Source organism: Neltuma alba, unplaced genomic scaffold (genome assembly GCF_004799145.2).
Source record: "Neltuma alba isolate B1F8T4 unplaced genomic scaffold, ASM479914v2 tig00002264_pilon, whole genome shotgun sequence".
NCBI classification, from domain to species: Eukaryota; Viridiplantae; Streptophyta; class Magnoliopsida; order Fabales; family Fabaceae; genus Neltuma; species Neltuma alba.
This window is the reverse complement of record NW_021632799.1, coordinates 1-50,689: the sequence shown is the minus strand read 5'-3', so window position 1 is coordinate 50,689 and position 50,689 is coordinate 1. Positions and strand designations below refer to the sequence as shown.

At 33.7% G+C, this 50,689-nt stretch overlaps 4 protein-coding genes across 4 annotated transcripts; 1 reads left to right on the top strand and 3 right to left on the bottom strand.

Annotated features, from left to right (window-relative positions):
* Positions 1-4,615: 4,615 nt before the first annotated feature.
* On the bottom strand, positions 4,616-6,347 carry LOC114720875 (glutamic acid-rich protein-like). The gene is made up of 3 exons (XM_028906598.1): positions 6,231-6,347; positions 4,855-5,047; positions 4,616-4,749 (listed from the first exon to the last, which is right to left on the bottom strand). The coding sequence occupies exons 1-3, from the start codon at positions 6,345-6,347 to the stop codon at positions 4,616-4,618; spliced, it is 444 nt and encodes a 147-aa protein (XP_028762431.1).
* An 8,781-nt stretch (positions 6,348-15,128) lies between these two features.
* On the top strand, positions 15,129-19,992 carry LOC114720886 (26S proteasome non-ATPase regulatory subunit 12 homolog A). Its single transcript, XM_028906608.1, has 12 exons — positions 15,129-15,216; positions 15,482-15,676; positions 16,263-16,370; positions 16,481-16,585; positions 16,684-16,740; positions 16,852-17,048; positions 18,137-18,236; positions 18,352-18,464; positions 18,572-18,725; positions 18,839-18,916; positions 19,213-19,436; positions 19,584-19,992. The coding sequence occupies exons 1-11, from the start codon at positions 15,214-15,216 to the stop codon at positions 19,429-19,431; spliced, it is 1,329 nt and encodes a 442-aa protein (XP_028762441.1). The 5' UTR covers positions 15,129-15,213; the 3' UTR covers positions 19,432-19,436; positions 19,584-19,992.
* Positions 19,993-22,663: 2,671 nt separating this feature from the next.
* Positions 22,664-24,713, bottom strand: LOC114720894 (ethylene-responsive transcription factor ABR1-like). The gene is made up of 2 exons (XM_028906620.1): positions 24,142-24,713; positions 22,664-23,617 (listed from the first exon to the last, which is right to left on the bottom strand). The coding sequence occupies exons 1-2, from the start codon at positions 24,527-24,529 to the stop codon at positions 22,887-22,889; spliced, it is 1,119 nt and encodes a 372-aa protein (XP_028762453.1). The 5' UTR covers positions 24,530-24,713; the 3' UTR covers positions 22,664-22,886.
* Positions 24,714-37,570: 12,857 nt separating this feature from the next.
* LOC114720864 (ribonucleoside-diphosphate reductase large subunit-like) lies at positions 37,571-42,488 on the bottom strand. The gene is given in 18 exon segments (XM_028906590.1): positions 37,571-37,934; positions 38,016-38,099; positions 38,373-38,520; positions 38,598-38,747; positions 38,822-39,024; positions 39,141-39,260; positions 39,348-39,512; positions 39,689-39,775; positions 39,877-39,974; positions 39,977-40,025; positions 40,122-40,214; positions 40,320-40,490; positions 40,635-40,711; positions 40,789-41,029; positions 41,172-41,435; positions 41,574-41,661; positions 41,750-41,811; positions 42,099-42,488. Coding segments are annotated over 18 exon segments (2,454 nt in total). The 5' UTR covers positions 42,327-42,488; the 3' UTR covers positions 37,571-37,808.
* Positions 42,489-50,689: the final 8,201 nt, after the last annotated feature.

Below are 50,689 nucleotides of genomic sequence, written 5' to 3'. Positions count from 1 at the left end.
AGAGCAATATGTGTAAATTGTATATTTTAAATTTTGAAGTAATATTGTCTATTGTCAATTGTTGTGCTTAAGTTGCTATTGCAGTGGTTAAAAGTTGTCATTAACGACCCCATAACTTGTCATATTATGTAGGATGAAAGACTTGTTCAGAGATTCAGATGTATTGTCCATATCTCCACTCAATGTGTTTAGCAAGGACCCACTATCATTACTATATGGTTCATAAATGATGCCAACCTCAATTCCATAAATGAATTCAACAAAGTAGAAGGATTTGGTTATTAGAGAATGACAAATTTTTTAATGCAGTGGCCCTAGGCAAGCATTATATAAGTATAGCATTGCTAAAAAGTTTTCATACAAATTTATTAAGAACAATCAACAAAAGATCATTGTGAAGTGTAAAATTGAGGGATGTCTAGGTACATGGGTGCATACTCAATGGGACAAAGACAAGATGCTGAGTTCTTAATAATAGGAATGTTAAGAAGCAAGCATATACATTATGCATAGGACAACTTGGTTGTATCTCACTCTGGAAGGTCAAACTTAACATCATCAATCATGATAGATTTTTTAAGGTAATATAGACAAGAATACTAATAAAATTAGAAGAAATTTGTACAAAGAATATGAGATGCGACTGAATTATAGTCAAGTATATAGGGTTAGAGAAAGAGCATTGAGAGAAATACATGATCGTGCAGAGGATTCATACATGGTGATTCCCTAGTTTTGTGAAAGGCTTATTGAAATTGATCCAAACACAATTGCTCAATGGGAAGACTTGGATAACAATAGATTTGAGAGGGTGTTCATTGTTTATGGATGCACAATTAATGGATTTTTATAAGGGTGTCAAAATATACTTTATATAGATGGATGTCATCTAAGTGGTCCATATAAGAGGACATTGATTTCAGCTAATGCATATGATGCGGACAATGAACTGTTTCCATTAACATATGTTATAGTTAGTGGGGAGACATATGATGATTAGACTTGGTTCCTCTAGAATGTCAAAGACATCATAAGATCAGTGGAGACAACAATAGTTTCAAATCGGAATAATACCATTATAGGTGCTGTGCAGACAATATTTGGTAGTGAGAGACATGCCTTTTGCTACAGACATGTGAAAGAAAATTGTAGTGCATATTATTTAAAAATTAACTGAGGCAAGGGATGAGTTTTAGGTAGTTCAAAGGAGGTCGCATTGAAAATGTTAGATGGAATTGCCTACGCAAGGATTGAGAATGAATATGTTGCTGTAATGGAGAAACTGAGATAATTTTTTCCATAATTAGCTGATTAGGTTGAGACTCAAGGAGATGTAGATCGATGAGCTTTAAACAAATTTCCTTTCAAATGACGGGATAATATCACCATTAATGTTGTACAGTCGTTTAATGCTTGGATTTTGAAGGAAAGGAAACACAATATTTTAGTTCTCATACATGAGCATATAGAGAAATTAGCGAAGAAAATGGTTGCCATCAAAATGACAATGAGAAATTAGACAAATGGTGTTGGGCCAAATATTGAGTTTAAATTGCAAGAAAAAGTAGCAAGAGTGGAGAATATTCATAGTGTATATTATGGAGATAACCGAGTTCAAGTTCATACTGCATCTCTTAGTGGAATAATTTGTGTCCTTGTTAATCTTACCACGCACAAATACACTTGCTTAGTATGGCAAATGAATGAAATACCTTGTGTACACTCATGTGCAGTGATAAAGCTAGTTCACGGTAGTGTTTATAAATTTATGGATGATTGCTATACATTGTTTCTCCAAGAGAAAATATATGCAAGTAGTATGAGGCCAATTGCAACACATGATTGTCCACTTACTGAAACTCTCACATTTACGCAAATAATGACAGGAACATTTTTACAGCACCAATCACTAAAAGGCCCTCGAGGAGGCCAAGGAAAAGAAGGATTGAATCTCAATTTCAAAACAAAAAACTTTACCATTGTAGAAGATGCCATGAGTCATACCATATTATAAAGACTTGTAAGAACCCTAATCCAAGTTGACCTTTATTGGTGGCTTGTGTATATTTTTGTTTTTGTGAATGCTTACGATAGAATTGTTTTGTACATGTCATAACACACACCTCAAGTTCTCGATCATTCTGTACACATGCAACCCGTATGCTTTTTTGAATGGGTTGTAAATTTGGTGTAGTTACATTGTACATATATATAAAGTGGTAAATAATATCTGGTTGTAATCTGATATAATATCATATCTCTATTTTGTTATACTTATTAATAGGTTGTCATGGACTTGTTATCAGACGCCTTGGAGGTTGTCATTGGTAATCTGAGTTAAGTTACTGATATAAAGTGATAATTTCTCCTACTTACAGTGCTTAATGATTTCTTAACACATGATTTTAATGTTAAAGTTATAATATGATATGATTTGGTTATAATTTGATGTCATGTGAAGACTGTGATATCCCACAGAGTGAGTTGTCAGGGGCGTTGCCAAGGTTGTTAACCACATCTACTTGGGTTGTCAACAGTCACCGTTGAGGTTGTAAATAAATATCTATAATAAAAATCTGCTGTAATCCTATTGGGTTCACTTAAAGCTGTTAGTGACTTCAAAATGCTTCCCATTTTATTGTTAATATTGTTATATGTGCTGATAATACAATTGTTTTAGAAGTTATGGTGTCCTACAAGGTGAGTTGTTAACCACTTCTCCTCGGGTTGTTAACCCTCGTCATTGAGATTGCAAATGGATTTGGCAAAGAGGACTATGGTATATACCTATCATGTCATCATGGTTAGCATTTATTTATCCAATTTTATTAAGTCTTCATTTTTTGACATGATCTGGGTTTGGAATGAAGAATTTACACATGAATGCCATTAAAAAAACTTCATAACCAGTAAATGATGTCAATGCACATTAACATAACATTCAGCTGTTATTATATTGTCAAATAAAAAAAACACAATCTGAACTTTACATTCAACTGTCATTATGCTGTCAAATAAAAAAACTAAATACAATATATACTGGTCATTTATTTCTTCCTTTTGCTTTGGGGGTTTCCTTGTAGCAAAGACAGTAATTGATTATCATGCAGATTGTTCCGATGAGTTACAAGCCACCACAAGCAAAACCTTCAAGTTATGGATTTTTTAAACAATGTACTTAGGCATTGTGTAGCCGTCATCATCATACTCTGTGCCATCCACATTTGTAACCAACTCAAGACATGAACCCCACAAGAGTCCATGAAAAGAAAATACTAGTACTTTAGTCAATGAACATTATCTCCCAAGAGCTCAAACACAATTACTTGTTGTGCACAACAACAACTCACGTGTTAGATTGCACATGTACTTTTGCCCACGTGACTTCCTTGTCAATTTTGTCTTCGTCGTCAAATAGTCTTGGCTTTACTATGCGAAGAATTTGGTAGAAACATTCTCTCTGCAAAAAAGAAAAAAAAAGAAAAATTTTTAATAGTAGTGAATGACAAGTAACTAGGAAGCATTAATAACCTTAATAGTAGTGAATGACAAGTTAGCAAGAAACATTAACAACCTTGACAATAGTGAATGACAAGTTATCAGGAAAAAAGAACAAGTTTGATAGTAGTGAAGGACAAGTAATCAGGAAGCATTAACAAGGATGATAGTTATACAAACAAGAAACCATAATACATTAACAAGTAATACAATGAATGAAAAGTTGTGCATAAAATCCTCCTTACCACGAATTGCTTAGGATCTATCTGTTATTTCCTTTTCCCCTGCTTTCTCTTTGGTTTCTTCCCTATTTTGATTGAATCTTCTTCCTTTTTCTATAATCTCAACATGGTCAAATTATCAACCAACGAATCAAGGGCATAGAAACATATCGTTCTTATCTCCATCACATAACAAAACCAATAGTATAATCTCCTATTTTGATTGAATCTTCTTCCTTTTTCTATAATCTCAACATGGTCAAAAGGCTGGGGCCAAATATGAAGTCTTAGCCTCCAATGTTATATCCTAACTGCTTCAGTAAGATTTTATGTTCATGATTTTCCAGCCTCCACTTAAGAGGATTAGTGGCCATTGTTTGCAGTAACTCGGATGAAAAAAATGTGCCTATTGACATGACTGTAGTTTTCTTTTTGATTTGCGACCAAAGTTCTCGCCACCATAAACATGAACTATATCACATACACAAACAATTAGTCATAATTATAATGCCATTGTTAGTTTTCTATCTGTGTAAACAACTGTCTTACCCTGTCATTGATCCATTTCCTATCTTGTAGGCAGTAAAGCTCAGCACGTGTCAGGAAGTATCCATACATCTCTACAATGTACCTACAGTAAAAGGAACAATTCGTAATTAAGTTGTATGTCTAAAATTATTGTCAGTCAGTTCTCCCTATTACAATAAGTCCAAACACTTACTTGTCACCTTCGTCTTTATCACATCTTATTATGCACATCCAAAATAATTCCTCTTTCTTATCAAATTTTCTCTTGCCACGATCTTTTTTCACCTCCTCTAACCAGGGAGATTTGATTGCACGGCTTTTCACCCGTGTTGATCTTCTTACTTCCATTTGCTCTTGTGCTTCCTTGTTCATTTGATCTTTCCCTCCTCATCATCGTCTTCCCCCTTATCCTCTTCTACTGCAGCATCACTTGACTTGTCTTTAGTTTTTTCTTCACCATTATCCTCTAATCTAAAGTCACTCCCTTCTTCTTTCTCTTTATCTTCAGAGTTACTTTCTTTTTCATGTGGAGCACTTTTTTCCTCTTCTTTATTATCTTTTTTTGGTTCACTCTCTTCTTTCTCTTGTATTAAGTCATTTGGGCTACCTTTATCATCTCTATCAATTTTTTCATTTTCACTTGAGTTCTCTTCATCATCTTCACTACTTACTGCTTTCACCATATCTTCCTTCTCACTTTTATTCGCTAACCTCGACTGTAGGGAAACCAACTTTTCTCCAATTGTCAACACCAACCTTTCAACCATGGTCACTAACCTTTCATACATTCTTTTTATTTCCTGCAAAATAATAGTAATTAAAGTAATCATTACTCCAAATTGTACATAGTACCAAACTAAGCTCGACATTATTTACTTATTGGGTAGGTTAGCTTTATTTTTGTATTAGATGCACTAGATGAAGCCCTACCCATGTTGGTTATACCATGTAGTATGCCCCTGTCATTATTCTTTTCTGATTTTATTCTTGCCTTTACCTTTTTCTCATCCCAATAGATAATGGCATTCTTATTTTTTGAGGCCTTTTCTTTTTCTAAAGAAAAGTGTTGTAGGGACATATCAAGTTAATGATAACTTAGTTATACAACAATAACGACATGCAGAGAGGCCATTGACAACATACACAGCAGCCATGACAACTTACACATAATTCAATGACAACCTACATATGTGCTATTGACAATATGCACAGTAGCCAATCACAACCCACACATAACCAAATGACAATATGCACAGCATACAGTCATATCCTACACAATCATTTAACAATTAGGGATGGAACATGCCATGCTAGGCCAGGCCATCGTCTTAACAGGCTCAGCCTGATTTGTAACAAATAGGCCTGAGTCTAGCCTGTAGCTTGTTAAAGGCTTCCTTTTTAGCCTAAGCCTAGCCTATATAGAGGTCAGGCCTGGCTTGAAGCCTGTTAACAGGCCTGTATCTTTTAAAAATATGTAAATAGGCTAACAAGCCTACTGAAACACAGGCTTAGGCCTTTAAATAGGCTGAGAACAGGCCTTAACAGAATACAGGCCTGTGCCTCTAAAAAGGTCGAAACAAGCCACTAGTGATTTGAAACAGAGCTACTAAACAGGAAAAAAAAGAGAACATACAACTAAATAAACTCAAATAAAATCACAATCCACAGTTACTTAAAATACAAGTTGAAATAATGTTATTAATCAACATTCAACAAGAACATACCAAATACAACAACATTACAAACAAGTTTAAGAAGAATAGCCACCAGTAGCAAATCATCAAATTTTCAATATAATTTCTTCATCTTATTCAAGTGCCTTGAAAAAAAAACAAATCAAATGTATAATATTAAATCATATCATAATTTAAGAAGTAAGAAGAATAAGAAATGATATAACTTTTACAATACAAAATTTATACTTTTGGTTTTTTTTCTCAAGCCATACTTATTACGAAGCCAATCCCCACCACAAATAAGTACTTCAATTGATTCTTCATTCAATTTGGAATGATATTCATCGATAACTATACCTCCAGCACTAAATGTGGACTCTGATGCTATAGTTGACATTGGAATAACTAATATGTCAGCAGCCATCTTAGATAAAATCTTATACTTCATGCTATTATTTTTCCACCATTTCAAGGCACTGAAAGAGTTAGAATTACCATCAAGAATGTAAACACTATCCTCAAGATAAGCTTTCAATTCTGATTTCATTAGGGGAACTGTTTGCTTTTCACGAACAATGCTCATGATCAAATCCAGTAACTATAGAAGAACCAAGTGCATTGGCAGAAGAGTTGTTACCAGCATTATCAAGTTCATTATTACCCATTGTGTCTCCTTTATACATGCTTACATACTCATCATACATTGATCTCAAAGCACTCACCACTTTATCTATATTCTCAGAAGCCATATAATCAGGCTTATAAATCAAAGGAAAGCAATAATTAACAACATATAATTTGCACTTGGGATCCAAAACACTTGCAATGGCCATTAACATGTTACATTCTCCCCAATATTTGTCAAACTTTTCTTTCATTGCAGCTGCCATTTCTCTTATGAAGAAATCACCATCTTCTGTGGCATTGTCAATAACTTGTTTCACTCTCTAAACTTTAGGAAGGTATAAATTTGCAGTAGGATACTCACTACCTGAGATGACATGGGTGGCTAGATTGAATACTTCTAAAAGTTTACAAATCTTCTCAACATTATTCCAATCTTCTTCTGATGGTGCATAGTTGTAAAGTGGCTCTCTTTCCTTATAATCAGGAAAGACAACCTTGAACTTCAAAGTAGTAGACAGCATCCTATATGTCAAATTCCACCTTGTCAGATAATCAAGAATAAGCTTTCTTTCCTTCAAACATTTCTGCTCAACAATATCACAAAATGCTTTCAGCCTTGAGTCATTATAATTGATATATTTCACACTCTCTCGAACATTATGTATAATGTCCCTAATTCTTCCAAGGCCATCTTGCACCATTAAGTTTAATATGTGTGCACAACATCTAACATGAAACAAATCACCACCCAGAGGTAATGAACTATTAAGTGATAAAGTGTCCTTAAGAGCTCTTAAACAAGAATCATTGTAAGAAGCATTGTTAACTGACAAAAAAAACACTTTGTTTTTAATACCCCAACCCTTTAAACACTTGAAAATAGCATCTGCCACATCAATTCCTCGTATAGGAGCAGGAACTTTCACAAAACTCAAAACTCACTTTTGAAGATTCCATCCCGGATCAACGAAATGCCTGGTGATAACCATGTATTCAGCTACTTGGTGAGCTGATTTCCACATATCAATAGTCAAACTAATCTTGTTCACACCTTCTAATAAGGCCTTCAATTGTTTCCTCTCTGCCTCATATATCGCTAAACGATCATTTCTTGCTGTCTTTCAAGATACTTTTTGAAATTTAGAATTTGCATATTGAAAGCCTCACATCCAACCTTCATTCTCAACAATATTAAAAAGATGTTCATGCACCATGATTGCAATAGCAATTATTTTCCTCATCTTTTCATTAGAATATCTAGCACCCAGTGCCAAAAAAAGGATTAATGCTCAGATTGGAAGGTTGAAATGGAATTGTGGGTTGCTTGCTTTGTGAAGAAACAAGCAACTTCCTTTACAAACAGACAGTGACATGTCTTCAAAGATGGCTAGTGCTAGCTCCCTTCCCTGAGTACACGAATAGTTGTTTGCAATACTTGCATTTCCCTTTGACGCCCTTATCAGTTTCAACTTGATCAAACTCCTCCCAAATGGCTAAGATTTTTTGCCTCTTCTTTTGAATAATACTATCATTAACATCATTTCCTTCATTAGTTTGTTGACTAGAATCTGTTAGCGTTTGTTGACTAGCCATAATAGCATTAGAAGGAACTGAATTAGATGATATTGTTTCACTCTCAAACAGATATGACATTAACTGGAAATGAAACATAGAGCGTATATTAGCATTCTATTATTGATGCAAAATATCAGTACAATAAATTGAAAAAAAAAATCATGTATCAGCACAGCATTAACTAAAATCATGTATTTGCTTCATGTGACTTTCCTGGAAAAGCATAGCACAAGTAGCCGGCGACCTTGTAATATCCTTTAAAAAAAAATTCAAAAAAAAAAAGTAATTGAAAAATATAATATAATATAATATAATAATATTTTATTATATAAAAAAAAACAAAAGTCCAACTTTCCATCGATTTTTCGGTGGAAAGTTGGAGGGGATTGTGGAAAATTGAGGGGGGCGTGGAAATTGGGGTTGAAATTTCCCTCCCCCAATAATTGTGTGGGGGTGTTAAATAACCCCCCACAATCCATTTCTTCCCCACGGCAAACGCAAGAAGAAAGAGAGAAAGAGAAGAAGAAAAGAGAGAAAGAGAGGGCCGAAGTGTGTGTGAGAGATAGAAGCATACCAGTGAAACAGAGGGCAAGCTTTGAAGATATTTTAGGTACATAAAATTACTTCTTTTTATCAAACTTTCTTTATAAATATTTCCTGTATATTTTAAGCTTCCTATTTATGTTATTACTATAGTGATTGGAGAAAATTTTGAGACTTGTATATGATTTAACTATTGAGTTTTGACAAAAGATGACTATAGAAATTTAGAAGTAAATGAGTTGTTAATTTTAATCGGTTTAGATTTCTCTATTTGTTGGTTTTTAGTATTTAAATAAATTTTTCTAGTTGAAAAATCTGTTATATATGATTTATATTATATTTTTACCGATTAAAATTAAGTTGAATAATTTAATTGAGGTGTTTAACATATTATTAAGATTTTAATCGGTTTATTTTTATTTATTGGGTGACTGGAGGTTTTAAAATAATTATTGTAGCTAAAAAGTTTATTATTTATGGAAATATATATATGGTAGTTATACCATTAAAGTTTTGATTAGATTATTTATTTATAAATATTTGAAATATTATTGAATTTTTGATAGTTTGATTTTGAGGTTTAAACTTAAAAAGAGTGTTTTTAGAATTTATAACATAATAATTTTATATTTGGAAATTGTTGAAAATCCTTTTTATTAAGATAAATAATTTGGAGGTGGTAAATAAATAATTTGGGGTTGTTAGAAATTTAAATAATATAGAGAAGTTTAATTAATTAATTAATTAGTTTATATTAATATGTGGTTATATTAATTGTGTAGATTAATTATTGGTTGAGCAAAGGATTGACCTTGTGGTAATCCTTAGTATTGCTTTGGCGAAAGGTAACCACTTTCCACTTGTTATATGTGCTAATATGTTGTTTGTGAGTATTTTGTTGTTTTTAGAATAATATTTGATATTTGGAACTTGAGTAGATATGTTATATCTTTTGAGCTATGAAAATTGTCTTGTGGGATTTTTGGAATTGTGATTGAGAAGTTTGGAAAAGATATATGATTTATATCTTATGGATTATACTGAGAAAAGATTGAGACATTTTTATTATATTGTGAATGATTGGTTGTTATTTGGATTTTGGGATTGAGTCCTATCCTACCACGTGGTAAGGCCGCCATTGGTGCACATTGGTTGGCTTCTTCTTTCGTCCCCCATAGTGAGGGATAGGCCTTTGTGGCTTCTTATTCGTCCCCCAAAGTGAGGGATAGGCCCATATGGTTGATTGATCCCCCAGAGTGAGGGATAGACTTATGTAGCTTGTGTGTTGGCCCCCATAGTGAGGGATTGGATGATTGAAATTATATTTCTATGGATATATCTATAGTTCTCGAGAATTTATAACTGTCCCACTTGACACCTCACGAGCACGTGTTAGTATGTATGATGAGTTGGAAAGTTGGTTACTGAGGCATTTGTCTCACCCCGTGGTTTAACATTTTCAGGCGATAGTTCAGGTGGTGGCCCATCAGGGAAGGCTCCGGAGGCATAGTGTGCTGTTATAGCTTGTATAGCCTCCCTGCTTTTATTCTATGTGCTGACTTGTTATATATTGCCACATAGGGCTCATCTACTATCATGATGTAAAAGAATACTTTTGATTACTACTATCTAGTATGATAGGGTTGCGAGGAGGCCCGAGACATTTTAGACTCTGCATGTAACACTCCTTTGCAAGTGTTGACTTTTGACTAATGAGCTCTATAGTTTATATTAAACTGATTTATCAGTTCGTATGGTTGAAAATATAAGTTTGGTTTGGACTAATGGTTGAATGATATTTCTGGACTTTGGAAATCCAAGGCCCAAGGTAACGATCGATGTTACTCTTATTATAAGTTTATTTCTTTTAACCATGATAGCGATTTTAAAATTTTAAGGTTTCTTCTTTTCTATCATGGTTAATCGTTCAAATAAATTGTTGGATTTAATCTAAAATGGTTTTGAAAGAGTGGTTGTCACAGACCTTCTAAAAAAGTTCAAGTCAACAATATTCAACATTCATAATTGAATCTTTTTAAGTTTTAACCTCTCCTGAATATCAAATTTTCAATTTAGCACAGAGTCAACAATATCAGCACGGCATTTGAAGGAACCAGGAAGCTTATCAACCTAGATGAGGAGGAGGAGGAGTCGACGTCGCGATACCCTGTCTTGTGAGGTTTGATCATTCAATGAATGGAGGAGTGAGGCCGAATGATGAGAGACAAGAGGATGAAGATGGGTCAGACAAAACTAATTAATTTTGAAGGAACTAGGAAGCTTATTGAGCTAGATAAGGACTGAGGAGTGAGGACTGACCAGGAGGAGGATAGGAAGTTACGAGTACCAGAGACAGGGTGGACGTCACGACCACTGGAGATCAGAGTAGATGTCATGAGCACTGGAGACTGACCAGGTGGAGGAGCTGACATCGCGAGCACTAGAGGACTTAATGAAGGCTGACTGTCCAACTTTTTAAAGCTCGAATATGGAGACTTGAGAGTGAATGGTGGCGCCGGCGAGCTTTAGAGTCTAAGACTGAGGTGGGAGACTAGAGAGTGAGAGACTGAATCTGAGAGAGTCTTCGACTAAGATTCTGAGAACTGAGAAGAGCAATGGAGTGTGGTCTATTGGACTTAGATTCCATGACTAGAGTCAATGTCTCGACGAATTGCAATAAACAAGGAAAAATGCTAAACCTAAGGGGGAGCTGTGTGTCAATTTGTGGAGTAAATATTTTTTTTTTGCCAATTTATTTAACTGGCTTTAAAATTATATATTATGCATAAGAAATAACAACAAAACATGTTGGTGCAGTGGTGAAGTTGCTGTCTTCTTTTCATCCATCCATAGGTCTTGGGTTTGAGACTTATGTTTTGCATAATCCACACATATAATATTCAAAACACTTAACATGCCTAGGCCGTCTAACAAGCCTAATAGGCTTCTCATAAAGCTTAAACCTGGCCTATTAGGTGAAATAGGCCTTTAAAAAGGCATGAGCCTGTTTTTATTTTCTAACAGGCCTGGCTTGATTAGGCCGAAAGCAAGCCAGGCTCTAAGCCCCTAACAGGCTACCTGGCCTATTCCCACTCTATTAACAATGTACATATGTGTCATTCACAACATGCACAATAGCTAATAACAACCCACACATAAATGAATGACAACATGCACAACATATAGTCACAATTTACATATCAACTAATGATAACCTATATATGTGTTATTGACAAACATGCACAACAACCAATCACAACCTACACTTAAATGAAGAACAACATGCATAGCAACCAATCACAATTGACACATAAATGAATGACAACATGTATAGTATACAATCATAACCTACACATCAGCTAATGACAACCTACATATGTATTATTAACAACATGCACAATGGCCAATCACAACCTATACATAAACACATGATAACATGCACAGCATACAGTCATAACTTACACATCAGCCAATGACAACCTACATATGTGCCATTGACAACATACAAGCAGTCAATCACAACCTACATATAACCGAATGACAACATGCACAACATACAGCCATATCCTCCACATAACCATTGGACAACGTACATATGTGTCATTCATGACATGCATAGCAATCAATCACAACCCACTCATAACTGAATGACAATATACACAGCATACAGTCATATCCTAAACATAACCATTTGTCAACGTACATATGTGCTATTCAAAACATGCATAGTAGCCAATCACAACACACACATAACCGAATGACAACATGTATAACATATAGTCACAATCTGCACTATGACAACATACACAACAACCAATGACAACATACACATAAGCTAATGACAATATTCACAGCAGCTAATTACAACACATATATAAGCGAGTGACAAACCAACAGAGAGGCCAATGAGAACATGCACAAAAACTAATCACAACATACAGAGCAGCCAATCACAACATGCACATAAGCTAATGACAACATGCACAGCAGCCAATCATAACCTACGCATAAGCCAATGACAACATTCATAGCAGCCCATCACAACCTATATATAAGCAAGTGACAAACCAATAGAGGTTAATGACAACATGCACAGAAGCCAATAACAACCTTTACATGAGCTAATCACAACATACACATAAGCATTTGACAATGTACATACCAGCCAATGACAACATATAGAGCAACTAATTACATCATAAATAGCACTCATTGATAACAGCACATAGTACATTGACAATACAACTAACATCAAAGTAAATGAATCATACCTATACTTGCATTAAGAAGTACAAGCAACCTCTCACATTTTTTGTCCCACCAGCTTTTCTTCTCTTCCTTCCTTTCTTGAACTTTGCAATTGAGTTGCAGAGTTCTCTGAAAATAAAGCTACTCCAATCATACTATCCTAAACTATCATTTGTCACCACCATGACCTTCAACACTTTATCACCAACCCATACACTAGAGCTAGGACACAAGAGGACTCCTAATGCATACATAACAAAAAAAGAATTCAAACTTTTCATCCCTTTTTCCTTCAATCAACCATCTTCTTATTATTTTGTATAGTACTTTCCCGTAGTCACTCCTTAATTCCTTAATGTTTCATCTTCATTCTCCACATTCATTTTAATATCTTGCTCCTCAAATGGTAGGCCCATCAATTGATTTACATCTTTGGGTCCCATTTCATGCGTTTTTCCTCGAATTGAAATTTGCTTACTTACATGGTCAAATGTACAGATCAATTCACCATAAAAATCTCTATAGATTTATAAGCAGCATATTTTAACTAATTTATCAAAACTAATTCTTTTCAGCCTTTCCATCTTATTTCACTTTTCTTTAAGTGCTTGCAAACTTCTATAAATTGGCTCGGAGCACACTGTGTGTGGAAGGGAACAATATAATTCTTCCCTTTTAGTAGGACTCTCATTTCTTTAGCCCTTTCATCATATTGTTCTTTCTCCTTTTCTGTTAACTTCCCCCAAACCTTTTTCACAGAGTTAGTGCCCTCTTTAAAAGACTTAAAACCTTTTCTCGTTCTTCTTATAAAATTCTTCAGTAAATAGTATGTATCCCAAGAAGTTCCTAGACCTTTGTCCAGCTTTGCTCTTACTCTTTTTAGCCATTTTGTTAAACTGCAAAAAGAAAAAAAAACTATAATCACATTATAAGTTTCCAACTGCTTGTCACTATCTTAGCCAATAATGATGTTCATATTCCCTCCTCTAAATCAAATAATTACAACAGCCAAGGAATTCAAATTCCAAAATAAACGACCCAAAAACATTAGTAACATCAAAATCCATGACTCTACCAATGGCAATTATTGTAGAACATAAATAATCCATCTAACTACAAAAAAACTACTCAGCATTATAGCTTAAACAGACTGTCAAACTAGATTCTAAGTCCACAGGCATCCTAAACTCATTAAAAAATGAACTTCTGAAATAGATTAACAACAAAAAATTCTATCTCTTAAACATTTAATCATAACATGCATTCTGCTGTAATCTAAAATTTTTTGCAAGTTATCAAGAAATTGTTCCTCTTAAACTCATAGCCCCAAGCTTCATATATTACTTATGATTCAACTCTATTTAATCACTAAATCTTAATACTTCTAAACAAAAGTACCGGTTGGACCAAAATCAAATCACACTAACCTTCATTCCTCGGATTTCTCTTTAATGGAGATGGAAGGACAATACGAGACATTCACAAGAGCTGTGAGTGTGAGAGGGAGAGATGACAATAGGGGCTGTGAGAGCCAGAGACACTGGGTGGGGGAGTGATTACCACAGACGGCAAGAAGGGGGAGCAATTACGATAAACAGCGACCAAGGGGTTGATTGCAAGCGATGACAATGTTGAGTGACTACGACAGGGAGAGAGCTTGAGACTGTGAGTGGCACTGAGAAATAAGGGCAATGCTAATATAGGGTGAGCGCAAGAGGGAGAGAGCTTAGTGAGTAGGAGAAGGAGAGAGCTCGATGAGTGGGAGAGAGCAATCTAGTGAGTGAGTGCGACAGGGAGCTTCAGGTGTTATTTTGCGAGAGGGACACAAGAGAGAGTGATTCAGCTTGAATCAGGGGCAGGACAATGATATAATTTCCTATTTACATTATATTACTCTTAAGTCCCATGGGACTTCTTATTTATTTTGACATTTCAAGGGACTTTGGATGAATAAATTCTGTCCTTGGGACCTTTATGTAATTTTCCCATTAAAATATTTGGGTCCTTTTTGTAATTTCATAAATAAGTGATCCCTAAATGTAATTAATTTCCTAGAACAGTTTCTACATATCATTTCCCCAGTTGTTTTCTTTGGTCCTAAAAAAAATTGTTCCTTGACCCAATGTGCTCGTGACCAACACAGGAAACTGAAAGGCCCACTGGGCGGAGGTAGCGAGGCCCATCGCACCGCAAGGCACCATAAAGAGTGACCATTTTCCTCTCGAGCACGTTTCCTTCATTTTTCTCAATTATCGGCGTCTGAGTTTCTGAATTGGAGATCTCTCTCGCCCACAGCCATGGTACGCTCCTCTTGTTCTGTTTCTCCTTTGACTGCTTTACTGCTTTCGTTTACTCTTTTCATTCATACGACTTTGAAATTCAAGAACGATCCATGCCGCTAGAGATCTAAAGTCTTTGATGATTTGTTTCTTTTTTCTTCGCCAAGCCCTATCTTTGAAGTTGTGAACATCAAGCTTAGAGTTGCTGCTTGCCTGCTTCTTCCGTTTTCTATACTCTAATTTGTGATTTTGATGGCCGGCACTGATTGTTTTTGTGAAATTCTAGGAGAGTACGGGAAATTTAGACGCCAAAATAGAGCAATTGTTGAATGTAGAGAAGCAGATGAGACTCGCCGGCGACGTGTCCGGCACCAAAAAAGCTGTCACTGACATTTTGCAGCTGTGCTTTGAGGCACGAGCCTGGAAAACTCTCAACGACCAGATTGTTGTCCTGTCGAAACGACGTGGTCAGCTTAAGCAGGTAACTACTGGTTCCCAGTGCTGAATGATTATTTGTTTTTAATGGAGGTTGAACCTTTGGGGTTATTTAATAGCTTTGTAGAGGTATATTTTGACCTAGGGATCTAGACTCTGCCTGTCCTTGTTTAGTTCACTTCAAAATTGGCTGTAGTTGATTCGAAATGCTTAGGGATTTAGCTATTATATCGTAGTTGTCTTTTCCAAATTTTTTAGTATCTTAGGATGGATTGTTGATATGAATTTTGTTGAGAACCAATAGGACACTGTACACGTGCAATTAGGAAAGCTTTTGATTCTGTCATCTTCATCCATTGTTGTGACAAAAATTTTGCACTTACCGTCGATGTTTTTTCATGCTGGAATCGTAAGCTAGAAGCTTCTTCATTTTGTGGGGCTGTGATGTAATTTTAAATGAATATTCTCCTACCATCTAGTTCTACATGCAAGCTGGGTATCCTGATTAAGCTTGTGCAGCGGACAAGTTATGATTTTATTTTGCTGTTAGATGTTGTCTGCTAGTCATGTAAGTGGTTCGAGAAAAATTATATGGTCCTTTACTAACAAGGTTGTGTTTTTCTTGCACACAGGCTGTAACAGCAATGGTCCAGCAGGCTATGCAGTATATTGATGAAACACCAGACCTTGATACTCGTGTAGAACTCATCAAAACTTTAAATAGTGTATCTGCTGGGAAGGTGAGCATTTTCTGTTTACACTATCTTGTAAAACTAGTATCCTCTGGTGCAAAGATGATCCATACTTTAAGATGTATATTTTATGTATTGTACTTTTTTCCTTTTGCTAGATATATGTTGAGATTGAGAGAGCTAGGTTGATTAAGAAACTTGCAAAGATTAAGGAAGAACAAGGACTTATAGCTGAAGCTGCTGATTTGATGCAAGAAGTTGCGGTCAGTGAACTTTTTCATGATTTTATGACTTTGGAATCCCTCTGACTTTATTGGTGCATTTAACTATCAGGTGACTTATGTTTGAGAAACATTTACAGGTGGAAACTTTTGGTGCCATGGCAAAAACTGAGAAAATTGCTTTCATTCTCGAACAAGTACGTGGCATTCTTTTCTCTCTCCAAATAAGGATATCGAGTCTAGTGCATCAATTTCTTTTTGCTGCAATTTAGTTTTGGATTTGACAATCTTTTGTATTAAACTTGTAGGTTCGTTTGTGCCTAGATCGCCAGGATTATGTTCGTGCACAAATACTTTCAAGAAAGATTAGTCCAAGAGTTTTTGATGCAGATGCATCTAAGGAGAAGAAAAAACCTAAAGAAGGTGACAATGTGGTCGAGGAACCTGCCGAAGATATACCCTCATTGTTGGAATTGAAGCGGATTTATTATGAACTAATGATTCGGTATTTTCATCCCTATAATCTGTTCTCGTGTTATAATCTTCAATCTTGGTTTTAATTATTTATCAATATTATGTCTAAACTTTGGATATTTGGTGTTTCTTTAATTTCATTTATATACCGTACATTTAAATATGCTGGCGCTGGCCTTTTGGCTTTTCTATTTTGTTAAGATTTGAGAGTAGGCTTTTTTCATTGGCTTAAAGTACGAAAATTCTGTAAACTTTTCTATTGGGTTTGAAAAGGTGCTCTCAAGAGAGATCCAAGAATAGGGGCACTGGCAAATGCAGCGTGGAATATGCTATCCCTGGATTAATATAGTTTATGACTCAATATATATTTGCAATAAACATGCTGGCCCTTGCTTGTATTTGTTTGAGTTTGCTGCAGCGTGCTTTGGAATATACATGCTTTCAAGTCTCGCCGTTTCTCCCCCTTCTGATTTACTGATTGGGTCTGGCAGTTTGCATTGTTTTTCGAAGATATAGCCTTTTGTTTATGCTTTACTTGGCTTGGTGATGTGCAACTATGAAACTCTAGTACGATGATACTGAAGTGGTACTCATAATGTGCACACATCACTGTACTGAATACCAGTTTGGATATGGGTATGTTAAAATACATACGTATTTCTCCACCTCCAGAGAAATCTATAACTTCGGATTTGGAAGTTTTGAGCCTAAACCTTAATGAAAGACAATCATAAAAAGGCCCAGAATAAGCACAGTTGCATGCTGGACTCTGATAACATATGCATAACTAGTTTTATATGGACTGAGTTCGTATCTGTTGATATGTTGTATAGAATGTTCTTAATCAGTTGTTGTATAAGTTATTATGTATTGCATATAATTTGCTTGATACATGATACATATTGTCATGTTAAAAAATTATGATATACTTGGATGATGGTGCATTCATTTGTCTCTGATGAATGTTGTCAATGCCTTGTCCATTTAAGTTGGTTGCCTTTGCGTGAGTTTGTGTGATTTGAATGTGTGTTGGAAGTCTCCGTTTGTAGCATGTTGTTTGCTTTCATGATGCAATATCCTGTATAAGTGTGTTATCCTGGTTTCTGTTTACCCATGTAGGTATTATTCTCATAACAATGATTACCTTGAGATTTGCCGGTGCTATAAGGCTATATATGAGATTCCATCAGTCAAAGAAAATCCTGCCCAGTGGATACCAGTAAGTGTTTCTTTATTTATTTACTTTTTAAGTGAGCTTCTTTATCTGTATTGTTAAGCTTTACTATAATCTGACATTATTTTTTATCTAAATTTCCCACTGCTAATTGCCATAGATCCTGAGGAAAATATGTTGGTACTTAGTCTTAGCCCCATATGATCCAATGCAATCCAGCCTGCTCAATTCCACCTTGGAAGATAAAAATCTGTCGGAAATTCCAAATTTCAAGTATGTTGTCCTTATCTTAAGTGTCTCTTGCTTATCTTCTTCCTCTCTAATTTGCTTTAAGTACATAATATTTACATCTGATATTTTTTATGTACGTTGTGCCACAGGTTGCTGTTGAAACAGCTGGTCACCATGGAGGTCATTCAATGGACAGGTCTTTGGGATGCATATAAGAATGAGTTTGAGAATGAGAAGAACCTGCTTGGAGGATCCTTGGGTGACAAAGCAGCAGAAGATCTGAGGGAAAGAATTATAGAACATGTAATTTGATTGGCACTATTACATGCTTTTTGGTTGAGAGGGATTATGGGACATGTGGTATTTTCCACACGTTTTTTGGCACGCAAACATTAATGGGTTTTTTTCCTTGGCAGAACATTCTTGTTGTGTCAAAGTACTATTCGAGGATCACCTTGAAGAGACTTGCACAGCTTTTGTGTCTCAGCATCCAGGTATATAATGATAATTTTTGATTTTGTGCCAAAAGTGTTATCGTTTAAATGGCATATGTGATATGACTAATATTATGGAAAAATAGCCAAGTTCATGCACGATGTAAACAGAGGAAAAAGGAGGAGCTGGGATTGGCAGGGATGAAGGGCTGTGTTACTTTATTATCAAAGACTTATTATTTTTATTATAATATGTCTAGTGGGCATGGTTCTTTTTCACTTGCATGCTTTGAAGCGTTCAGATGCATTTCAATTTGTTGGTGGAGGCCCTAATTAATTTTCCTTGCAATCTTTAGGAGGCCGAGAAGCATCTCTCCGATATGGTTGTATCTAAGGCACTGGTGGCAAAGATTGACAGACCTATGGGGATAGTTTGTTTCCAAACTGCTAAGGATAGCAACGACATCTTAAACTCATGGGCAGCAAACTTGGAGAAATTGCTTGATCTTGTGGAGAAGAGCTGTCATCAAATACATAAAGAAACCATGGTGCATAAGGCTGCATTGAAGGTTTAAAAAAGGTTCGTGTGGGCAATTTATTGCCCACTCTAGTCATTGTTTCTAGAGGGACTTGTGGGGAGGGAAGAGAAATATGCGATTCATGGAAGCATGTTCATTTCTGGAGCAGTTTCTTTTTTGTCATGATACTTTTTCCCCCTTAATTGCAGGTTGTTACATAAGAGGTGATTTTGGATTGAAGTCGCGTGATCAGGGTGATCATCTGAATTGCCACTGGTTGAGACGGCGAGGAATAGCATTGATCGAAGCCCCTTTATCATTTTATTTTGTCTCAGGCGTTCAGGGTAGAGTTGGATAGACCTTTTTTTAGTACTGAAAGTAACATTGGTGTATACTACTCATACATATTTTACCACTGACTAATGGCAGGATCCTTAACGGCCTTGTTTGTGGCAGTGGAGAAAAATTGAGTGCGTGTCCATTTATATTCTTTTGTCTTACTTAAATTTACCTGTTTATTTGTAGCCTATTTTCCCTTAACATAAGTTGATTTGCGCACGGTGTTGCCCATTTATTGCGCTGATTTGGAGTCCTTGAACAAAATTTTCCTTTCTTTTATGGAAGGATGGGATTGAATTAAATGGTAATCATCTCAGTATGAGTAGCATCTTTAATTACCCAAGTATTTTGAAATGTTGGCGGGACACAATGATGTGATATAATCCATGTAGTTGACTTGATAGAATAAAGTTTGTTGTTACTTTAGAAAAGGTTAATTTCTCATTACATATTGAATTAAGTTCGAAATTTTGTACGGAGAATTGTTTATATTTAGTGCTTGTTCATCTCTCGAAGAACACGTCTTTAAAGAGGGGGGAAAACCTGTGAGAAATTAAGGATGAAAAACGATATAGTTCGTTGTTGTTATAGTCAAGTGTCGTGGAAGTATGGTGATCCTATAAGGCATACGTCTCAGACTTCTTTCATGTCGCGTCATTCGTCCAATGATTTTTAGTTACAGATGACATACCAAATCCCTTTCTAATTGATATTCGGAGCTCTTGATGCTCACTCCGCGTGGAAATGAAGTGTTTTAGCGTTTTCTGAATGGGTATTTTGACTAATTAGTCTTCAATCCGTGTTACTTAGAAGAGAAGGCTGTAGATTGTCGAAGTTTTGTTATAATAATAACCGATTGTAGTAGCACAAACATCATACAAAACTTGTGCTTGTCTATAAATTGAAAATTATGGGAGCCATCAGAATATAATTATTTGTGTCGACCGGTGGGTTGCTTGTAAACGAATAAACACGCTACTTGGTTCCGGTTGTGAACATGCATGTTGAAGAGGCAAGTGAGGAGTGCCATCACGTACTCATTTTCATGTGGGGACTGTGAAAAGGCAAAAAGATGCTTCCAAGAAATAAATTAGTAAATGGCTTACTTTGCTCAAACGCAACGTGGAATTATCGTCCAAGTCTCTTCTTCAAACTTGTGTTTTTCTTTTGGGAATCTCTCTTGCTTGATCAGTGATCCTTTTAACAAGATAATCAAATTTCCCCCACCTGTCCTCTTCTGCTATGAATTACACGCTTGCGTGGTGAGCCAAAGATTTCGTTATATTTATATATCATTATATATGCTCTGTCGTCAACCGCTGGTGGTCATCATGGTCAATCACTTGGGGACCGCCTTTCCCGCGTGGATGCCTGTCTCGTTGGAGTATAGACAAATATTTACATGCATCCCAAATATTAAGTGATTACTAATTATACATGTTGATATAAAATAGCCAAAATCATTAAGAAGAGTTAATCCAGTTGGTAAGGAATTTGTTTATAATCCACAAAGTCATAAGTTCGAATTTTTGTGGGTAAGCGATTAATAAGTACTTCTGTAAACGTTTTTTGAACCTGAAAGCATGTTCTAATCCTAGTAAGCTTTTGGGATCTAATTCACCTAAGTCGTTTTTTTCCTATAAAAGAAAAATAGCCAACATCAACACTAATTAATGAAGATGCTACTGGGGAGATTTAATTTCAATGAGATGCGATAATGTTCAAATATAATATACTAATGATAAATACTATCTTCAGTCCTAATTATGAGATCTAATTTGTAATCTACAAACGAAATGGTATAATTAAGACTATATATAGTACTACAAACTAGATCTTATATTTACCATACTAAAAATATAATGTTTGGCAGCGCTATGTGTAAGAGGAGAGAGATGTTGTGTTTTTGGGGCTTTCTTCATGTGTACGAGGCTGAGGGTAGAGACTAGGAGAGGCAATCAATAAAGCTGTGATTTTAGATCATTTATTGCGTCTTGAAGCATTCTAAGAGACCATGAACCATATTTTTAGAGGGTACTGAAGCAGCATTCCTTAGTTTCTTGTGATTTATGTCCGTGGTTAGTGATTGTAAAATTAGTTTTATTCTGATAAATTTCTAAGATCTCCTATTTGAATATAATAATGCAGCTTGGCCGCCAAAATATAACTAAAAATCAGTCCCACTAGCTCTATATACAAGAATTAGTTAGAATGTCTGCTTTGATTCAATTTAAAAAAATGTTTGCTTTGATTTTAAATATAAAATCTCAATATATTTTGTCTTCTGAATTAATTTTTTCTAAATTATTCTTATTAATTGCATAGATAATGAGCTTTTCATCTAAAAAAGGTATTTTAAAGAATCTGACACCTAATTATTACCAATAAGTAACTTAACTATTTTTTAAATATTTGTATACTAATTATTAGGACCTATGTTTAGAATCCGCGGAAGTACAAGCTAACTATTTTTTGACACTTCAAATAGTTGATTGCCTTGGTATTAGTTTAATTACTATTACTTTCGGTCATAATTATAAGATCTAGTTGACTAATTTGAGGAGATTAAGGAAAGAAATTAAGTTAGTTATTTGTAATAAATAGGTATTGTCTTTCCTAAAATATCCTTATTAATCAAATGTATTGGTTAAAACTATCATTATTAAAAAGATTACCTTAGAAAAAATATATAAACATGAGAAACAAAATAGATTGATATCTTATATTTAGGACCAAAATAAAATTTAAATAAGGTCTTAATAGCCGGAGGTAGTACTTACTATTTTTCTTTTGTAAATAGATTGTTCTTCTTCATTTAATTGAATTTGCGTTTGATAAAAATTAGTTAACCTTGCTAAGACAAACTTTTAGCTTTCAGCATTCAATGTCTATTATTAGTATAGTTGCGTACACTAGCAAGATTGATCAGTCCCTTTTTTTGATTTTTTTTGGGCTACAAAATTGATCAGTCCTTCGTTTAGTTCACATCTCTCCCTTCTAAAAATGGCAGAATTCAAAGGGATTATTAATATTAAAATTCATCCCTTCTATAAGATCCCACTAGCCGCCTCCCCCTCGCATGCTCAATGAAACAACACTAGGTAAAATGAATTGATCCTTATGATTACGTAAAAGAAAAAGAGATTAAATGATTAGTCATAATAATTATTGGATCATACAGAGGAAGAAGCACTATGACCCGAAGTTGACCATGCTGATGGTCCCTGTTCGGAAGCGCTTTCCGGACCCGTTTCCGGCATGACCCAACCCGGAAACGGCAAACCTCCTTGCTGGGAGCTAATAGAAGATGCCAACGTAGAAGACGAAGCCGATGACGACGATGACAAAGCTGACGGCAACGTCGACGACTCAAAATGATGAGGCATTGAAGATGACATAATCATCGGATCATAAAAGTTCATGGGAAACTCCGAAAACTGCGACGGCGTATAAAAATCACCAGAAAACGCCGGCTGAGAACTCAGGAGAGAATGGTGGTGAAGAGCTTCGGCATGAACAATCGGCTCGGTGGACAACGGAATGGACAAAAGGGTACTTGCAGAACCCGAACCACTCAAATGGGTCGCCGCCGTCGTGGTCGTAGGTTGCCGGAGCCTGACGTTTTCTGGGAAATTGAGCTTGGCCTTGTTTCCTCTGAAACGCAGGGCAGCTTCGTCGTAAGCACGGGCCGCCGCCTCCGCCGTCTCGAAAGTGCCCAGCCAAACTCTGGCGGCTTTAAAAGGATCTCTGATTTCAGCTGCCCACTTGCCCCATGGCCTCTGTCTCACTCCTCGGTACTTCCTTCTTCCTTCTTCTGAACCTCTCACATTCTCTGTATTACAGCTATATTCATACACTGCATTTCCCATTTGAACTCTCTCTCCTCTTGAACCTTCTCCTGCAACTGTACGTGTTCATTCACACAATCTTATTATTTCCACTTCTTAATCACTAATAAGACAGGATCGTTTTTTTTTTTTTTTGGTTATTGCATTGTGAATGCATTCACAACATTCTCGAGATCCAGTCAAATTCAATCAATATGCACCCAAAAATCCCAAGCAGAATATTACTACAGAATTCTCAGAACTGACAGAAACATGCAATTATCTTGGTTGCAAGATTTGCTTGTTTCTATATTCTCATGGAATGTATTGTTTAATATATTCTGAAAATTCTGATGAGAGTTTAGGAACTTTCAAGGTAAAAATGAACCAAGTTGTGTTTCTAACATCTATAAGCTTCTGTTGACTGTTGCAAACACTTCCAGAAACTTTGTTTTTCTTAATTTATAAGCATAAAAACAGGCACGGGGCTATCAACCTCCCAGATTGGAATAAAAATAATAACAAAAAAAACATCAGAATTTATGAGTTTAAATAAAGGGAAAGAATTATTAGAAGTGAATTAATATATTGCATCACCAACCTGTTTGAATAATAGAAGGGGAAGAGCCTCTAATGATATCTTCTCTACTTCTCTTCAAAACAGAGCTACCACCGTAAGACGAAGAACACGAAGACGGCGTTGTTGAATCCGACGGCGAGTTTAATGTAACAGAGCCACCTTCGCCTCCACCTCCACCGCCACCGCCACCGCCACCGCCAGAAATTTCTCTGGAATCACCAGGAATATCTCCCGTGACAACGTGGGTCAAAGCAGAGACCATAGCAGACATCTCTCTGTCCCTATCCATACCGGGGAAGACGATTGGAAGAGACGAAGAAACAGTAGGGTTTGTTATTCTAACGTTTGTGTGTTCATCAACAACGTTGTGGGAGGTCTGCACAGGATTCCCCGCCTTTAAGAAACACATGAAACAATTAAGGAAGAGGAAGAGTTTGTGTGGGATTACTCTGTTAGATTGCGGCAAAATGAAAACGATGGGAAGAGCAAATCAGTACGCAGATGAAGATTCGATATTTATAAACAGAGGAATCATGGAAATGGAAACATTCAAATTGGTTACCATGATTGAAGAAGAGTCGGTGTCAAAAGGGGGAGAGAGCTTGCATCGTTTGCTTCAAGGAACCTCATTTTTAAATTAATAAGTTAAATTTAGATTAAATATCATGCTATAGGCGGTTTGAAAAATTCCTTTTGCCTTTCTTTGTCTGTATTATATTGTGTGTGTGTGTGTGTGTGTGTATAACCCAAATTATTATTCTGGGATATGATAATATTCGGTTAAATTCATTTAATTAGGGTGGCTTTCTCAATATGATTTTTTTTTCATTTATAATTCAAACTATTAAATCTTAACCAAGGAGAATTAACTCATTAACTGAGCTCCTTCCACTTGAGTCAATTATTGTTGATCTTTTCTTTATCCAAATAAAATAAATATAACCATTATTAAAAATAAATTGTCTTACATATACTTTGGATTTCAAATCAGCCTAAATATTTTTTTGTGAGAATTATATGGGTTATTATACAATATCATATGAACCGCATGCGCCCAAAGAAAATTAAAAAAAAAACACAATATCACTACGAATAAATAGTTTGATGTTCTATAAATTTATATCAACGTATATTTAATATATGTATGATATAAAATTTATAAGAAGTGCTAATATTCAGAAGCAATAAATAGATAGGTGATAAAATGATAGCAACAAATTGATTGAGAAGCAAGACTATCGACATCTTTTGCATGTGGTTTGGCAGATGTTCCCTTTAAACCAAATATAAAAAAAAGTATTGAATTTAACTCTCAAAATAAAGAATATTATTATTATGAGAAAATCGCATAATGCGTATTACAATTTTTCGCGTGGCAGAGGAAACTCACATATCGATCATATTCACACAGAGTTGACTTAAATCAAGATATTTAAAGAGTTACTTTTGCGCCGGATGATTCGAACAATTTTAATCTTTTTTTTTAATTAATCTTAAATTTTATGAGATAGAACTCCACTAAGATATTTGTTTCATCAAGCGTAATTGATTTTGAGAATGGGTTATTAGGAGATAGCAAACAAAGGAGAAAAAGTTGAAGGGTCAAAAAAGCTCAAAAGCTCTGGGTGCGGATATAACCAAATTGGCGGTTGGCAGCTGAAGCTAACCATCTCGTCGGCGTTGACATCAACTGGAGATTTCACGGCCGACAAATCGACATCCTTCCTCTTTTTTCCTCATTTTTTTCGTCATTTTTCTGGGTAATTATGTTACGTTATCACATTAATAGAAGTTAAGCCTAGCCGAAGGGATTCAGATTTCACATTATGAAGCCAAAATATGATTTTTTTTTTTTTTAACTCAGAGTATTATCTTCAGCCGCTTTAAACTTGAAACTAATTTTTATTAGCTACCTTTCTAAAAAGTGCGCTTCTTGATGGAAAAAAAAAACTCATATTTAATATCTAATATAATAGTGCCTTTACAGGCTTGTCATGAAAGAATACTTGTCCTTGGTTTGAAAAAAAAAAAAGAAGGTAAAGAAAGAAACCTTTGACTTCCGTTAATATATGTTCATCATACTCAATAGCAATGGATCCTCGATCTTCACATACGAATCTCTCCTTCACCTCGATTAATCATTTTTGTTAATTTTTAATTATATATATTGTAGAGTTGGAATATAATTCTAGTTAACGTCCGAGCATGTCCTACCATCCTTATCATCTTAAGATAGTTGAGCCACCTTTTTTTCTGCCAATAAAAGAACATTTTATAAATATATATCACAAGGATTACATCCAATGATGAAATACAGATCCCTGCATAGTGCATATTACAACCATGCATAACAGTCATCATCTTTGTCTGAGTCAACTCCTTACATATATATATATATATACATATATATAATTATTATATGCATATATTTACAACTATACGTGCCGTCTACGTTTTCAACTTTCAAAACCAGAAGCCTTTTTCATATAATATAACGATCTTTTTTTTTTCCAGCCATAAAATATTACGATCTACTGTGATGAGTCTGATCTTGACTGTTACGTACTTTGCTATGAGGGGAGAGATTAATTTATATTTTTGTCTCAATAATATAACATGTTTGCTTAACACCTTTTTTTTTTTAATCACAATGAGAAGACATTTTGTTGGAGTTCTTTTTTTTTTTTTGGCCAACGTTTGTTGAAGTTCTTGCTTAATAAGGACCATAAGTGCGGAGATTTAGATATCTTTTTGTTCATATCTATCAATATCACGGGATAAATTTGTTATGAAATTCGAAAGAAAAGTATAATAAAAAAAAGTATGCGTGTGCTAATTTTGAATTTTGAATTTCTTTTACTCCTTCCATTTTGGAACATCTAACTCCACGATATAAAAGGAAATAAGAGAGCTTTCGATTTGAAGTTTGAGAAATAGTCAACCAAAGCAAATACGTACATAATATAATGGTATAAAGAGGATTTTTTTTTTTTCTGGTGGTCAAACAGGTTGGAGGGAGCTGATATGGTAAGAGAAACAATGGCATGCAACGACCCTGGAATATTTTTTTAGTGTTATATTTTTCTCAGCTCCTTCATTCTCTCAAGTAAGAAGATCGTTGACAATTTTAAATAGAAATTGAATTTTTCTTTTAATAATAAAAAATATTCCTTTTTTGGTGGGTTTGTCCAGTCAAACAGGGTTACTTAAATAGGATGACGAATTTAAATTCAAGTTATTTTTTAAGGTGGGTATGTGAATAAAGGGATCAATTTCTATTGCAAGTTTGGTTGACCAAAATAACTTTAAAGTTTCACCGAATTAACGGGGTACTGCTTTTTGGTGTTAAGCTGTGGTTGGTTACAAACTTACAATTCAACCATCTAGTGTTGCCCTTTTAGTGACTCATGCCTAATTTGGATAAATTCTAACAATAATACTTAGATGAAATTTCTTATATTTATTATGTCAAGTTTTTTAATTATGAATGAATAATTGTGTATTTTGTTATGTGGGTTTACATATAATTAAATGATAATATTTCAAGTTTAGGATACATAGTCATGTATTGAAGAATTTGGCATACTAAATATATATAAGCTTGATGTAAGTATTCTCCAGAAATCAAACTATATTATTCATAATTTTTTTAATAATAATAATACAACTTTTTATAATTTTTATAAATACTTTTGCCGATGCTTTAGTATAAGAGTTTCTACAAAATCTCGGTGGTCCTAAACATAAAACACTTTGCAAAAATTTAATAGCATTAAGTTATCATCCGTCACAAATGACATTGTTAATTTTATTCAAAAATAAAATAAAATCCCAAATTGAATAGCATTATATCATCATCCTTCACAAATAACATTGTCAATTTTATTCAAAAATAAAATAAAATCCCAAATTTTACTAGCATAAGTTACATTCTTCCTTCTTCTTTTTTCCCATAACCATAAGTTACATTCAAGAAATCAAAGAAGTTGTAATTAATGAGATTTTAAATAAGAATTAAATAATCTTTGCGAAAATGTAATTAATATCACCTAATAACTTATAATAAGGCATATATCTATTTGTTTCCGGAAGTTAACTCATATAATAAAAAGGTGAGTGGTATATTAGTAATGATGATTCATGGGGATAACTAGTAAGTTTTCTCTCTCTAGATGTCATTGTGTAATATTTAATTAATATTATTGAGGCAAACTTGATTATCATTGAATGTAATTGGAGGCAGATTTTTTAATATTATTACAAGGTTCAAACATTCAAACGTATATAAGAGGAATGAAATTCCCTTTTTTTATGACCCAATCATTGCAGTAATGAAATAAGTTTTAATTTCTTATGTTAAACTAGGTAATATAAAACCGTTTTGTAAATTGTAATATAAGGAATTTACAATATGAGCTGTATTACTTGTGATTTATAAATAACAAAATTTATTATAGGTTTTGCATTTGAAGTAACTAAAAATATGATTAAGCAATACTAATCAATATCCTCTCAAGAACCTCCTTTGAGAAATCAAGTCGCTATCATCTCCCAATTCAACTCAAGGGACAGCAATTGAGAACCGTTTCCAGTGCAGATTTGGATTATGTGCTTTTTTTGGAAAAAAAAAATTCTGGAGTTAATTTTATTTTTCTTCCTTTTTCTTTTCTACCTAGTGTGGTTTTGCTCCTTTAATTAATATAATTTTTTAAAATGTTTATTATATGTTTCTCTATATACGTGGTATCTTAAATTGGCCTTATAGTTAAAGAGAAATTCCAAAATCGTTTCTTGAGTTTTCTTCTACTATTCATGCAGTTTTAACAACATTTAAGAAATACATATTTAGAAAAATAATTATTATTGTATATTTTGAAAATAAAATAATGCATATAATACACACACACAAACACACAGAATGGCATATGAGTGAGACTATACATGAACTTTGTGTTATTATTTTAACGCTATCTCAACAGTTCACTTTATAAATGAATATAGATAAAATTTTAAAAAATATAAAAAATGTATGGCTTACTAAAATTTAGAGCATGTTTGTATGATTTTCTACTGGGGAAAAAAATAGCATATGCCATATGTTGAGATGAGAACGACTGACCAATTTTTTGTTGGTTTGTGGATGGGGATGGCACGAAGATGTCCAGAACATTATCAAGAAGGTCAAAAGTCAACTCTCCGTTGGTCAAACTGTCATATCGTCCACGCGGGATCACATGTTCTCGTCTTCTATTTACTTCAATGTCTGAAAATATAAATCAAACTGCGTGCCACCCCGTTAATCTTTTCTATTATTTTGTTTTTTTGCAAATAATATTAAAATATAAATTACATAAACGTTTTAAATGGATTTAAAATTTATTCAGTCACATTATTAGACAGCGGGCTTCTGCTTCTTCTTTTTTTGGGTATGAAAATGAAAATATAATCATATCCTTCGACAGGAATAAAGGTAAAAGGCTGTGTTTTTAGACCAGAATAAATTAACAGGCGACGGTCAATGTGTGTTGGTAGTGACAGTAACCTCATTTCAGTGTGCTTACCATAATGGAAATTTTCATGCCAAGACAAAAACTGCTCTCTTGAAAATTAGTGAATAAAATATTTCAATTCGTTTCATCTTTTAAATTTTTATTCTTTTTAAAATTCTGTCAATTTATTATAGAGGTTTTCATATCACCAAAAAAAAAAATATTTTTTAATTGAGAATGTAGTTTTTAATGTAAATTATAAAAAAATGTACTCTTTCTCAACGTCTAATAGGTGGGTTAGAGAGACAAAGATCACTAAGCCAAGTGGTCAGCAACTTTGTCGGTAATCAAAGTTTACTTATTTTTGTTAGATCAAATACCCATTATATCTTTTACAAAGAATTTAAATTCACAACCTTGCTCGTTTTAAAAAGATTTAAAAGAAATATTTAGTGTTATTGCGATTACAAGGTTCTGACACGATTAAAATGTTTAGTTTAGAAAATGATCAACACATTTTTTTAATAAATAAGTTGTGAAAACCAAATAAAATACCGTGAAATGAAGAGGTGAAGGGCCCATGATGTGTGGTATTGAAAATAACAACAAAGTTAGGGAAAAGGAAAGAAAAAGAAACCCTAAATTGAATTTGTTAGTAAAAGGAGGGAGAGAGAGACATTAATTGTAAGAGGAAGAAGAAGTCAATATGATAGCACAAGTAGTGCAATTTGCAGCTTGGGGAGGGTAAGTGAATAGTACTTTTATACCGTTCTTCACTTTTGAATTGAAACAACACAACCTTCAGCACGTACACAAATATTCAAAGTTTCAACTATCAAGTGTAATTAATTCATCTCAATTCATTGAAAAATGTCAAATTAAAACTATAACCGTGTTACTTTGTTATTTAGACTTTATTCAAATGGCCCAATTATTCCAGAGATTTAAATGTCAACTTAATTAAGCATGCAAGCATTCAACTTTCAACAAAACGTCATATAAATTTCTGCCCTCACACGATTGTCCTTTGAATCTTAGATGAATATATATATATATTTTCCTGTTTTCTTCAAAATTTATATTTTTCATCCTTAAACTATAAAAAATGTATGGTATAGTATTTTTGTATAACAAAAAATGCTAAAATTGTCAACAACGTTTGGATCGGGCAAAAGAGACTCGATTTTTTTAACTCAAAATCGAGAATTTAAATTGCAGATAAAAAAAATAAGTCTGAGAACAGTTATTTTCAATTAAATTGATAATATTTAAATACTTCTATAGTTATATAGAAATGTATAAAAAAATTAGTCTAAGAACAGTTATTTTCAATTAAATTGATAATATTGACATACTTCTGTAGTTATATAGAAATGTGTTAAAATTAGACCATTAAATAATAAATAGTATAGATGTATTTGATTCAAATATAAAGGTAATTAATTGCTTTTTTTTTTTCCAGAAGTAATTGATTGTTTATATTTATATTTCGAACACAAAATAAAAGCTATGGTACCATAAAAGAAGAGGCCATCGAAATTTCTATTCCAAAGAGATTGCATAAACAGCATGTAGTAATGGAAACATAATATACTTGCATATTTTTAATTATAATAAAAGCTGAATATATACATAATTAATCAATATGAATATTATTAAATTTTTTAAAGGTCCCTTGAGGTTTCTGCCGTGAGAAGATTCTGCGTTAAGTAATGAGTAAATCATGCCTGTATTTTACCTAATCAAGATCACACTTGCGTTTTATTCATATTTTAATCAATTTTTTAAGAAAATTCACACCATAGGAAAATTTACTAGGTTGACTCTTCCTTACAATAAAAGATGAGTTACACACCCTAAAATATCATTATTTAATACCAACCCCTTTCTAATGTAAGAGGTAGTTAGGAATTTAATTTAGTTTCAAATATAAGAGCTAGTTGAGACTTTTTTTTTTTGTTGTAATTTAGCTTAGGCTACCTTTCTCGGCAAATATATATATAAGGCCTCAACCTATTTTGTTTTTCTTATTTATCCAAACTAACCCTATTGATTGCATATATTAGGGGAGTTTATATCAAAAGTTAGTTTCAATCCAAATGATTTAAGGAGATGTTTTAGAAAAATCAAGACATATTTTTGAGAAATGAGAAATAACTAATTTATTATTTCTCTTAATATACCCAAATTAGTTAAGTAGATTTTATATTAAGAGTCAAAGATAGTAATTCACTTAAGCAAATAGTTGTGATTTTGAGTCCTAGTATGCTACCTTCAGTCCTTAATATAAGAGTTAGTTGATTAATTTGAGTATATTAATAAAGTTTGTTAAGTTAGTTATTTGTAATAAATAGGTATTTTTTTCTAGAATAACCTTACTAATTACATGTATTAGCTAGAACTACCATTTTATGAAATTCTTACATATACAACTACTATAAGGAGTACTTTGAAAAAAATGAATAAATATGAGAGATGAAGTGAATTAAAATATTATATTTAGGATCAAATTAAAAATAAAAATAGCTCTTATATTAGAGACCAAAAATAGTAGATAATAGCATGGTTATGTGGGGGTTATTCTTTGTTCTCATAATTTATGAGAGATTAAACCTGATTGTCAATAGAGTATAATCTTTGCATCTCACAAAACTTTATCTTTTAATCAATATAAAAACATTTATTTTCATTTAAACAAACAATAAATTAACTTTGATTTTAAGTTCAAAAATAAATACTTCTCATATTTTTAACATAAGAAATATTTAATTAATTTGAATAGATTAAGAAAATTAAATTAATTAATTAATTTTAACAACTATGATATAATCTCCCTAAAATGCCCCTACATAATATTATATTGTATATCAGTTTATAAGTTAGATAAATTAGTATGAACAAACTATAAAATCATAAATATAAGAAATAAAATGGATTAGCATCTTACGTTTAGGATAAAAATCAATTCTCTAACTAATTCTTATTTAAGACCAAAATATCACTGTATCAAACAATTAATGTTATTCACTAAAGCATTTCGGTCAAAAATAGTTTAGATATATTTGTACGACCCCAGAAAAGAGTTGATTTGAATCATTTTATAAGGAAAAGTATGTAACCTTTCCATCATGTTACTATGAAATGAAAACCAAATGATTCGGTGAATGGTTTATTATATTTGTTGATGGAAAGTTTCCATTGATTAGTGCTATAATTTCTGCTGAGTATTGGCCTTTGATTTAGTTTATAGTTTTGGGTTTGCTTTAATAATTAATTCTCGACTAATTATTGCGTGGCTTTGACATTTTGAATTTGAACTATACGTTATGTTGAAAAGCACTGTTGGATTCATAATATTGACCCGCCAGAATCAGAACAGGCAAGCGAAGAACAATAGCTAAAACTAATTATGGCGGTGATTAATTCTCAAGTTGATGCTTCAATCAATTAATTACGTGTATATCATCCCAAACCAAGCTCTACCTTAATCTTGGATTCATTTGTTTCTTTTAGGGTTAATATTACTATTAGTTAATATAGTTTGATCGAATTTGGATTTTATTCGTTGTAATTTCAAATTATTAGTTTTGATCCTATAGTTTTATAATTTTGTGGTCTGAGATTAACAAATAGTCTCTATATTTTTAGCAAGTAGTTTTGGTTTTGGTCTTTATATTTAAATTCATACAAAATTCTTATAAAATTATAGAAATCAAAATCAAAATTAGATCAAACTATGAGGGTCAACAACAATATTAACCATTTTTTGTCAATTGATAATATTAAGTTCTTTACCTAAATTAAGAGAACTATGGCTGACTCGAGTTCAAATAAACTTAATTTTTCATAAGCATATAAAGAGATTTAATATTGTAAATGAAAACAAAATCACATTAAGAAAACTGAAAATGAGAGGAAGGTCTCTTGTGAAAAGATTTCACTGGTAATACTCCTCTTGTTTTAAATAAGTTTTACATTTAGAATCAGAGAGGTATTATGCTGATATTCATATGTACAAACGTCACAAAAGTATCAGTACTTTTCACGTATAAAAATTGATCAGGTCATTCTCAACCATAAAATTTTTAATATGTTCTCTAATTTTCCTTTTAAGAAAATCATCCTGGTTAAGTATGATAATATTGGAATTTCTTATGAAATTTAGGAGTTTGGTATCCCTAGTTAATAGCTCACCTAATTATTATATATAATCTACACCTAAGGGCGGTAGGCATGCTGGGGAGTTCGGTGCTCCCTTTGAATGAGAGAGCTGAGGAGGAAAAAAATGCCAACCATACAACCAAAATAATTATTTAAAAAAAGAGAGTACTTTTTGAAAAATAAAAGTACATTATTCGTGTCCATTGACCCTTGGAGAGTATGAGAAAAGAAGAGTGAAAATTAAATATTTATAAATATTCAAAGCGGCACCGGAAAAACGGAGAAAATTGTGCATCCTATGCAATTATTATATTATGGATGGTTATCGCAAAAGAGACATATATTTAATGTGTTATTATTTATTTTTCTTTTTTAGTATACTAGATGTTTACTAATACATGATATCATATGAAAATTTTTAACTTATCTTGCTTTTGTTAAATCATATCTTTATAATTTTGGGTGGTAGTGAGTCATCGGATGCATCATAAAATCATGTATCAATTAATGTTATACTAACTTTGATCTTAAATATAAATATAAGATCTAAAAAATTTACACTACAAATTAGATTTTATATTAAAAAACTAAAGATAGTATGATAGATAGAACAAGGAATTCTTTTTTTTTTTCTTTTTTGCTAAGCACATTTATTTCCTTATTGGTGACAATTTTATCATAAGCATTATCAACACTAAATGTGAGCATACGGGATCCAACCAGGGTTTGGTTAAAACAAGGATTGTGGCTTTATGTAACCCGTTATTTAATATTTTTTCTCTCCTAAATATAAGATCTATTTTATAATATAAATTACAAGATAAAATAAGTTTTATGTTTAGAATCAGAAGAATATTTTAATAAAGAATGGTCAGCCCAACAAAGTCGGGCCAGCTCAATTAGCAGCAGTTTTTAGGTTAGTTTGAAATTATGAAACTTGACCCAGTAGAGAAACTGAGCCAAGTCCAAAAAGAACCATTAAAAAAATATCACTAAATTCTAAATAATTCTAGTCCAAGATTCCGTTCGGGCAAATGCACAGTATTCCAACGGATTTAAATTCCTTTGTTGCAAGAAATTTGTAAAGTTTTTTTAGCCAGCAGAAATTTGTAAAATTTACACACAAGAAGTTAGGCTAAATTATATCAAGTAAAACTATCAAGTTGTATGTCACATATAAATAACCTTTTATAATTCTTGAAATTTTACAAGAAATCTCCCCAAATTTTCACATTTATGCAGGAAACTCCCATCCTATTAGTTTTGTTTATTATTTCTCTGTAAATAGCTTAAAATTTATGGGCTTTAGTTGCGTATAACTCAAAGTTTGAGAGAGGTTATACACATTAAAAAATATATAGTTTAAAAGGAATAAAAGTGATTAGCTTTGAGTTATCTTCATAGACTTGAAAATTTAGAGAGTTTATTTAGTAAGGGAAAAAATTATCAAGTATAGTTAAAAAAAAAAACTATTTATACCTCATTCCAAATTCAGAAAAATTTTATGTAATTTGGCCGAAACTTTATCTCATGTCAACCAGGCTCTCATGTTTTAACTTTTAAGTAAGTAATTGAGGGTTTGTTTATTAAATTTTACCTGGAAAACAGCCTAATTAGGATATATGTACGATTTCCTCATAGCATGTCAAGATTTTTTTTTTTTTGTTTAAGCATGCCAAGAAATGTTAGTTTCTAGTATAAACATATTGTTGTACTCCTTTAATCCTTAATATAAGACCTAATTTATTGAGTTGATTGTAGTTCTAAATATAATATCTGTCTCATATTTGTCAATTTTTTCCCTAAATTATCTTTATTAATACTTTCTCAATCATAATGAAGTAGAAGAAGGGATGATATTAAAGAAGATAATTATATTATTTCAGGAAAAACATGTAATATTTCTTATGATTAACTAACTTATCTAATTTTCTTAATATAATCAAATTAGTTAAATACTCCCTTCGTCCATTATTATAAGATTCAATTTTTTATATGGGTCTGTCTCTTTTTATAAGATCCTCTTTGAGTCTGTCTAAACATTTAATACATTATTACCTATTTTACTCCTAATTTAATGCATTTAATGCATTCTCTTTCTTCATTTATCTCACTATTACTCTCTCACATTTTTCCATTTATATATAGGGATATATTTGGGGGAAAAATACATTTAATATATATTAATTGTTTTTAACGAATTTTAACTGTTTTCTTAAACCGCTTAATTTAATTAAAAGGATCTTATAATAAAAGATGGAGGAGTATGTTTTATATTAAAAACTGAAGAATATAAGTTAGGATAACATGCCAGGATAGGAGATAAGTTTATATATATATATATATATATATATAATAAACTCAATGATTAATCTTCATCACATGATATCATTATGAGACTTCGACTAATCCAATGACTCATTATAAATCCCCTATTTCAAAAGATTTATAACGCATTTGGACAGATAAATTTGACATTTAAAATCTCGCACTTAACACTTAGGCATTCAAAATCTTTAGCTTGTAGCACAAGAAATTCTAAATCCTAATACTTTAAAATCCTTTACTATAGTTCACATTTGAAATAACCAGGTTAAAGTTATTTTGAGATAATAATGTTAAATTGAGGATTTATAATTCAAAAAAATAAAAATAATATAATTTACTTGGATTTATCTTCTTAAATAATGGGTTTAATTCAAATCCAAATTCAAATTTAAATCGATTTTTCAACCTTTGATTTGTTGGTCAAAACTCAAAAACAAACCTGCCATTCTGCTTATGTACATATATTGAATATTTCCCCTTAAAAGAATAATTGTAATACTAATTCATGCCCATGGCTTGCCGCCGTCAACTTGCAATAACAGCTTCCTAACCCTTATCCGGTACACACTTGCTCCCCCCCCCCCCCCCAAAAAAAAAAGATTTTCTGCGGAATCTAGAATCTAATTGTCATGTTTTCTTATCCTTATTATCATCAAATTATTTAATCAAAATATAATAAACTTGATTCAACTGAAAATCTGTAAAACCATTCGTAGTAATTTCATCATTAATTAACGACTGCTAAATATATACATATGCATAATTAACTTTTATACGTAGCACGCCTAATGCGTACTTTGCTACGTATTAGAATCTAGACAATTTAAAGATAATCTTTTTCTAATCCTAAACGTATGAATTAGATAAGAATTTAATTTTGATTTTAAATGCACGATCTTAGTCTATTTTTTTCCCCTCATATTTATCAATTTTTCAAACAAATTTATTTAATTTATAAATTGATTTGTAATCTAGTGTTAAAGAGAAATATTTTAAAAGCATAAGTTAATCTTGTTAGAATCATATAATTCTATTAACTTTTTTAATGTTCCCAAATTAATTAAATAATTATCATGCAAAGCTCCAGTTTGATAGATAATGTTCTGAGACATCAGTTTAATGTGCACATCGGTCCTTATTATAAGACCCAATTTGACTTTTTATTTGGTCCTAATTATAAGACCCAATCCATTTTATCTCTTATATTTATGCATTTTTTTTCAAGATAATCCTTCTAATAATGATAGTTTTAGCCAATATTTAATTAGCAAGGATATTTTAGGAATGACAGCACTTATTTATATAAATAACCAATTTAACTACTTCCTTAATCTCCTCAAATAAGTCAATTGGATCTTATAATTAGGACCGGAGGAGTATTATTCTTTGTTTTCAATATAAGATGTAGTTTCTGGTGCAATTTGCATTACAAACTAAATCATATATTTATAACCAAAGGTAGTGCTTAGACATCACTACGAAGAAAATAACTATAGCACTAAACATAAATTATCCGAGAAGCACCAATAATTAACCAGCGAAACTGATATATACATACAAAGGTTAAAACATGTTGAGCTACAAACAAGTACATAGTATTTGACTAGTGAATCAAATAAGGTAGATCCTCGGACGTAGTGTCATTCTGTAATGATCGAAAGGTAATGGCTGTTGTTGTTCAGACGATGCCGTTCGAATGTAGGATTCTTCTTAACTTCCACAAGCCAAACACTCTTCACGGTTTGTCAGAGAGCATACCATTTGTGCCATCTTGGTTCCATCATCCTCCTCTTCCTGTTCCTGTTCCTGTTCTCCCTCCTCCACCTTTGGATTTTCCTACATTTGCAAACAGAAATCTTTCTTATCAACATGATCATTAAACAAAATGAAATATAGATCATAATGAATTTTCCATACCTTGAGAGCAGAGGTATCAACGGTGAACTTGATGGCATCTGCTGCGGCTTGTGATCGGAGATAATACATTCCAGTCTTTAGACCCTATACCCAGACAGATGTCAATAACAATTAAAAAAATAAAATAGATGAGAATGACAAGTTGCTCTAGTGACAGCACAAGCCGTCACGCTTGGACAAGATCCTAAGCTCAGCCTAATGTTAACATATTTATGGAAGTGCAAGTATTTAAATTGTATAACAATAAAAAAAAAATACCAGTAAAAAAAGCAATCAATCTACAACCCATGGACTCTAGCCGGAAATTTCTAATAATTTGATCCAGGTTTTGAACTTCTGAAAAGTAGAATTACATACCTTGGACCATGCATAGAAGTGTAAGGAAGTAAGCTTTCCAAAGTTAGGTTGATCCATGTGAATGTTTAAGCTCTGACTCTGATCTATGTAGCACCCACGATCAACAGCCATATCAACCAATGTCCTTTGCTTTATCTCCCAAACAGTTCTGAACAATACAAATTATGTCGGTAAGAACGCATTATCACCACATTTGGGTGGGTTAAAATAATGCAAGTCTCATACTTGTATATGAGCTTCAGCTCACTGGGTATTTCTGGGAGTTTCTGAACGGAACCATTCTCATAGATGATCTTATTCTTGATCGTGGGAGACCATAGTCCCATCTCAGTCAAGTCATGAAGAAGGTGCTTGTTCACCACAACAAATTCACCACTGAGAAATAAACAAGCATAACTTAGAAGGCGAGATAGGGCATTAACAAGACATGGGAAGCTGACAACACAAACCTTATGACCCTTCGACTATAGATATTAGAAGTATATGGCTCAAAACACTCATTGTTTCCAAGAATCTGGCTGGTAGATGCTGTTGGCATAGGGGCTACGAGAAGTGAATTTCTCACTCCATGCTTCGATATCATAATCCTGAGAGCATCCCAGTCCCAAAGCTTTGAGGGTGTCTCACCCCACATGTCTGGCTGGAGGATTCCCTGAGCAATACAAAAAATAATTCAAGACATTTGAAACTTAATAACAATGACTTTTTCTCAAAATGAGAAAAAACTGAAAATGATTTCACAATTAGGTATATTATGTATGTATGTACCTTGCTCACAGGACTCCCACTATATGTTTCGTAGGGACCTTCCTTCACAGCCAAATCAGAAGAAGTTTTCAAAGCATGGTAATATATGGTTGCAAAAATCTCCTTGTTCAACTGCTGAGCCTGCATTTCACATCCAAGTAAACTATCAAATCAATGTACATCTCACTCAAAGTTGAGATGACAACCAGCCCCAACAAAATGATTTACCTCTGGTGAATCAAATGCCATGCCAAGCAGTATGAAAGTATCAGCAAGACCCTGAACTCCTATACCAATAGGTCTGTGACGCAAGTTTGATGTCCTTGCAGTTTCAACTGGATAGTGATTAACATCAATTATTTTGTTAAGATTGGTCGTCACCACTGCAGTAACCTGACATCAGCCAAAAGCCCATACAACCATTAAATTAAAATTCAAGTAAAGAAATGTCAGTACAAGGAAGTACAAAGGTTTTTTTCTTTCTTTTTTTGCTTGCCGCTAAAGCACTCAGCTCAAAGCTCAATTAAAGAACTTTAGGAAGATGTGATTTATTTAACAGTAAATGGTACCTCTGCCAGTTTATCAAAGTCAAAATAACGATTCCTAGAGCCTCTGCTCCCAACAAGCTTTGATGGATGAGACTCCATTGGCACACCCTACAGCAAGCAAGATAATGAATTCCAAATTGGAAGTAACCTTGAACAAAAACCAAATAAAAAATCAGTCTTATACATAAAGCATGCTAGAGATGCCCCACCTTCTCTCTTACAAACCGAGGGAGAGCAATTGACGCCAAATTGCATACAGCAGTTTCTGTTGGACTGGTATACTCAATTATCTCGGTACACAAGTTGAAGACTTAATTGTACCTAAATTTTGCTGATTACTTTTCCTATTGCAAGAGTCCTAGGAAGAATATAAGAGTTTCAGCAAGAGCGGACATTACAAGAGGGACTAAAGCAGAATACTGCAGTAGAAATTTAACGAGTCATGGTAGACGACCTTAAAAAGCATGTAAGGGGTTCCAGTTTCAATCTGGGATTTTAGGATTTCAAACCAAAGATTCTGAGCCTGAACAACCTTTTTTGCTTTTCCCTGTGTTAAGATAAAAGCACACATGATAAGCATCACAGAAATAAACCGGAAAGGTGCAGTCAAAGCATACAATAAATATCCTACACAAACGAAGAGTGAACTTACTTCTCTTTCATAATGAAGATATAGTTTCTCAAATTCCTCACCCCAGCAATCTGCCAGACCAGGTGCTTCATTGGGACAAAACAATGACCATTCTCCATTACTCTGAACTCTTTCCATGAAGAGATCAGGTACCCATAGAGCATAGAACAAATCTCGAGCACGGTGCTCTTCCTGTAATAATAGCACCAGTTTATAAATAATACATATTTGAAGTAAAGTAGTATATGTACAACAAACTACTAATAATAGTTTGGACCATTTTCCCCTGATAGAAATTAAAGAATGCCATCCAATTTCTCTTTAGATCGTTCATACCTTTCCATGATTTTTTCGTAACTCCAAAAACTCAAATATATCAGCATGCCATGGCTCCAAGTACACAGCAAATGCACCTGCAAGTGCAAAGTTTATAAAGAAAAGGCATTTTACAAGAACATGAAAAAATGAATTATTTCCATAGAAAATATACCTTTCCGCTTGCCTCCCCCTTGATCAACATAACGAGCAGTGTCATTGTACACACGCAACATTGGAACAATACCATTGGATGTCCCATTAGTTCCACGAATATAACTACCTGTGGCTCGAATATTGTGAACAGAGACTCCAATTCCTCCAGCTGACTTGCTGATGACAGCACACTCTTTCAAAGTATCAAATATACCTTCTATGCTATCATCTTTCATGCACAGAAGGAAGCAACTACTCAACTGCCAAAACACATAAAGCCAATTTTAACAACTTATTGCTATACTTACGCAAGTAAATAGCATAAAAAAACATGACCAAGGGTTCATAGAACAATGAGATAAATGAATTGATGGGTGGCAGAAGCTTAAGTACTAATCATACTTGAGGTCTTGGAGTTCCAGCATTGAAAAGAGTAGGAGATGCATGAGTGAACCATCGCTGAGACATCAAATGGTATGTTCGGACAGCAGACTCTATGTCATCCTTGTGAATTCCAACAGCAACCCTCATTAGCATGTGCTGAGGCCTTTCCACAACCTTCCCTTGAACCTTTAGTAGATAGGATCTCTCAAGGGTTTTGAAACCAAAATAATCATAGTCAAAATCTCTGTCATAGATAATCTCACTGTCTAAACGAGCAGCATTCTGCAACCAGAAAGGAAACATGACAAACATAAGAACATGACTTGTGTTGAGATATTAACAGCCATGAACAAACTTAAATTGCACTTCCCAACCAATGATACGCACTGCATATAAACGAGCAGCGATCGGAAATGATACCTTCATGATCAATTCATAGACATCATCAGCTATAAGAGGAGCCTTCAAACCAGATCTCTCATTGAAATGATTGTACATGATTTTGACCCTGGAACCACCAGATTGACACTATAGTAAACAACAGATCTGCAAGCCTGGATAACGTAAACAAATATACCATTTGCAGAGATGCTTACGTCTCAGAAAATGACTTTTTAGTGTTCTTGTGGAGATTAGAAACGGCAATCCTAGCAGCCAACTGCAGATATGATCATGGAGAGCGAACATGTAAGAATAAACAGGCAGCAATAAGACCTTTTAAACCATTGATCCATCAGGAAAGCATATTCTCAAGTCCTTTTTCAGTATCCAGGCCCACAGAGCAAGGATTACATATTAACTAAAAGCGATGCAGACAAATCCCATCATCAAAGTCACAGAACTAGGGAAATCAAATTGAATGCAAATCTACAGGCACTCAAGACGTACTTCCCCCAAGATCTAAAATCAACACCGAAACCATAACGAAGGAGAAGAAAAACTCACACAAGCATAGTCAGGGTGGTTGGCAGTCATCGCAGCGGCGGTTTCAGCAGCCAATTCATCGAGTTGGCTGGTAGTGACACCCTTGTAAACACCAGCGCATACTTTTTGCGCCACCATGACGGGATCACAGTGCTCGGTACTCAGCCCATAACTGAGCTTCTTCAACCGAGCAGTTATCTTGTCGAAATGGACCGCTTCTTGGCGTCCATCTCTCTTCACGACATACATCTCTCACGAACCGAAGATAAGCGTTTCTCTGAAGAATTTCTTCGAACAGGTTAAGCGCACAAAGGCACAAGCTGGGTGAGAAGATAAGGCGCCAATAAATAGTAGATAATGGCGGGTGAGGCGTGGGGTTAGATGCTCAATTCAGCTTCCTGTGGAAGTTTGCAATTTGAAATTTCCCGCCAGATTGTCCTTAGTTTCGAATTGGAGCAGCTGGCTCTTATCCCTTTGCCCTTTTGGACTGTTGACTGTGGTGGCGGGTAAATGGGAAGGGAGCTGGCAGTGCCCGGCCTCGCGAGGGGACCACTAATATAAAGGAGTTAAATGAGCTTAAAAAATGGTTAAAAATTAGTAAATCTAACATTAAAAAAGTGCTTAGATGAATATGAAACCATAATTTTAAAAGTGATTTTTTGAAGTATAAAATAAATATGTGAAAGCGTTTATCTTGGTTTAGAGAAAAGTGTTTTTTAAAAACATTTTTACCACTCGCCAAACACTCCTAAGTTTAGTAACAATATTTTATTCGGTGTTAATAATACTAAATTTGTAAATAAAAACAAATTTTATTAATATTTTGTATTAACATTTAGTAATTTTCAGTTTTTTGTTATTTAAAAAAAAAAATAAAGCAAGTTGCAGATATTTTTGGCAAAATATCACAATGATAATTACACTGATCAGGACATCTTCTGGAAAGTATTTTTAATTTTTTTTATAAGATTGTTTACGGTTTCAATGACTATTAAATTTTTTTTATACACGCCCATATTTAATAAGGGTAGTCAAAAAAGTAGAAACTAAAATGATGATAAAATTTAGCATACTAATAAGAGAAATATTAAAAATTGTTTGAATTTAATGATAACCTTAATGGTTTTTTGTCCTCAATAAATGAATAATTTTTATTGATATATGTGAATTAATTATAAGTATCTCTCCTGAACACTAAGAGTACAAATGGAGATTACGGAATGAAATTATAGAAAACTCAAATTGTGAAAAATCCATGATATATTCTATTTCAATTATTCAAAATTGATTTAACCAATGAAAATAAAAAAGAAAATTAACATGATAAAAATAAAACAATAAAGAAACACTGACATTTAAAAAAAATAAAAGCTAATGTAACAACTTCTATCATGAAAATAATAAATTAACCCCGCCTTTCATACCCTGTCGATTCATGCTGCTCCCACGGTTCCAATTAGCTTGGAACCTCTCTTCTTCCTTTCTCATCATCTTCCTTTTTCTTTTTTTTTCTAACAATTAGATTAACATATTTCAATAGTTTAGATTTTAATTTTTTATAAACTATTTAAAAAGATTTTAAAACCATTTAGTGCATTTGCAAACTATTAAGATTAAATTTTAATATAGTTTGTAATTATTTTTTTATTAATTTTTATAATTTAATATTTTAATAATAGTTTTTAAAAGATTTAAATTTGAATCATTAAAATATTAATCTAACAGTTAAAAAAAAAAGAGAAGAAAATAAGATGTGAAAGAAAGAGGAGATGTTCTGAACAGTAGTCCGAACCCATTCCTCTTCAAAAATATTACCTCAATTTTTTCTCTAAAACAGTATAGTCAATTCTTTATATATATATATATATATATATATATATAAAGACAATTTTATATAACATAGTAAAATGAGTAAATAAAAAATCGACTAGTCACATTCGATCAATTTGAACAAAGTTCAAATGAATCGAGTGAGAAGCAAGGCTAGAACATCTGCAACATGAAAATAACAAAGAAAATAACAATTAACAAAAAATACAACTGAAAATAGAAAAACATAAAATAAAAAAAAACCATGCAGCAATTTTTCCTATAATATCCACATGATGATGCATAGTTAACAAAGGAGCCTGCCAACTCGCTTTACATTGCTTGCTTAGCTCTTTTAAGGTCCACCACCCATCACTTTAAGGATCCGTTTGGATCAGTGATTGGAAAAGTAGTTTATTAAAAAAAATAGCTTATGGAGAAGTGAAATTGAGTAAAAGTTAAATTGAATAACTTGATTGTATTTGGATTGGAGTCCAGAAAAATTAGTTTGCAAAAGTAAGATTGGTAAAAGTTGTTTGGATTATGATTGAGTAAAAGTATGTTTGGTTGTAAAATAACCAAAATGGGTATGAGTTTTAATAAATAATGAAACATGATAAAAAAAATTTTATAATATAATGAATTTAAATTAATTTAATATGAAGAAGTGAAATTTAATGGGTGATTTAAAATTTAAAATTTTAAAAATAAAAAAATATTTTAAAAACCAGGCTCCTTGGGCAGCAGAGTAATGAGCTTTTATGTTAATATGAGAGGGGTCATGGGTGATGAAAGCTTGGTAAAAAAAAAAAAACAAAGTGAATAGGGAATAATGGTAGAAGTGGGAGAACAATAAAGGAGGAAATTTAAAAAAAAAAAAAAGGACCCTCTAACAGCAGCGCAGTCGTGGGAGAGCTAAGGTGAAAAAAAAAACGAAGAAAGTTGATGAATGAGAAAATATGGCAGAAGTGAGAGAAAAAAAACTCTGGCAAAAAATTAGAACATTGGCCCTAACACATCACAGCGGTTAAAAGCCATAATAAGCTCTTCAATAAGCTACAAAACTTAGCTTGAGCCACAACATACGTTTGTCAGCTTAAATTCCATAAGTTCTTTTTTTTTTTTAAAGCCCAACCAAACACCGTGATTTTTCCAATCGGGCTTATACTACAAATAAGTTAGTTTTGAGCCCCCCAAAAGCCCTGCCAAACGGACCCTAAATGGACTAAAAAGGGCTTGGCCACTTTTAACCATCTAGCAAATACAATAGTAACTACTTATACTAGCATGACTAAGTTTAACAAAAAGTACTCATTTATCACAATGTAATTTTTGTTGAAAAATATATTTAGTGCTCGACAATGGTTCGAATAAAATTGTCTCTAATAAAAAGATACAAATGCCTGGCAAAATAATAATAATAATGATAATAATAACTACTTACAATAAGCAAATTTATTCTAGATGTATTTAATGCAATTAGGGCCCTACACACTTGCACAATACTCCCCCTAATCCTTTTTGGGGCAAAATGATATTGTCACGACTTTGCTTCTAAACAATAAAATTCCATTGGGCCAATTGGGATTGAGTTTAGCAAAAGAGATCAATCCTTTACAATGTGACTAATTAAAGTTCGAATCCCCTATTAAGAGAGGTGCCTATATTTAGGGGTGTTTGGATAAAATCAAATCATGGTTTGGAGAATAGCTTCTGGAGAATAGATTTCTAGGAGAATAGATTCAGTGAAAAAGTGATTCTGATAAAGTAAGAGTGTTTGGATAGTTATTATCAAAAACACTTTTTATATGTACAAATTACTAAAAAGGGCATAAGTTAATATGATAATTACATAAAATATAGATTTTATGATATATTTAATTTAAAGGACTAAAATTGTGAATAATATTTTTTTTACCAACATAATTAAGAACATAAGAAAATATAATTAATAACAATTAATATGTGTATATATATTTATAAAATATGAGATTAAAAATGTTTTTGTAAAAAATGAATATTTTTACCAATAGAAAAATATTATTTTATTTTAAAGATTATACATATAAAATACCATGATATTTTTTGACAAAATTAAATAAGCTCACATAAAACAATTTATTATTTATTGTAGTAATTAATAATAAACACACAACACATATATATGATTCTCTCAGGCTCTCCTCGTACTGCGTCTGAAACAATGAGAAAGAGATGAATAATTGGGGAGGGGTATATCTGTTTGGGCCCAAGAAAACAACAAGACACATATCTTATAGGCTCTCACACTCTCCCTTTTTCCTCCAAAAGCAGAAAATTTTTGCTTTTGCCAAAACCATGGTTTTGGTTTTTTTTTATGGTGTTTGGGTAATTCTTTCCCCAAACCATGGTTTGGATCATCACCCAAACACCCCCTTAGTACCTTACAATATCTTGAATAGAATTGCCTTTAATATAAAGATAGTAAGACACGTGTCTGGGGAAAAAAACCTCAATTAGTGAGGGCAATCAATTAGTCGAGGCAACCTTTAAATCTGCTAGTAAGGATCCTGGTAATGTTTTTAGGCTAATATTGCCGAGCGAGGCAGGTTTAAATTCTTTTATTGGAATTGGGTGGTCCACTTTAGGGAGAAGATCAATGTATTTACCATTCTCTCATGTTGTTTAAAAACAAATTACATAATGTTGCATTTTTCACTAATCAAGTTCCTTTGAGAATAGAATAAAACGAGGTTGTAAATCATATAGGCTTTGCATTTTTCATTTTGAGCATTATGATGTCACTTAGATCATGTGAGAACCTCATCACTCAAAGTAGAGAAATTAGCAATCAAGCTTTCTTAACAAGTTTGACTATATTTATTGTCAAAGTTTCTTATGCCACACTGTTGCCAATTTTTGATATCCCCTGGAATGGTGAGTGGAGGTGTGTCTGGGAGCCTGTCTGGAGGAGATGCAAGGCTGCCACCTTCTACAAAGGAGGCCGATGCCTTGGATCAGAGTAGGAAGAAGGCTCGAAAAGATATGAAGGAAAATTCTGGTGCCGCGAGTAAAGGATTGGATGGAGGATGGGTTAACCAGTGCTAAGAAAGATGTCGTTATGGGTGACTCGGCGGGACAGGTGCCACCGTTAAAGGAAGCAGGGAGCAAGAAGTTGTATAAGGATGCATTTGTGCAGAATGCCACTACTGATGAGGACAAGGAGGATTGGGAGGATGAAGATGAAGAATAGTGGAGTGATGAGAGATGAAAGGAGAAAATCAAGGTGGAACCAACAGAATAAGGACCGAATGTTATAATTTTCTTGGATGTTAAACAATGTTTGGCTAAAAAGTGGGGGAAGGCAGTAATCATTAAGCTTCTAATGCATATGATTAGAGAGGAATATTTGCACATGAAGCTTATCCAAATCTGGAAATTGCAAGAGGAGATGTTTGACATTATTGACATTAGGTCTAGGTTCTACTTGGTGAAGTTCAAGAGAACATGCAGATTATGACTTTGCACAACCAAGGGGACCATGGATGATCATGGATCACCATCTAGCAGTGCAACCATGGAGAGAGGATTTTGACTCAGAAAGAGAAACATTAAACGGATTGTGGCCTGGATACGGATTTCACGGTTACCATTAGACTACTATGACGAAGGCATTTTGCATGTCTTGGGGAGTTAGGTAGGGAAGGTCTTAAGAATCAAAAAAGCCACATTAGGTCGTAATAAGGGTTGATTTGCCAGAATCTAGGTTGAGATCAATCTCGTGAAGCCTCTCCTTCCACTCATACTGATTAATGGAATCGAGAAAACAGTGGAATATGAGGGTACATCTAATATGTTTCTTTTATGGATGTTTTGGCATGACCACGATCATTGCCCCTATCACACAAAACTAGTCAAAAGCAATTGATGCACGAAGACTGCGAGATAATAATAAGAAAGAGGGTAACTTTGGCAACATAACAAAATAAGGGACGTTAGAGAAAGGCACAAACTCGTCGGCAAACAACTTTGGCAAGGAGGGAGCCAAGTACGGGGAATGGATGATAGTGCAATAGGGAAGAGTAAGGAAACCGCATTCATGTGATACTAGGAGCGAGAAAGTCATGAAAGATCCTTGGAAGGAAGGCGGCACAAGAATCTCGGGATCTTGATTTAAGGCACTATCTGATGATGCAGGGGAAAATGAAGGAGTGAGCATTCAAGGGCAAATAATCTAGGCACCATTGACAGATATTTCAAATCAAGATAGAGCGTACAATCATAGGCATAAAAAAATAAAAGGGTGTCTGATAATATAAAGGAGCCAAGACAATAAAACACAATGACTGTTTATCAACAGAAAAAAGATGAATTGGGCCTCGATAAAGGTGAGCATTAGGAGTTGGGCCAAGTGGGGTACCCAGGAAGAAAGAAAAGTCTAACTATATGGCTTGGTGGTCAATGGAGATCAATCTATTAATGAAAAGGTAATCCTATTGGGCTCGATAACCCAAGAAGCAGATGATGACCCAATGGATCAGGAGAAACAAACAAATGTGGCTTTATGATTCATCATAATCCTCTCTCTGTTGCGTAGGCCCCAGTTGATAAGATTGGTCAGAACGAGTCCTCAGATGAGGACATGAAGCTCTAAGCTTGTCTACATGCCCTTTTGCTTTTTCCATGTGTTGTTTTATGGATTGCCTAATATGGAATTGTAGGGGAGTTGGAGGCCATGCATTCCCTCGACTCTTGGAAGATTTGCTAAAGATGCACAAGTTTCAGTTTCTTGTGCTGTTAGAACCGCAACAATGTGTAGATAAGGCTATCAAAATTAGTAAATGTTTGAAGTTCAAGAATTTCATATTGATTGATGCTCAAGATTTTAGTGGTGGAATATGGTGTTTCTAAGGAGATGATGCTACCTTTCGGGTACTCTTAAAAACAAACCAGGCTCTACATGGGGTTCTCCATGAAGGAGATATGAATGAGTATCTCTTGACAGTAGCGTATGGTAGCCCAAGGTTCAGTAATAGAAGAAAGTTGTGGGATGATTTGTGACAGATTAGCTCGAACATCTTGGCTCTTTAGTGTGTTTTGGGTAACTTTAACATTGCCCTTCATGAAAATGAACGAGTCTCCAAAGCTCTCAAAAACACAGGCATTGATACCCTGTTTAGATGTTGTGTAGCCAATTGTGGACTCTCAAATTTAGAATTCTATGGGCCCTCCTTCACTTGGAGTAGTAAGGAGAGTTTTAGCAAAATTGATCATGCACTGGTTAACAATACGTGGAGACAGAAGTTCCTTCACAGCCGAGCAATTCACCTACCCAGGTGCAAATCTGATCATACTCCCTTACTTTTGAAGTTTGACGAGTGCTCTCCTTAAGTGCAGAAAAAGGATTGCCCTTTTCGTTTCTTCACTACATGGATCACACATAAGAGGTTTGGGGACTTCGTGAAGAGCTCTTGGGGTGATGCTACATGGTGTGACAATGTAGGTGCATTCACTAAACAAGTGTTGCAGTGGAGCAAGGAGGTGTTCATGCATATTGGACACTAGAAAATAAGGTTGAACAAACAACTTCAGGCGTTAGAACGTCGTACAGCTCACCAACCGAACTGTAATGGGTTAATCTTGGAACGTTTGGAAGCAGCTTGAAGAGCTCCTGCTTTAGGAGGAAATCATGTGGCTCCAAAAGTCCAAGTGCAACTGTTGTTCCTTCAGAGATAGGAATACTCACTATTTTTACTCAATGGTGAGTAGTCGATAGAAAGGGAACTGCATTGAGGCCCTCAAGCTAAATACTAAAGAGTGGTCATATGATATTGATGAGATTATGAAGCCAGGAATGAAATATTTTGCTAACCTTTACAAGGAGGAAGGTGCTAATCCACTTTCAATCATCTTTGATATTACATACCCGCGAATCAATGATGAGATGATGTACTAGCTCAACAGTAGAGTCTCGACGGTGGAAATTAAACAAGCATTATTTGATATGGGTCCTTTGAAGCCCCAGGTCTGGATGGGCTAAACCCACTATATTTTCAGAGCCAATAGGAAGTAGTGGGACATTCGGTTATCGATATGGTTAGCGGGATCATGGTTGACCCGAAAGAAGTTCATCATATTAATAATACTTCGTATTGTTATCCTAAAAGTTGATTCTTCTGAATCCTTTCACGACTTTAGACTAATCAATCTCTAATATTATCTATAAGGTGGTGACTAAGGCTCTATCCAATTGACTCAAGAAAATAATTCTAAATATCATCTCTCCTAACCAGGGTAGTTTTGTCTCTAGTAGACATGGTATAGATAATATTATCCTTGCACAGGAAATCATTCACTCCATGAGCCATAAGGGAGGAAAGAAGTGTTTTATAGCCCTCAAAATCGACCTAGAGAAGGCTTATGACTAGTTGAGATGAGGTTTTATTATATAGTGCTTGGATGGAGGAAGTGAGGCTTCCCTCTTAGATGGTTAGGATTATTAAGGAATGCATATCTTCTCCCTCAATGAGTTTGATGTGGAATGGGGAAAGAGCTAATGCTTTCTCCCTAATACAAGGTATTAGATAGGGAGACCCGCTATCTCCTTACATGTTTGTTATTTTAATGAGCGATTGGCCCATTTGATGCAGGTTAACATAGGAACGACAATTTCTCATTTATTCTTTACTGACGATCTCTTTCTTTTTATGGAAGCCATTTAGAGCAAGCAGGTGTTGTAAAGCATGCCTTGGTGGATCTGATGTCTGTGAGGTATCTAGAGAGAAGTTAATGCTCAGAAGTCCAGGATCTTTTTCTCTGCTAAC

Excerpts from the sequence above, each read along its gene's own strand:
- LOC114720875 (XM_028906598.1), bottom strand. The coding sequence starts at position 6,347 with ATGGCTGCTGACATATTAGTTATTCCAATGTCAACTATAGCATCAGAG. Across the intron at positions 5,048-6,230 it reads TGAATGAAGAATCAATTGAA|GAAATAAAAAGAATGTATGA; the intron begins GTACTTATTTGT and ends ATTATTTTGCAG. Across the intron at positions 4,750-4,854 it reads AATTGATAGAGATGATAAAG|ATAAAGAGAAAGAAGAAGGG; the intron begins GTAGCCCAAATG and ends GTAACTCTGAAG.
- LOC114720886 (XM_028906608.1), top strand. Across the intron at positions 16,741-16,851 it reads TTGCTTTCATTCTCGAACAA|GTTCGTTTGTGCCTAGATCG; the intron begins GTACGTGGCATT and ends TTAAACTTGTAG. Across the intron at positions 17,049-18,136 it reads TATTATGAACTAATGATTCG|GTATTATTCTCATAACAATG; the intron begins GTATTTTCATCC and ends TTACCCATGTAG.
- LOC114720894 (XM_028906620.1), bottom strand. The coding sequence starts at position 24,529 with ATGTGTTTCTTAAAGGCGGGGAATCCTGTGCAGACCTCCCACAACGTT. Across the intron at positions 23,618-24,141 it reads CCCTTCTATTATTCAAACAG|TTGCAGGAGAAGGTTCAAGA; the intron begins GTTGGTGATGCA and ends GAACACGTACAG.